At 35.9% G+C, this 72,089-nt stretch overlaps 2 protein-coding genes across 3 annotated transcripts; one reads left to right on the forward strand and one right to left on the reverse strand.

The window, feature by feature from the left end:
• The first annotated feature begins 4,637 nt into the window (after window positions 1-4,637).
• On the forward strand, window positions 4,638-35,388 carry CNIH1 (cornichon family AMPA receptor auxiliary protein 1). Its single transcript, XM_044661982.1, has 5 exons — window positions 4,638-4,835; window positions 22,659-22,727; window positions 27,349-27,461; window positions 28,041-28,184; window positions 34,377-35,388. Exons 1-5 carry the CDS (start codon window positions 4,755-4,757, stop codon window positions 34,402-34,404), a joined length of 435 nt encoding a protein of 144 aa, XP_044517917.1. The 5' UTR covers window positions 4,638-4,754; the 3' UTR covers window positions 34,405-35,388.
• Window positions 35,389-38,930: 3,542 nt separating this feature from the next.
• CDKN3 (cyclin dependent kinase inhibitor 3) lies at window positions 38,931-56,074 on the reverse strand. 2 transcript variants are annotated; one of them, XM_044661983.1, is made up of 8 exons: window positions 56,010-56,074; window positions 55,056-55,138; window positions 50,933-50,988; window positions 46,731-46,775; window positions 44,146-44,368; window positions 41,864-41,895; window positions 40,941-41,044; window positions 38,931-40,242 (listed from the first exon to the last, which is right to left on the reverse strand). In XM_044661983.1, the coding sequence occupies exons 1-8, from the start codon at window positions 56,016-56,018 to the stop codon at window positions 40,156-40,158; spliced, it is 639 nt and encodes a 212-aa protein (XP_044517918.1). In that variant the 5' UTR covers window positions 56,019-56,074; the 3' UTR covers window positions 38,931-40,155. The 2 variants fall into 2 exon arrangements, with proteins under 2 accessions (XP_044517918.1, XP_044517919.1); XM_044661984.1 differs by lacking the exon at window positions 56,010-56,074 and adding an exon at window positions 55,883-55,978.
• Between the last annotated feature and the right edge of the window lie 16,015 nt (window positions 56,075-72,089).

The raw sequence follows: 72,089 nt of genomic DNA on the forward strand, positions 1-72,089 counted from the left end.
AAATGAGATAATATGTATGAAAGAATTTGCAGACCATAAGGCCATATATAAATCTTAGCTATTATCATCATTATTAAATTTCCTTTGTGATAGTGTCTTCATTCCTCTCTTTTTTTATCCTCAAAGAGTTACCAGACTTCATTACTCCATTTATTCCATTCCATTTTTAAATGTTTCCCACCTTCCTAAAACAAAATTCTCTCATGTGATCCATAATCTAATTTTTATATTAATAGTTCTTAATTCTTCCCTCATCTGGTACCACTTTCAGACTTTGAGACTATTGGGAAGCTTACTGTAGATCATACTTTCTCACAGGCATTACATTGGTGACTTGCCATCCAAATTAGTATTCATTTTGAAATAGTTGATCTTACTTAATTTTTGCATTATTACAATAAGTACATTTTGTCAATATAGGACATATTAATTATCCCCTTCTATATTTAACCTATGTCGGAAATTCATGTACATTTGAAGATTATACAGTTATTACATAGGTACTTAATAAATGATTGGTGATTTATACTGTGTAGTAATGTCAAAATGTTCTCCCAGGATTGAGTAACATTCTTTTTCTAGTATTGAAGAAAATCTGGGAAAGAGGCTATTAGCAATTTATTATATTAAATTTTAGATTTTATTTTAAAGCATCAGTTTTATTTTTTTCTGGAAATGGCTACTACATGCCTAATACAATTAAGTACTCTCTTATATTTAAGCAAATATTAATGCAATTACAAATATTTTTATAGTAACATTAATAGCCTTTGTAGCAAACGGTCTCAAACACTTTTCCCCTGATATAAACTCCTATTTTTAGGAATCAGACAGCCATAAAAAGTTGGTGCACTCAGGTTTGAACCTTGAATAAAATTTCTGGTATTGGGAGTTCATCACAAAGTTTCATTTTGGTACTTAAAAATTCATTAAATAAAGTTTGCAGGATTTTAAAAGTTCTTCTTATTAAAAATGGCTAGATTAATTTTCACTCATAAGCCTAATCATAAATCACTAACCCATAAAGTTGGACTAGTGATTTTGGATATTTTCATAAAAGTTTAATTGCTAATACTTGGTAGAAATATAATAATCCATATTTTGTAATTACTCTTTGAGTATTGTACTTTTTCTCTGTTGATTCAATAGGTAAAGTTGACCATACTGAAATCTTTACATTTTATCATGTGAAGGTCAGCCTCAAAGTCCTCTGGTCAATTTTGATTTTATTTTTGAGGGGGGGAAAATTAACCTTTTATCTACTAACAAAAGATCCTAAATAGAATGTACTTAAGCAAGAAATATTGTTTGTTTCTTCTTATACCTTCCTACACATCAAAGTAATTAGATTTAATGGAATGAATTAAATTTCATTAAATCTGCAAATTTACCCACAAAATCCACAAAAATACCCACAAAGATTACTTGAACAAATATTTTGATAACTCTGACATGCCAGGGCACGCTTCCAGTGATAGAAATTCTCTAATACAACCTTATTTCATTAAGGAAGCTTGAAACATTAAGCTCAGTTTCATGTATCTTAACAGTTTCATGTAGTTATGTAACAGTTACAATTGGCTCCTTACCTTGTGTCAGTCTTTGCTATTTCATACTGCATGTTTATTTTAAATGGTCTCTAGCTAAGCATGGTGCGTGTATTGGTTTAAATAAAATGTTAACATGAAAGAACTTGATGTTTCATCTTTTCCCCCCACTATTTAAAGTCTTCTTTGGACGCCTAGCTAACTGGAGAATTATGATTGGATATAGCAGGCTTCTTTTGTATCTAGAACAACTTGAGATGAGAAGGAGAATTCAATGTAGAGTAAGGTGAAGGGGGGATAATTTATTTTTATTTTTTTTAATTGTAAAGTTTATAAATCTTCCCCTGATGTCAAAAGAATTCATTTACAGAACACACTCTTTAGAAATTACTAGTTTAGGCATTAAAATTTAACTACAAATAAAAATGGAATAGAATATTGGTCAAGAGATTTAAGCTTTTATTTAAAGAGATAAGGAATCAAAAAGCACTGAATACTGTAGGAAAAAAAATCCAAGATTAATGAATTTAGATAGTTGCCTTTTTTTTGAGGTCCAATATTATACTTTATATTGAACCAACAATTAAAACAAGTAGGACTTTTCCTAATTTAAAAGACAATACTTTTTAAGTGGGTTAACCAGAGTATAGATAAGTTTTCTACTTCATTTCTATTCTTCTACCATTTCATTACTACTTATCATCTATAACAGAAAATGTGGGGGGAAAAAATCTCATTTTTCCAAATGTAAATCTTTAAGTTTCCTATATTATGCCACCACCACAGAATTATTTTACTTTAGTACTTAAATATATTTAGAATCAAGAAGGATTCTATTTGAAATCTTACTTATAGCCTGCATATTCAGGGGGGAAGGCTAAAAATACTTCAAAACTAAAGTTTACAGCTTGATTAAAGTCATGATATCCAAATAAAAATAAAATTTTATACCCTATACTATTGCACTTTATAGGATTTGGGTTGGTTGTTTTGTTTTTTCCCCCACAGTGTAGTATTTGAAGCACGTTATAACTATGTGTTGGTTTCAATAATATAAATATTGTAGTTTAATTTTTTCTAACATATATATGTATATGTGTACACATAGATGTGTGTATATCTATACATATGCAGATAGACATAGACACATACAGTGTTGCATGAGCTTTCTTTAAAATTCCTTGGCAAAAAAGCCAGCCCATTAAACAGACTGAAAAACTGCAGTTTGTTTTCTCAAGAGTGACACACTCCACTGGCAGTTGTGTATCTTATAATTTGACTAGTAATATACCATTCTACCATTCACATAACCATTTGTTATGTGAGGCAAAGTAAGTGCTAGTTACCCAGCAACTTGGTCAGATAGATTGGTTACCACAAAAGGATGCTTATCACTTGTTACCAAAGAAGGAATGTGTCCTTGTATAACCAATAATACTAAATCAAAGGGGACCAAACATCTCTTGTGAGAACAAGAAAAGAGACCTTTGACTGTAAAAAATCTTTTGTTGAAACTAGAAAGGAAGCCTGCCTTCCATCTCATGCTTTATTTTTCACTAGTCCAATCTCCAGCCTCCTTTGGGAAAAGAATGTTGCATTCTATTAAATGATAAATATTCTCACACTTGATCATACTCTACGTATCCCAGTGATTCTGAACCCTTTGCCATTCAGATCCCATTTCTCCCATCCCCCTGCCCAATTTCTCACTCCCATTCCAAAGTTCCAACCAAACACCACCTACCCCTTCCATTGTGCTTTCAGAAATGCCTACTCCACAAATCTTTTCCTCTCCTTCCATCTAGCTTATTACAGAAAGCTGACATCTTCCTGATGACAGCCTTTCTGGATACACTTTTCAATACTGGCTGCACTTTCATTCCCCTTGGTTCACTAGTCAAGGCGAGCAGGGTGGGGTGGGGTTGGTTCGGGTGAAGGAGTTGGAATACTGGCTCCCCATTGCCATTCAATTTGGACATTCAATTTGAAATCTGAAAGGCAGAGATTTTAGAATGGAAGTCAGCAGAGAGATTAGTACAGGAGAGGTAGATTTGAGAATCAACAGCAAAGAGATGGTAATTAAATCCATAGGAGCCAAGATCATCAAATGTATGAAGGTAGAAGAGAAGAAGGCCCAGGACAGAACCCTGTGGGACAACAATGGTAGAGAATATGATCTGGAGTATGATCCAGCAAAGGAGAAGACACTTTATTTTTTTAGGTTTGGGGAACTGTGTTCTTAAGAGATTCTTTGAGAGAAGAGTAATGAAGCTTAGGTGGATTTGAGAGGGATGATACATTTAATTTGGAGGGGGAAAAATTCTATGGCCTAGAATGAAATAGCAGTACTTGGTGACCAAAAAGGTAATGTGAAATATGTGCCTTCAACACATACAGTGTGACTAGACAAATCTCTTAAGAATCCCCAGGCAATTCTAGAACTCTATATTTTAGAAAAGTTATGTATATGGGTGCCAGCTAGGTGGCAAAGTAGAAAGAGGGCCAGGCCTGAAGTTGGGAAGGCCTGGGTTCAAATCTGGATTCAGACACTTCCTACCTGTGTAACCCCCAGCAAGTCACTCAAACCTCATTTGCCCAGCCTTTACCCTTTCTGTCGTGGAGCTCTTACTAAAACAGAAATAAAGGATTAAAAAAAAAAGTTGTGTATCTGCATGGGTAGAAAAAGTTCCCTCACCATCAGTTAGCTATACCCATAAAATCAGAAGTCCATACCAAAATTAACAAAAAGGGCATAAAAACTATAGATCCAGATTATCTTGGTTTGGTACTTGAACGGTAGATGTTCTGATTTCCAAGGTAGGTTCTCTTCTAGGGTCAAAGACAATTATTGTAAATCCCCTCCTCCCACTAAACACTTCAGGTGAACACTATTTTCTTTATTTGGCCTCTATACGGCTTAGTACGGTAAAAGCTTGGCACATAACCCTACAATACAACACGTGTTAAGAGATGCCAACTTGCAGGCCCTGAGAGCCATGCAAACTCTCGCCGCCAGGGTGCGGCGGGCAACGCACTAGGCCACACCGCCGGCTGTGTTCGCCTTGCGCAGGCGCAGTGTAGCGGAGCTGCGAGGGCCGCGGCGCAGGTGGCGGCCCGGGGGAAGTGAATGGTTTTACCCAGCGGGCCCCGCGTTGGCCCTCTCCTCGGTCGTTTCAGCGGTGCCTGTTATCCTATCTTTGTGGGGTCATGGCGTTCACGTTCGCTGCCTTCTGCTACATGCTGGCGTTGCTGCTCACCGCCGCGCTCATCTTTTTCGCCATCTGGCACGTGAGTAGCGAAGCGGGGTCCGGGGGAGGGAGAAGAGCGGCGGCAGCGGTGGCTTTCCCTGGTTCTGGCCCGCCATTCGGGCTAAGGCGTCGGCTTCTCTTGGGAGATCGGCCCAAGGAAATACCGGGCGCGGCGAAGGAGGAGCTACCGCCTGCGTTAAGGAACTTCGTGACTCCGGTACCCCCACCGGCTTGCCTCCGACATACTGACCCACCTCTCCCCATGCCTAACCACCCAGCCTCTCACCCCCTCAGTGGCATCCCCTGGAGCAGCGCAGGCCGCCTTCCCCCGCCCCTCCTTCGGTGCCTTAGAGGGCTTTGGTTCGAGCGCCCGCGGCATGAGTTTGCCTTTTTATTTATAACCCTTTCCCTTTTAACTCATTCTCTGGGGCTTTTTTACCACCGATCCCTTGGAAGTCTGTCCACTTAGGATGAAAAAGCGACGGGGAGGTTTCCCAAACTCATAATTTGCCCGTTTGCAGCCCTTTTGGAAGGCCAGAGTGAGGTGAAGCAACTTAAACTTTGAACCTTTTATCAGTTTTACTAGTTTTGTGAGTTTCCAAGCCTACTCTGGTGGCTTTCCAAAGTATCTTGAGTTATTGCTTCCTCCACCTTGTATTTATTTACCTGTGTGCTTTTAGTAGATCTCCATCTTTCTCACTCCTAAAAATGTAAACCTCTTTGTCGAACATTGCTAATTTTGTGTTGTTTATTTTGGGGTTTTTGTCTTTACTTTCTAGTGCTGTGCTGTGGTAGCTTAATAAATGTTTGAATATTTAAAATTTAAGTTCTGTGTATTTAAAATAAGATTAATGGATTTAATTTGCCACGTGCTATCTCAACTTTGGTGCGTATTATTTGCTATGACTAATTTATTTACGAACACTTTTAAAATAGTATTTTGAGAAGGTAAATAGTTAAGTATTTCATATGCTATTCAGAGGATCCATTAAAACTGACTTACCATTTGTCTTCTTGTCCTTTGTCATTCCTATCCTTGTTATTGATGCTTCAAGGAAGATACACCCACAGGACTGCAGGCTTTCCTTTAATTTTAGGTCATTTTATAGTTCTTAGTGATGAACCAGTTCATCATTCAGGTTGTCCAGCTCTTTTCCTCTGATCTACTTGACCCATCTTCTTTACTGATGTAACAATAAACTGGTTGTCCGGTTGCATCCATTTAGTTTTTCCACTGTTTGTTTGGGTTGGTTGTTATACTGTGAGTAAATATTCTAAGGTTTGATGCAGTCTCTAATATCCTCAAGCAACTGATTCCTCTCAAATATCTTTGGAAGCATACATTTCCCTTCTTTTTTATAAATCTCTCAGGTTGCAATTTATCCAAGAATCATGTATACATGATAAATTCTTTGTTAGAGAACTGTTAATGCTAGGATTTATTCTACTAGTCATTTTTTTAAAATGAACAACCAGTATATAGTATATTTTTATAGCGCCTTTATATTGGTTGTATGACTGTAAAGGTTGAGAATCATTTGTGAAAGCCTGCTCCTGTCTCACGTTGGTTAAAGATATTCTTGAAAAACACAAAAGTAATACTCATTTCATAAAAGTGAGAAGTGGACATATAGATCAGTAGTTACTGTTGTTTTTATTATGGTCTTTTAAAGATAATATTAATCTGTGATTTCCATCTCCCTTCTTTTGGTATACTTTCTCTTAAATATTGTTGGGATTGTCACTTTCAGCACAGTTGTTTTCCTTATATAGTTGGTCTGGTCCAGGCCCTCTTCCTAATTGTCATCTCAAACACTATTTCAGCTTCCTCATATAAATACTATTGTAGTTCTTTTGTCATTGATTATGAAAATTGTTATAGAAATGTTGAAATTTTGTCCTATTTTCTGATAATCCCTCTCAGTTTGATTTATGTTCTTGTCATAATAGGGTTATTCTCCAAAGATTTTTTTATCTTTTTAAAAAATTTTTAAAAATTTTTTAAAAATGTTTATCTTTTTAAAAAATAGTCTTTGTATCACTTGTCTTTATATCACTGTAATTTCTGGGGGAAACTAACAATCCTTTGTCTCCCTTGTAGATTGAAAACCTTTTATATGACAAAAAACCAAAACAGCTAAAATCATCTGATAGCATTATATATAATAGTCTGCTTTATATGGTCTCCTGCCTCTTGTGACAAGGAAGTATGCTTTATTATGTACTCCTTGGAACCTACATTTAAAAAAAAATGACTCAGAATTCAGTTTACTTTTCATTTATATTGTTTCATTTTATATAGCATTCTTTTGGTTCTTTAAATTTTACCTTATTCAGTTCATATATAATTCTGCTTTCTTTCTTTGAGTTTCTTGTATACATTATTAATTCTGTCAGTCAGCCAACAAATATTTAAATGCCTGTTGTTTGCCCAGCACCTCTTGTGTTGAGCTTTATGCAAATAGCTTTATTTTTTTAATCTTTAGGGATACTCCTATCTCCAAATTTTTTATTGGTCATCCTGGAATGCACACCCTTCTTATCTCCCCTTCTGAGAGTCTTTCCTCCTTTAAGATGAATTTTAAACATCTCCCCTTCTGAGAGTCTCTTTCCTCCTTTAAGACGTATTTTAAACATCATCTGCCTGAATCTCCCCCCAGTCTTGTCAAATCAACAAGCATTTATTAAACAGCTATGTACTGTAAAAGGGGGGAAAAGGGGGTTTATGGGTTCAATATATTAAAAGATGGTCACCAGAGGATTGAACTATTATCAATCCTCAATTAAGAATAATCTCAAGTCAAAATTGACTTTTATGGAAGTTTATTTACAATTAAGGAAAGAGAGAGGAAATAAGAATCTAACCCAGTAGGTAATTTATTACAATCTTCTAATTAATCCAGGTAGTTCTTAACCCTCAGCTGAGAGTTAGAGGGCCAGAGGCCCAGAGGTGAATGGAGTAAAACTTCATTCACAGAATCTGCTAAAAGAAATTTCTTAAGAGAAGTTCAGACCAGCAACAATGCAATGACCCAGGACAGCTCTGAGGGATTTATGGTAAAGATGCTACCCACATTCAGAGGAAGGACTGCAGGAGAGGAAACATATAAGAAAAGCAACTGCTTGAACGTATGGGTCGGGGTGGACATGATTGGGGATGTGGACTCGAAATTACCACACCAATGCAACCACCAACAATTTGGAAATAGGTCTTGTGTGTCGGCCATGGGTGGGGGGAGTGTGGGGGGCGAAGGGGAAAGTAGGAGCATGAATCATGTAACCATGTTAAAAATGATTATTAATAAATGTTTAAAAAAAAAAAAGAGACGTTCAGGAAGATTCAGTCAGTCTTTAAACTCACCAGGTGGAATTCAAAGAAGATATTTAAAGCAAAGCAGTCTCACCAGGGTCTCAGTGGTCCAACACTCCTCCACAAACCAGAAGAGGTCCATCACCAGAAGCCCTCTTCAACTGAAGACCTCTCTTTCACTCAACTTCCTCTTTTTAAAGGGTCACTTATGCGTCACTTCCTGTGCTTTCCCCTAGCCTACTGTCCAATCACAATAGACACTTTCTCATAGAAAGCCTAGGGGTCGGTCAGTCGATTCTGATTCTTCACTCCCTCTAGCACAAGTGGGTTATGGGCCTCCCAGGATTAGAGGTGTTCTCACCTTTGGTGATTAAATCTAAAGATGGGCAGTGTAGACTTAATCTAATTATCACAGTACTTAGTACTAGGCACTGTGCTAAGTGCAAGTGATATAAAGAAAGACAAAAACCAGTTCCTGTTCTCAAAGAGGGCTCAAGTATAAGGCGAGAGATGTCACAAACAACTAGAGATGTGACAAACAACTGTGTACAAAAAAGATCTAGATATGATCAATTATAGAGGATCAACTGAGAGACACCACTAATAACTTTGGGAAAGAGTTCTTATAGAAAGTAGAATTTTAGCTGGAATTTAAAAGAGATCAGAAGACAAAGATCAGGAGAATTCAAGGCAGTCAAAGGACAGCCAGAAGAAATTAACAAGAGTTGGGAGATGAATTATCTTTTTCAGGGACCAGCAAGGAGACCATTGTCACCAGATTTCAAAGGGGGTGACATGGTCAGATCTGTGTTTGAGGAAGAACCAGTTGATAGTTGAGTGAAGGATGAACTGAAGCTGGAGAGACTTGAGGAAAGGTGACCAAACAGCAGGCCTTGGCAGTTGTTGGATTAAGGCAGTGATTCCCAAAGTGGGTGCTACTGCCCCCTGGTGGGTGCTGCAGCGATCCAGGGGAGCTGTGATGGCTACAGGTGCATTTATCTTTCCTATTAATTGCTATTAAAATTTTTAAAAAATTAATTTTCAGGGGGCTAAGTAATATTTTTTCTGGAAAGGGGGCAGTAGGCCAAAAAAGTTTGGGAACCACTACATTAAGGTGATATAAACAGTGGATATAACATCTGTCCTGGAGTTAGGAGGTCTTAAATTCTAATCCAGCCACAATGTGACCCAGGCAAGTCACTTAATGCTGTTTGCCACAGTTTCTCATCTGTAAAATGAACTGGAGAAGGACATGGTAAATTTCTCTAGTGTCTTGGCCAAGAAAACCCCCAAAAGAGTCACAAAGAATCTGACATGACTGAAAATGAGTAAACAGTGAGTATGCAGTTGTCTAGGCATGAGGTGATGAGGGTGTGCCTTAGGGGGTTGCAATGACAAAAGAGAGAAGGAAGCATATACAAAAGATAATATGAAAGTAGAATCAATAGAATTTGGAACAGATGGATATGGTGGAGAGAGGTAAGAGTGAAAACTCAAGGATGACACCTTTGTAACCAACATGGATACCCTTGACAGTCATATGGAAATTTAGTAGAGAAGTGTGAAAGATAAGTCCAGTTTTGAACATGAGTTTAAAATATCTGTGGAACAAATTGTAGTATGTGAACATAACGGAATATTATTGTACAGTATGAAATGATTAAATGAGCAATTTTAGAAGAAACTGGTAAGACTTCAATGAACATATGCCAAGTGACCAGAAATAGATCAATTTAAACAATGAAAACATTTTAGAGAAAAATAACTTTGAAAGACTAGAACTCTCTGATCAATGGAATGATGAACAACAAATCCAAAAAAATGAAGATGAAGCAACTCTTTCATCTGACAAAATAATAATGAGTTTATGATTAAAAAAGAAACTTTTTTTTAAGATATGGCTAATGTAGGAATTTGTTTTTCCGGTATCCACAACTGTATATTGAGAACCTTATTTTGGGTGTTTGCTTTTAAATTTTTTGCTTAATGGGAGGAAGGGGTAGTAAGAGAAACAGGTTAATTTTTTTAAAATGCTTATTAAATGAAAAAACAATTAGAAATAAACTAGTCTATGATTTACCAGTAGATCAGATCATTGTTCTTTTACTGTTGTTTCATGTCTACTTACATGCTTTGCACATTGTAGATACTTTAGTTTTTTTATTAGATTTATTAATATTATCATTAATGGAGTTATAGGCATAAAAAAATGAAAACAAAAAATAAGATAAAATATCTATGGAATATCCACTTTGAGATGTACACCAGAAAGTTGGAGATGCAAGACTGGAGGTCAAAAAAGGGTTAAAACTGGATAAGTTTGAGAATCATCAGCATAGAGATAATTGAATCTTTGGGAAATGATGAGATCTCAGCAGATGAGAGGAAAATAGTGTAGGGGAGATGAGAAAATGCTCAGGACTTAGCTGCCAAAGCCGATGCTGTGTTGGAACAAAAACTTAGTTGTAAAATATTATAAAGAAGAAAGATAGGTGATTTATAATCAGTATGATTCATGAAGTAGAAAGAAAAAGAGTAAATTATAAATCACCTATCTTTCTTTCAAGTTAAAGAAAACTTGGCTTAGTGCCAGGTATTCCTACCTTATTTTTATGTCATGGACCCTGTTGACAGTTTGGTGAAGTCTTTGAACTCCTTTTCATAATAATGCTTTTAAATGGGTAAAATAAAATACATAGTGCATTACAAAGAAAACCAATTATATTAAAATATCACAATATTAAAAAGCAAAACAAAACCAAAAAAAACTCACAAACCCGAAGAAAAGAGCACCTGATTTGAGCAAAGTCATTCCATAAGCATCTAGAGATGATAGGAAAACTACAGAGGAAAATGGAAATTATTTGCAAAAACTTTTAAAATTTTATCAAGACTGATAGAATTAGCACACTTAGTTACTAACATCCACTGGGATGTTGTTATCAAATGACACTAAACAAGTAACACTAAACAACAAAGTAGGGGAAAGACTTAAAAGTGTTTATTTTTCCCATTCATTTATTTAGTATTGATGGTGGTTCATTATGACTTCTTTAAGCACAATATAGTTTCCTTTTTTTGACACTGCAAATGTTTATCTTTGCTTTCTGTGTTAGCAAAACTGCAGCTCTTGTTTTTTTAAAATTCACCTGATAGCATAGGATATTTTGTTTCAGGAGATTCTGCAGACATTTTTAGATGTGTTTCTCTTATGCAACTGACTATTGGTTTGTTTTTTATTAATGTCTTTGTCATTCTTTCAATACATTAATTTGTTCGATTCATTCCTGTTTAAAGTAATAATTCTGAGTTTTGTATTTTCTTCCTTTCATTTCTTTAGTATTGCTTTTTCAAAAATCGCCTTTTATTTTAAGTCCATAATTGTGCCTGGTATTAGTTTTGCTTAAACTACTTTTGTGCTAATCTATTCTCACAGGCTCTCCTCTTCTCTTGAGTCACTCCTCCCCACCCCCATTGATCTACATTTTCCCAGCTTCTTGTACTTTAATTATTTACTTTTCCAGTAATGTTCTATTTCTTCCTTTCTTTTGTCCCTTCTCTTTTATTCAATTAAGCAACTAGTTGAAAATCATATATTTGATGAGAAAAAGATATTACAGGTCACAAAGATTCAAGCAATGAGCTTAATAACAAATTTAATCTTATCTAGTATTTTCTGATATTATATGCTATCATTTGCATGGAAGTAATTTTATTTTGATCAGCCATTTAATAAGCCATTCAAAAAGCCATTAAGCTTTTAAAATGTAAAAGCCCAGTAAATTTTAGCCAAGTCTTCATCTATATTATCTATACATTTGAGACTTTAATGTTGTGTTCCCATAGAACACATTCCTTCCTGTGGAATTGAATCCTGATGTTCTCATTACATTCAGAAAAAGTAGCCTCAGAAAACAAAAATGGTTCCTAGGTTAAACCCATCATGAAGTTCTCATCACTTCTCCAAGAGACATTCACTAATCTTCCATCTACAATGGGATGAGACCAAGTTGGTCATAGTGGTTTTATACCACAGCTGCAAGGATGACTAAGTAGAAAAAATAATTGAAATAATCATTAAAAGTAGAAAGATTTTTTAAAAGCACATAATTATCTCAATAGATGCAGAAAAAGCCTTCAACAAAAGTACATTTATTTTTGCCAAAAACCTTACAAAGACATAGAGGAAACTTTTATAGTGTCACAAGAAAAGGATCTCTCTAAAACCAAGAGCAAGGATCATATGCAATGTGAAGATATATTAGAACATTTCCCATTAAAAACAGCAATAAAAAAAGTCTTCATATTCTTTCTACCATAATTTAATATGGCTCTGGAAATGCTGGAAATAGCAATAAGAAATCAGAAAAAAAATTAAAGGTATAAAGAGAAAGAGAAATAAAAATGTCCATATTTGTCAATGATAGGGTATTTTAAGAATGATTCTTAAAGGATAAATCAGTAGCTGGGGGAGTATTCAGCACTCATGGCTAGACTGTGCCAATATAGTAAAAGTGACAATACTATTAAAGTTAATTTACATACACTTTTAATGTTCTATCTATCAAATTATCAATTAAAATAATAATAGATTCTTTTACGAAAAATAAAGGATCTAGCAGCAGCTGTAATAGCAGCTCGAGGAACTCTTAGCCCAGAGATGGTGAGTTGACCAAACAAAATTAACTGATCAGAAAGAGATCCCAAGGGACCCTAGAGTGCAGCCGGTGCTGATTGGCAACTATGTTGCCCATAAACAACTCTGGGTCACAGTTCCAGCGTGGAGAGCAGCAGTTGAGGTCTGTTGGAAAGGAGCATGGGCTCTGGTCACGGTTCCAAGGCTGGGAGGAGCACTAGCCCTTGTGGCTTCAGGAAAACAGGGGACTTGGTCACAGTTTCAGGGCCCGGAGGAATGCTAGCAGCTGCAGGGGAACAAGGGCCTTTCCTGGCTAAAGGCCAGAACAATGACCATACTTCCCCTTGGATTACCCCACATTGGAAACATTGAAAACTTTCAGATCCTCAAAACTACCTCTGAAAACAGCAGTACAAAAAAGCCTGAAACTTGAAACTGCCTCCTCCAATCCTTTGAGTAGAGCCCAACTTTCACATAAAGTTTAAAGTCAAGAAATAGACTGGAAAAATGAACAAACAACAACAAAAAAAGAACTTAACTATACAAAACTACTACAATGGCAGGGAAGACCAAGACACAAACACAGCAGAAGGCTCTTAACACCAAAAATAGCTACAAGCAAAGCCTTGAAGAGAAGTGCTAATTGGACATAAGCCCAAGAAGAATTCCTAGAAAAATTAAAAGAGATAAGCTTATTAAAGGGAAAATTTGGAAAAAGAATTGAGAGTAATGTATGAAAAGAATAGTTTGGTAGAAGAGCCATAAATACTGTACAATGATCAACTGTGAAAGACTTAGCTACTCTTAGTAGGACAATTCTAAAGGACTTACAACAAAGCATGATATCCACCTCCAGAGAAAAAGAACTATTGAAGTGATATGCAGATCAAAGCTTACTATATTTCACATTAGTTTATTATTTATGGTTTTATTTTGGAGTTTTGATTTTATATGCAGAGTTACTCCCAGGCTTAGGGGAAGACTAGACCAGAAGGAAGAATGGAAGGGAAGAGGTAGCTCCTTGGTCCTTCTTACCACCTTTCCAAAGAGGTCTGGAATTTACTGCTCAGGCAGAGGCTTGGGGGCAGCCTCACTGTAATGATGGAGTCTGCAGCATCCATTGCACAGGCCCAGGCCAGGGGAGCAGTATAGAATCATGGGCCAGCTTTCCTAACCAACACCTGCACTCAGCATTGAGGTTTTGGGAAGAAGTTCATTAAGCTTTTTGGTTTATTTAATTATATAGATTATTGTTGTCTTTTTTTAAAAAAAATAAAACGTTTGAGAACATCTTTAAAAAAAGTATTCTCATAACAGTGACCAATCTGATAATATGTTTTGCATGATAATACATGTATAATCTAGATCAAATTGCTTACCATCTCTGAAAAGGGGTAGGGAAGGGAAGGAGACAATTTGGATCTTTTAATTTCAGAAAACATATTGAAAATTGAAATCACCTGTAATTGTGAAAACAAAATAGCGTTGAATTTTTTAAAAGTATATGCAATGGGATTGAGGGAAAAGTCAATTATGGAAGATAAACACAAGATCATAGAATGTTTTTTTTAAATTGTCACAACTATCCCAACCTCTGGTAATTGCCACCCTGATCAATTAGCAAGAATGAACATTGAGGCAAGATCCTCCACTAGCAAAAAGCTGACAATTCTGAAGGCTCAATTGATGTTTAACATTTTTTAGCAATAAAGTATTTTTAAGTTAAGATATGTACATTTTATTTAGATTTATTATACTTAATAGAGTACAGTATAATGTAATAAGCATAACTTTTATAGGGTACAGTGGATAAAGTGCTGGGCCTGGCATCATCATAACTTTTCTTTCTGAGTTCAAATCTAGCCTCAGACATTTAATAGCTGTGTGACCCAAGGAAAATCACTTAATCTTATTTTCCTCAGTTCCTCATCTGTAAAATAATCTGGAGAAAGAAAGACAAATCATTCCAGTATCTTTGCCAAGAGAACCTCAAATGGGGTCACAGAGTTGGACATAACTGAAAAATGATTGAACAATAAACTTTTATATGCACTGGGAAACTAAAAAATTTGTGATTCATGTTATTGCCATGGTCTAAAACCAAACTTGTAGTATTTCTGAGTAATTTGCAACTTTGATAACATGAAACTGGGAAATTGCACAGACAAAATGCATCTAGGATAAGAAAGGAAGTTGTCAAATGGGAATAAATCTTTACATAAAATTTCTCTGGTAATGTTTTAGTAAGATGTATCAACAATTAACTGATTTTTATAAGACCAAAAGTCATTCCTCAGTCGATAAATGGGCAAAGGATATGAAGAAACAGTTCTCAAAAGAATTGTATGCTATTAACAACCTTATGAAAGAATGTTGCAAGACAAAAACAACCCTGTGGTTTAACCTCATACCTTTTAAATTAGCAAAAATGAAAAAAGATGGGAATAATCAGTGTTTAAGGGTTTCTGGGAAGATCAGCACACTACTGCATTGTTGGCTGAGATTGAATCAATATAGTTACTTTAAGAAAGCAATTTGGAATTAGTAATAAAGTGAATAAAATGATCCTATCCTTAAAGTCCCAAAGTCCCAGGGGCAGGTAAGTAGCACAATGGATAGAGTGCCAGGCCTGGAGTTGGGAGGACCTGGATTCAAATCTGGCCTCAGATAGATCCTGACTGTGTAACCCTGGGCAAGTCACTTAACCCCATTTCCCTTCTCTCATCTTTCTGTTTTAGAATTGTTATTAACATAGAAAAAAGTAAGGGCTTTAAAAAAAAAGTGCCCCATATGTACCAGATATTAACAACTTTTTTTTGATAGTAAAGAATTGAAAACAAAGTATATGTCTATTGATCGGGGAATAGATAAATAATTTGTAGTGTACATTTTAATATTACTGTGCTATAAGAATTTATCAATTTGATGAACACATAGAAGCACAGAAGGATTTGCATTAATTGATACAGTTAAGTAAACAGAACTGAGAAAACAATACCATATTGGTAGTGATTACAACAGTGTAAATAGAAACCCCCCTGAAAATATCCAGAGTAAATTTTGCAAAATTATAAAGAACAATCAAGGCTGGAAAGATGTGAGAAAACATTCTCAACTCATCCTTTTGAAAATATAGGAGATCCACATGTGTCACAAGTTTATATTGCACATTTTTTCATACTTTTTCATTATTTCTTTTTCTTTTTTTTCTTTTTTTTTTTAAACCCTTAACTTCTGTGTATTGACTTATAGGTGGAAAGATTGGTAAGGGTAGGCAATGGGGGTCAAGTGACTTGCCCAGGGTCACACAGCTGGGAAGTGTCTGAGGCCGGATTTGAACCTAGGACCTCCCGTCTCTAGGTCTGGCTCTCAATCCACTGAGCTACCCAGCTGCCCTCTTTTTCATTATATTGATCAGTTATGTTGGGGGTCTTTTTTTTTTCCCCTATAAACTACAATTTATTATATAGAATGGGTTTCTGGGACAGGAAAGGGAAAAGGTACTGGCCAAAATTGTTAGGTTAAAAAAAACAAAAGATATCAATATACATTTAATGTTTTAAAAAAGGAAAACAGATTTCATGCTTCTGTTTTATGGGCAAGATCTCCTCTTTGGAATAATGACCAGTGATGGAATTTTGTTGGTCTTTTCCACCATAAAAAGTTGTTTCTGGACCATGTCAGCACCCATTAGGAGACATAGGCTCTCTTCTGAATTAAACAGCCAGGTTGATGCCATTAGTAGCGTGGCAAGGTTGGAAAAGTACCATGGTCAGTCTGGACATGGGGGCCATGATGCTCTATGTTGTTTTGGGGCAAGGGAACTTATGAAATGAGGACAATGCTGCTGTTTTTGCCTATAAGGGTTCCTAATCCCTAGTGGAGTGCATATCTTTCTTAAGTAGTAAATTGTCCCTCTTCCACTATGTCAGTGAAGTTTGGCCCTGCTAGATAATAGCTTGCCCCTGTCTTGGGATCAGGTGTTCCACTTTCTAGAGGTCATGCCTGTGACAAATCAGGGCCACGTTAGAAAAAAAGGAGGCCTCTTTAGTCTAAGATTTCCCAGATCCAGCCTCAAGAAGACTTATAAACTATAAGAATTAGAAGCTTCAGGACATAGTTCTGTTTGGCTCTTACTCCACCTGGCACAGAATCATTACCTCAGAAGGGTCAGGAAATGGATTAGGTCCTACTTAACTGGCAGATCTTCCTTCTTGGAGAGTTTCTTCCTGGAAAGAGCTTAGATGATCACAGGTGATTCTGTAGGGTACATTCTTTTTAACAGTTTGGGGGAAGTGAACCTTTTTGAGTATTTTGGAGAAAGGGGATTCCTTAGCCCAGGGGTCAGCAACGAATGGCTCTCAAGCCATATCTGACTCTTTTGAGGGCTAGATATGGCTCTTTCTGCAGGAGCCTTAAAGTCAATTTTTTTTCAGGCACTGTTACAGGAGTGCGCACTGTTACAGGAGCGCGCACTGTGAGCACTGTATGGTTCTCACAAAATTACATTTTAAAAAATGTGGCGTTTGTGGCTCCCACAGCCGAAAAGGTTGCCGACCCCTGCCTTAGCCCATTTGATGGCAATCCTGAATTGTGAATGTATGTGCAGGAGAGTTGTTACCTAGCCCCTGAGTAAGAAGGGGGATAGCCCCTTGGCAGAGACTTTTAAAGGAGCACAGATTTGTTATTTCCCTGGCAGGTTTTCAGGGATGAAAATGTCTCTTGACTCATAGAATGGGAAACTTTTTTCCTGTTGTTTTTTTTTCTTTAAATTTTAAATTTTTTCCATAATTTCTTTTCTCCTTCCCCTCATCTCTCCCTCCCAGAGTTGACAAGCAATTCCACTGGGTTATACACATATATTATCACTTGAACCTATTTCCATATTATTCATTTTTATAATAATCCTTTAAAACCAAAACCCCAAATCACATACCCATATAAACAGGTGATAAATCATGTTTTCTTCTGGATTTCTACTCCCAGTTCTTTCTCTAGATGTGGAAAGTATTCTTTCTCATAAGCCCGATTTTTAATCATCCCACAATGTAACAGTTTCTCTGTATAATGATCTCCTGGTTCTGCTTATTTCACTCTGCATCAGATCATGTAGGTCTTTCCAGTTCTTATAGAAATCCATCAATTCATCATTCCTTATAGCACAGTAGTATTCCAATCATGTACCACAATTTGTTCTGCTATTCCCCATTTGAAGGACATTCCCCCATTTTCCAATTTTTTGCTACCACAAAAAGTACAACTGTAAATATTTTTGTACAAACAGATCCTTTCCCAGTTTTATCTAGTAGGGATATAAACCCAGTAATGATATTGCTGGATCAAAGGACGTGCATAGAATGTGTGTAAATGGAATTAGCTCACCCTCATTCATTCTTTAGACTTTAGCCACCAGGAGTTAAGTGAGGAAGGGGAGGTCTGTGACCCACATGTGATAGTGACAAATCAAAAACAAGTGACTGTCCCCGGGCAAAACAGGGTTGGGGCTACCATTGTTCACGTGAAACTGGAGGTGGATGCAAGAAGTGGAAAAAACTGCTATCTTTTAAATATGATGGTAACTTCCTGTGAGGGGCTTTTGACGCTTTGAACTTGGCTGCGAAGGAATTCGGGTGAGACCTCAGACTGCTTCCCTTTGAATTGTCACGTGGGTAAGTTAGGCTGACTCTCTCTCTTCCCTTGGCATTTCTAGAGGCTCTAGCCTCAAGGAGGCCTCTCTTCTTAGAGGAAACCTTGTGGCTAGAAGCCTTGTTTAATTAACCTCTGTGCCCCCTCTGCTGGGGCCTCTGAAGCCTCCCTGGTCCAGGTCAGAGTTTTCTCTCTCTCATTTTCCCTACCTTACTAATTGTAAATAAACCACCATAAAAGTCATCCTGACTTGGGTCTCTTATTTTGGAATCGAATAATCGATCCCTGGCTAACAAACTTTAAATATCCAGTCCAACCATAATCTTCCTATTTTCCCTTTTTACAAATGGGAAACTTTGACAGGTTACATCTCAGCTCTAAATATCAATCTTCCCACTGGGACAGGCTCCATGTGAGAGCATAATGTCCTCTGAGCTACTGTATTACAGATGATCCTTCCTCCATACCTATAAAAAATAAGATCATTGACTTTTATATTACCTACACTGCCTCCTTTACTTTACTTGTCATGGCTTTATATTGAGAGATTAATTGAGAATTGTCCCGACTTCACTTATCACATGACAGATTTGCTTCTTTGTTACTCTTTTGGTCACCTTGCTACTTTACATCTTTTGGGGACCATTATGACAATCGCTTTTCCCCCTCTTCTCTTTCTATTTTTGTTTTATCTACACTGAACTTATTTGCATTGCTGCTTCTCAACTAGGCTTAGGTAAAGACCTTTAGTGTGTTCTTACTTGGGAGAGAGTATGATAGGAGCAGTATCTTAAGGCCCTGCCTTATAGTTTTAGCTAGTTTCTCTAAAGGCTTGTTGCCACAGTCTGATCTATTTTTTCTGTAATAGATAGGAAAGCTGCCTTTGAGTCCTGATTGGTCCAGTGGGCTAAGGCTTATGTAGTTCACATGCCTTCACTATCTGCTAAGTCAGTGATAGGCAAACTTTTTAAGGAGGGGGCCAAAGGAAAGGAAATGCTCATCTGTCAGTCTGTTTCTAAGGCAACTCTTTCGAAGTTTCATTGTATTGTATCCTACTCATTGTATTTGTTAGATTAGGAATAATGTCATGAGGCTGGGTAGAACATTTCAGGGGACCGCATCTGGCCCTCAGGCCATAGTTTGCCCATCACTGACCTAAGTTATAAAAAAGCCAACCCTTGAGAAGTCAGTGTTTTTCAGACTTGTGGAATATTCCATTGCTATGTGAATTAATTCACCTTTTCTGACAAAACAGTGGCAATCATAAATCAATGCTCTTATTTTACAGATGAGATTGCCCAGAGAAAAGCATGTAACAGAGGGAGTAGCATGGTCAGGAAGATGAATCTCTATCCTCAATCTTATATGTGGTGGTCTTGAGAGGCACTTTGAATATGGTAGCCAGAGAGCTTACCTTGACATCAAGAAGACCTGGGTTCAGGCCCTTTTTCTAACAAATATTTGCTGTGTTACCCTGGGCAGATCACTTAACCTCTCTCAATGCCCCAGACAGCTCATAAAATTTTACATTGTAAAGAAGGTACCAGTCTTCTTTTGGACTTTCTTTTACCAGTGAATCATAGGTCAGATTCCATTCCCTTAAAGATGGCTACTGACACATACTGTTTACGGATAAGTGATGTTTTATGTTGTAGAGGGGAAGGTAAAAGGGAATAATTAGAAACACAGGAAATCCCCCATAGGTTAGATGGAACCCCCCCTGTGAAGGAAGTACTGGGAGGATATAAATAAATGAGAATTGTATGGAATGAAAAGGTCCAGAGATGGTGTTGTGTAGGTTGGAAGGAATATTACTACATTGAAATTACAAATCTATCGAAGAAGCATTTAAACTGTAGAAAGGTTACATCTGAGCTAACTTATTTAATTGACCTTTTTTGTTCAATTGGCGTATAATTGTTAACACTTAGTAATCACATTATTCATGAAGCTAGATACTGCTGTGCCATGCAAATCAGTTTACTTCCATGACCAGAATTTGAACACTAAAATTGCATTTGTCTGTCTATAAATTTATGCTTTTGGTTACAAGCTGGACTCGATGAAGATACAAATTCTCATTGTTTGGGGGTGGGATGGACACATATACCTTGTTTGATGTTGGACTAGTTAATGTCAGTCAGTAAACATTTGTGAAGTTCCCACTATAATTTTATCTTCATTTCTGGCCAAGTTTGTCACAAATATGCAATGAAATATAATTGGAATACGTAACTTAAAATATAAATAGTCCTTATAAGCCTCCTCTTGATCTTGCTATTCCTATTCTCCCTAGTGATTATGCTATATCTCTCCTTCCCTTGTTTGTCATGCCATTTCTCCTTGATAAAGATGTCAGTAGTTGATGCCTCCTTTTACCTCTCTTCTCATTCTTTTTTACACCTCTACATTTTGGCTTCTGGCATCATTCAACTGAAACTATTCTCTCCAAAATTACCAGCCATCTCTTATTTGACAAATCTGATATTCTCTTACTTAGTCCTTTTCTTGGCCTTTTTTATTAAACCTTACCTTCTCTGTCTTAGAACCAATACTATGTATTGGTTCCGAGGCAGAAGAGTGGTAAAGGCTAGGCAGCGGGGGTTAAGTGACTTGCCCAGGATCACACAGCTAGGAAGTATGTAAGGCCAGATTTGAACTTAGGACCTCCTATCTCTAGACCTGGCTTAATCCACTGAGCCACCCAGCTGCCCCACTCTTCAACTTTTCTGAAACATTCGACCCTGCAGATTACTTTCTCTTGGATATTGTTTCCTCTTTGCATTTTCATGTAGCTGCTCTATCTTGGTTTTCCTTATACCTTGTCTAGCCAATCCTTCTTTGCTGGATCTTCATCAATGTCATATCCCCTAACTATGGCTATCTAAGAGAGATCTATCCTGAGCCCTCTTCCTTCTATACTCATACTTAATGATTATATCAGCTCCCATGAGTTTACTATTATTTCTTAATAGGTTATTCTCAGATCCCAGCTCTTGCCTGTTTTATGCAGTCCCACATCTTCAACTGTCTGTTGGACATTTTGAACGGCGTGGCCCACAGGCATCTTAAAATTCAACATATATAAAACAATTCATTACTCTTCTAATACCTACCCCCCTTCCTCCCTGCACCCATATTTTCCCATTACCCCAGAGAACATTATCATTCTCCCAGTTATAAAGTAACAAACCATTAAATTCATTGCCAAATCTTATTGTTCCTCTTAACATCTGTTGTTTCTGTCTCTTCTTTACATTTCCAAGTCACTACCCTCTGGTAGGCCCAGACCACTACAAGAATTTTCTTATTGGTCTCCTTGCCTCAAGTCTTTCCATACAGCTACCAAAATGATTTCCTTGAAGTGTAGGTTCACTTCCCCGCTAAGTAAACACATTGGTACTGTTTTTGTGGAGCAACATAAGAAGTGATCCTGACATTTTAAGCCTTTTAACAGCCTGTTCACACCTTCCTACTTTTCTAATCTTTTCACGTTTTATCATTTTCTGTGATTTAATGATATCAGTACTTGATGTTCCACAATTATGATGCATCATGATCCTCCCTGCCTGGAATGTTCTTCGTTTTCTCCACCTTTTGATATCCATAGCATATGTCATCTTTCACAGGAGACCTTTCCATGTCTCCTTATCCACTTGAACCTCCCTATATAAAGTTACCTTCTATGTGCGTATTTGTTTACATGTTGTCTTCCCCATTAGTTAAGTAAGCTACTTGAGAGTGGGGATGGCTTTTGTATTTTTCTCCTTTGTATTTCCAGTTCTTAGTACAGTATTTGGCACATAATAAGTGCATAACAAATACTTATTATTAAGAAATAAATTGATATCATAAAGGAAAATGATGAATTATAATGGCAGATATACTGATATAATTCATTCCCTTGTAAACCTTGTGCGAGTTAATTTTAGAAAAAAATATGGTAAAGAGACTGGAGTTGGGTTCAGGAAGACCTGTGTTTGTTTAAATCCTGTTTCTGTCATTTACTAGTTATATAAACCTGAACAAGTCACTTAATCTCCCTGGACCTCAGTTACCTCATATCTAAAATGAAGAGGTTGGATTAGATGGTTTCTGAGGTTCCTCTTCATCTCTAAATCTATGATCCTAATATAATTTTAAAATTGTAAAATTTTGTCGGTTACAAGCTATTGGCATAAGTTGGTGCACTTTAAAGGATGCTTTATTTGGGGCTATAAGCAAATGAGTTCATTAAAGAAAAAATCCTAATTGCTTTAATTTTATTTTAGATTATAGCATTTGATGAGCTGAAGACTGATTACAAGAATCCTATAGACCAATGTAATACACTCAATCCTGTAAGTTACAATATAACATAGTATTTCTCTTTAGTTTTTTAAGGTCTTTGATTTTTACCTTGATATAATTATAAATAACCATTATCCTAAGAAGTACATGTGTATTTTTTGAAATAGGCAGAATTTTAAAAATTATTTATTTTCCTTTCATGCTTGAATATTCTGACTTATTAATCTGCTGGTGATCTTGTCAGCTGTCATACTAACATTCTCCCAATCTGCTTTTTACATTGTCGGCACAAAGACAGTTGAAAAGGTCAAAAAGATTAAAAGAGTCAAAATTGCATTAAAGGTGTGTACTGCTTTTTAGTTTAATGTTTTAATGCCACCTTCATTTTTGGGGGAGGGTTAAGAACATTGTATTTATGTTAATGTTTTGTTTGGTGTCTTCTCTCATGCCTGTTCAGGCTTGTAATTTCAAAATTTTCATATTTTGTGCAAATGTTTGCTTGCTTTCCAAGTAGGGAAAACTGTTACATGCTTTGACTGCAACCACATTTAAGTTATATGACAAATTTATTTAGTTTTTATTTGGAAAATTCTAGAGACTTGAGTTAAAATAAAGTAACCTCATTAGTAGTAGCCTATCCTAACAGTCTGAGATTATGAACTCTGATAAGTGTGTTATCATACAAAAGGAATCTACAGTGTAAATTAACCTATTTTACCTTTTGATTTCCCCTTCCCCACCTTAGGAATACCCTAGAACCTTAATTTATGCTCTCAGGGTCTGTACTGTAATATCTCATACATCTTTGATGTGATGAGAACTTCTTCTGGTATTCCTGGCATATAATTGCTTTATTATGGTTCCCAAATAGGCCAAAATGGACATTTGAACTATATAAGGTGCTTAGGAATGCTGGATATATTACTGTTTTAGATGGATTAGTCTCTAGCAGGCTTAATTACAGCTAATTAGAAATTAAGATATTTATTAGAAATGATAAATCTTCAGAGCCATGCAAAAATATACTTCATCATAGGCTTTCCAGGGAGGAATACTTTAAAAAGTGAGAGCTAAACACATTGACTTATCATTGATTATTTTTAAAATATGTACTTTATTATGGATTTCTATTTAATTTTTATCAACACTTATCTTACAGTGGGTATTGTTTAAGGTATCAATCTTCTAGCTGAGTCTACAAAATAGAATAAGAAGAATTGGCCTGCTCACTAGAAAACGGGCTGTTAAAGAACCTATTAGAAAGTGAGAAATTTCAATGTTTTGACAATAGTCATTGAATATTATCGTCTATCTTTTCTTACATGTATTTTTAAAAAGTATTTACATGGCAGCTTCCTGCCTGTTAGTAAAATAGTGACGTTTCATTTAGATGTCTTATTTTTTTCTGTTTTTCTTAATAGGAAAATTCTCAGATTTTAAAAAAAAGTATGTATTTTTATTGCAATGGTAGTGGGAAGAAGAGTTATTTTGATGCACACATTTTATTTTAGATGGGAGAATATAGTGATTGTTGTCCTAATAACTGTGCATCTGACAGTTTTCCCTATTTAAAATTTGTTTTGAAAGTTACTTCTGCCAAAGTATGGGGGAAGGAAATAATACAATTTTTTCCTTTGTATAATTTTTTAACAAAGGACAATTTTAATTTGCATGTTTAAATTAAATAGAGTATCATTTTAAATCATATTGCATGAAATAATTTTGAAGAGTTCTTTCTGTAACTAAATTTCCTAAATATGGTAAACAAATTATTTGAAACTATAGTTTTCTAAGAGAGATATATAAAAACACATTTTCGACTTTTATGAAAAGCATTGGTTTCATACTTGGAACCCCAGTTTCCAGTCTGTATTTCTTACCCTTCTACCAAAATAGTATTTTTTTAAACATTGGGGAACAATGCTTCTATAGCATTTTAACCCTTAGCCCAAACTTAAATCTCCAAATACTTGAGCTCTCAACTCTAAAATAAGAATTCTTAATATTTTTTTAAAAAATATTTAAATTGGGGGCAGCTGGATAGCTCAGTGGATTGAGAGCCACACCTAGAGATGGGAGGTCCTAGTTCAAATCTGACCTCAGACACTTCCCAGCTGTGTGACCCTGGGCAAGTCACTTGACCCCCATTGCCTACCTTTACCACTCTTCAGCCTTAGAGCCAATACAGTATTGACTCCAAGATGCTGAAGGTAAGGGTTTTAAAAAATATATATATTTAAATTGACTTGTTATAATCCAGTTTTAACAAGTATCACTAATATAGCTTTATGGGATATATAGGGCATATATTTTGAGTTTAAAATTAAATTGTTGTATAAAAGCCCTTGTTTTCTAAAGGTGCATTTCTGTGGAAATGCTTGACTATTCATATTGTAGATAGCAGGCTTAAAAATATGTAATATATGTATATTAGCTATATAAAAAGTCCTAACTTGAAGATATATATTTAAATAGTTTAAAAGTTTAATGAATATAAGTTTATTTGCTGATTAGTCTTAATTGAGTTATGGAAAGAAATTATGAGGATAATAAGCTAGTAGCCGGCTTTGGTGTTGCCTATTTAAAATACTGCTATTAAAACCCTTTTCAACTGTTTTGTGTTAATATAAGTAATTCTTTTGGGATATTATTTTTATGCCTAAGGTCAATTGTGAGCAGAGTTCTAGTATAATAAATCATTAAGTATATTAAGTATCTACTATGTGCTAGTTGACGGTATATAAAGACAAATAGTTTCTCTGTGCTCAAGAGGCTTATTACTTATGGAAGACAATGTATTCATATATAAATATATTTTGAATAAATGCAATATAGTAAGGGAGAACACTGACCCTTGGAATTAAGAAATGTTTCATATAAAAGGTAGTACTTTAACTGAGTCTTGAAGAAAGTGAGAGATTTTTTAAGGCAGAAATTAGAAAGGAATACCTTCTAGGCATAGGGGCCATGGAGTGCTTTAGGTGAAGAACAGAGTGAAGGCTATTTTGGCTGATTCATCCAGGTCAATCATATATATGGAGTTCTGGAGAGCTAGGCTAATGTCAGGCTGTGAAAGGCTTTAAGCACCAGCATATTTTATGCTTATTTATATTACATATTTATATATTATATATACAGTAAAATATATTATTTATATCCAACACCAGTATATTTTATACTAAGGGCATTATGGAACACTCAGGTTTAGAGTAGGGGAATAGCCTACTTAAAATCCTAAAAATTAACCTGACATTTTATATATATATATATTTTTTTTTTTCATTTAAAATAGCATGGCAAAAAATTTAACATAAAAAAGAAAGCAAGTATAAATTTTTTGAGCTCGTTCTGGTATTCATATTTAATTCACATTAAATATATACATATTTCCTGTGGCACTTTAAGGTTTACATATTCACATTAAATAAAATTTTGCACCTTTCTATTATCCTAATGAATTTTTATTAAATAACTTTCCTTGTGTGCTATGCTTTCATAATCTGAAATTCATAATGCTGTTATCTGCAACCTCTCCATTGATATCCCCTCCAAAAAATGAGCTTAGCAGTACCAAGAAGAGTAATTAATTTCATTGCTTTGATGTAATTTCCCTCCTACATTGCAGAAAACATATTTGTATTTGTGCATATTGGCATCCATACCATTGTACAGAAATTATTGGCTGATCACTGCATAGAGAATAAAATTTTGTGGTGGTTATGTGGTTCATACATGTTACATTTTAAATTTTAGTTAAGAGCTTAAAAATTTTAACATGCAAACTTTTCAGAAAAGCTTTGGTTTTGTGAACTATTTTCTATTATGTTGCATGTGATCAGATACCTCATTTTTATATTTTATGTCATGTACAAATGTGGAAAATAAAATATATGCTCATTGATTTTTAAATAGCAATGTAAAAATAATCCAAAAATTATGATCACTTTTACTACCATCTGATTAGAATTACGAGTCCCCATAGGGTTATGGACAGAGGGCAAGGCTTAAAGCCAAGAAGCTCTGGGGTTGGATCCAGCCTTTGACATGTACTGGCCCTGTGACCCTGGACATGTCTCTTAACTGCTCATTGCTCTAGGCAAAACTTTGAATCAGCATTGATAAAGAGGGTTTCCTCAATTGGAGTTCCCTTGCCAATGACTTCATCTTATGCATGCTGTCCTAATTTATATACTTTGTGTGTAAGGAGAGGCAGCATGATATAATGGATAGAGAGCTATCCTCCTATTCAGGAAGACTTGGGTCCATCCAGGCCTTGAGACTTTTCTAGGTCTGTACATGACAGAGAAGGGGCTGATCAGCCTTCAGAGAAGTTCCTTGTCAAGTGCTCCCTACACTGATGAAGTCACACTGCCCAGCAACTTGTAATAGCTGGGTGACTGGGTGACTTAGAGTCAGGTGAATTTACTAGGTTCCTTGGGACAGTGCAGGCTGTGTCTTCAGTCTGTGTTCATAAAAACCCTGCTGTTAGTGGAGAGGTCAATATGGAGATGAAATCCTCAATAGCTCCTTTGATTCTTGGTTCTGAAAAATAGCTTTTAATTAAGTGAAATTTGTTTCCCAACTTATGCCTAATTTTATGTTTACTTAGTAATTTCATTAACCTTCCAGTCAAGCTGTTTTGATAATTCTGATTATATATTTTTCCTCCAGCTTGTACTTCCAGAATATCTCATCCACGCTTTCTTCTGTGTCATGTTTCTCTGTGCAGCAGAGTGGCTTACATTGGGTCTCAATATGCCACTCTTGGCATATCATATTTGGAGGTAATATTTAGATAAACTTCTAATATCCCTTTTAAAATTATAATTACATTAGAGCACATTAAAAACATCTAGACTAATGCTCATTTTAATGTGATCAGGTGGGTTGGCATATAACTTTATACATAACTCGTAGCATTTTTAAAACTAAAAAAACCATTTTTTTAAAGAAACTAATGACAAAAAGGATAGATACCTGTTCACTCAGTACTTTATTGCAATAATCAGAACTGAGATATGCAAGAGCAATTCTAATTAGTATATTTTTCAAGGGTTTATTTGGACATGTTAAAATAATGTTGCTGTCTTCAATTTAATTATTCATCTTTTCATTTCTGAAAGTATTTGGCCCTAGAGGTTATTTGTTCAGTTCTTTATATTGTTTACATTGATGGTGTTTTAAGGTTTTTTTGTTTCTGAAAATATTGTAGATCTTTCATTATGTAACTGTTATATTGAATTAAAAGCATATGATTTTCCTCTATGGGTCCTGCCTCACTTTTCTTGATTTTGAGAGGAAGAAAATCCCTACATAAAAGTCTACCTCTTTTCCGAGTGACTAATAACCTATATTTCTAACAGGTATATGAGTAGACCTGTGATGAGTGGACCAGGACTTTATGATCCTACAACCATCATGAACGCAGATATTCTAGCATACTGTCAGAAAGAAGGATGGTGCAAATTAGCTTTTTACTTACTATCATTTTTTTACTACCTATATGGGTAAGTTGGAAAAGTATAATAAAAGATGTATAATGTGGCTGCTTAGAATTATATAGTCTTTAAGGTTGCTACTTTATATTTTCACACAAATAATTTAGTATCTAAACCCTTAGGTAATGTGTGCATGTGTGTATGTATATACACATATGTAATACATCAGAGATAACTACTTTGAAATTGGAAAAGATTTTGGGTAACCTTGAATAATACCTTGATTTTTTCATATTCAGCCTGTAGAGGATGGTTCTTGCTTTCCATGGCTAAATAATGGTAATGAAAGAATGGGTTGTTAAAGAAAAAAAAATTGTTTCCTATATAATCTTGACTAGGCTGAGATTAGTCACATATGCATAATGATCTTTATCTGTAAGGTTTATGCACTGTCTTGTAGGCATCTGAAAGTGAACATGACCAAAACTGAACTCATTATTTTCTCCCCAAACCCTCTTCTTTTTTTAAATTTGTTTTTAACATTCTTGTAAATTTTGAGTTCCAGATTCTCTCCCTCCAACTAAGAAGGCAAGAAATATATCAGTTATACATGTGAAATCATGAAAAACATTTCTATATTAGTCATATGGGGGGAACAAGATTATATTTCAATTTGCACTCAGAATTCATCACTTTTCCTCCACTTTCAGTGGAGGTATATTTTTCGTCTTGAGTCAATTGGAATTATCTTGGATCATTGTATTGATCAGATAAGCCAAGTATTTAACAGTTGATCATCATTATACACTGCTGTATGTTTAAGTGATCTCCCAGTTCTTTTCACTTCATACAGGTCATTCCATGTTTTTCTCAATGACTTCCCACTCATTTCTTATAGCATAACAATTCTCCATCACAATTCATATGCCACAACTTGTTCACCCTTTTCCCAACCAATGAGCATCCTCTCATTTTCTAATTCTTTGTCTCCACAAGAAAGTGTTGATACAAATATTTTTGTATATATGAGTCTTTTTCTTATCCTTCGATTTCTTTGGGGTTCAGACCCAGTAATGCTATTGTTGGGTTAAAGAGCATGAACTGTTTTATAGCCCTTTGGGCATAGTTCCAAATTGTTCTCCAGAATGTGATTGGACCAGTTCACAACTCCACCAACAGTTCATTGAACATTTCTGATATTAGGTGGTCCCCTAAAATTCTTTTAATTTGCCTTTAATCAATGGTGAATTCGAGCATTATTTTTATGACTATAGTTTTGATTTTTTTCTCCAAACTACCTATTCATATCTTATAACCATTTATCAATTGGGGAATGACCCATATTTTTCCAAATTTGACACAGCTCTCTATATATTTAAGAAATGAGGCCTTTATCAGAGGAACTTGTAAAAATTTTTTTTATATTTAATTTTCTATAGTTCCTTTTTGCTTAATGTAGTTTCCCTGATTAAACATTTAGCATTTTGTTGGATTTTGACCTCTAATCCATTCTATTATCTGCTTATAATGGGTGAGCTCATCCCATTCACACTTAAAATTATGATTATATATTTCCCTCCATCCTATTTTCTTTTGTTTATTCTTCTTTTCTATCCTCAAGAATTTATTTTGCTTCTAAACACTGTTCCTCTTAATTACTGCTATCTCTTGAAAGTTTTCATTTTGGGATCTCTTTCAAGAGCTGATTAATAGAGTTCATTTTCTTTCCATTTCTATTTTACCCTCTGGCTCTAGAATATCAGGGCATTTTTCCTTGATAATTTTATTGAAAACTTAGTTTTAGGCTCTTTTTTTTTCATCATGGCTTTCTGGTCAGTCTAAGAATTCTTAAATTAATACCTTTTTGAACTATTTTCTAGGTCAGTTTTTCCAATGAGATAGTTTACCTTTTCTTCAATTTTTTCATTCTTTTGACTTTGTTGCATTGTTTCTTGATGTCTTATGGATTCATTAGCTTCTTATTCCCAATTCTATGTTTTAAGGAATTATTTTCTTAACTGAGCTTTTGTGTCCCTTTCCATTTGGCCAATTCTGCTTTTAAAAATTTTTTTTCTTACAGTGAGTTTTTTTGCTTCTTTTACCATTTGGTCATTTTTGTTTTTTAAGGTGTTTGGGTCTCTTTTACTAAGCTGTTAATTTTCTTTTTTCTGGCTTTTGTTGCCTCTGTCTCTCCAAAATGTGATGTGAGGAGTTAACTTTAAAGTTATTTGGAGGGGAATTTTGAGAGTGTTAAGCTGGGTTTCTGCGTCTAATCTGCCACCCAATACATACATTTAATTTTAAAGGAAGCATTATATTGAAATACATTTATCAAAATAGTTTTTAAAACTAGTTCATAGATCCCAGGTTAAGAATGGTTAAGAACCTTTGTACTAAAGGACAGATCAAGAATAAGATGTATGGAAAAGGCAACAGATTGACTGCTATTTAGGTATGTGAATTGACAAGTTGTAATTATAATTATTAACATACTTGGTTACTTTTCCCATGGGCTTTTTTATGAAAGTACATCTAAACCTAATGTAAATTCTTTTCTCTTGCTTTTCATTATATTGTAATTGGGCTATTCTAAAACATGCTATGATAGAACCCTTTTACACTTTATACTACTCTCTTCCTCATGCCAATTTTGGTTACTATGTTGTAGAATCATTAAATTTCAGAATAAGTAGGGGCCTCCAAAGTCATCAAGTCTGACCCTTATTAGAAGCATGAATCCTTTCTGTAAAATTTCTAATTCAATGATCATCCAGACTTAGTTTGAATACTTTCAGTGAAGAGGAACTTAACTGTCTTCTAAGACAAACCATTTCAAATATTTTATTAAGAAGTTTTGCTTTTCCACTTATAGCCAAAATCTGCTTTCTCCTAATTTCTACCCATTAATCCTACTATAATTTCTGGAACCCCCCCCCAAAAAAAAATCAAGACAAATCTTCCTTCAGCACAGAAACTTGTCAGATTATGTGGTTTAGAGGAAAGAGCATTGACTCTAGAATCAGAGGACTTTGGTTCAAATTCTGCTCACAAAAACCAAATTTGATGCTTACTGTCTATATGACCTTGAGCAAGTCACTTTACTTTCTCCCTAGATTTTGGTTTCTATATCTATAAAATGTTGAGGTTGCATTAGATGACTTCTAATGTTCATTCTAGCTCTAGAGTTATGATTATTGAATATAGCTTTCTTGTTCCCTAGTCTCTAAGCTAAAACATTCTTAGTTCCTTCAACCATTTCTCTTGGGCCAAGATTTCAAATTATCTCACTATTCTGGCTGCCAGTAATATATGAACTTTTTCACTTTCTAAAATGTGGCCCCTAGAACTAAAGGGTACTCCAGATATAGTCTGAGTAAGGGTAAAATTGGACTGTTCCTTTTCTGTCTAGATTTAACACAGCGTTTGTATCTTTTGCTGTAACATCATAATTCAATTAATGAGCACTTATATGGTATGTGTCAGATACAGGGATAGAAATATTGAGAGTACATATATGTATAGAATAAATGTAAGAGTGCTAACACAAATGTAATATTAGCTATTAATAATTCTTAATATTTATGAGCACTCTCTATGTGCCAGGCACTCTGCCAAGTGCTTTACAGTTATATCATTTGATTCTCACAACAGTCCTGGGAATCAGATGCTATTATTTTTCCCATTTAATAAATGAAGAAATTGAGGCAGAGGTTATGTGACTTGCTCAGGATCACATAGCTAGTATGTGAAAGCATATTTGAATTCAGGACTTACTGGCTCCAGCTCTAGGGTAATGTACCAACTAACTGCCATATGTCATCTCTATGTAAATAATTTCCAGTTATTGTGCATATATACTACATATATGTACATGTATACATACCTTCTTGAAATCTAGGTCTATATCTGTTTATGGTAGATCTTTGACCACAGCATTATAGATTTAGAGTTGAAAGGGAGAAGGCAGCCTTGTTCATTGTTTCACAGATAAGAAAACTGAGAACCAGGAAGTTATGATTTTTCCAAGGTCCCACGGTAGGAAAGCTTCAGAGGTGGAATTTGAACACAACTACTCTGACTCCAGAGTCAATGCAGACATATTATGAACAAAATCAGACTTGTAGTAATCACTGTTTCTATTTTTAAATGCTCTAAATCTATCCTAATAATATCTTCTATTTTTTTCCCCTAGAAATTGAAATCAAGATTGGCCTTAGTTTTCAGACTATCATTCTGTCAATACCTGGGATGTAGTTGTTGTGAGCTAACTGACAAAGTATTGGAGGACTTAACATCTCACTTTTTTAGATTAGTTTTCCTGGTAGAAATGCATACAGAATAAGAGAATTGTTTGCTTCTTTTCCACTATATAAGAACTATCTATAAAACTTTGTGGAGGTTGTACCCCTCTGGATTGTTGATGATCCCTGTCTACTGCTCCCCGAGTCAAACATGAAAAATTCCTGGGCTGAGAAGGAAAAAACTGTTGTCCTCTCAAGACTAAGATTCCCAGTTGGTCCGAGTTCCTTTGAGTCCAAGATAAGATCTCCCTTCATTCATAGAATAGGATTACCATATATCTCAAAGTTAGCAATGGAACTATCAAACACTTAAGTGAGGGCAGCTAGGTGGCTCAGTGGATTGAGAGACAGGCCTAGAGATGGGAGGTACTGGGTTCAAATGTGACATCAGACACCTCTTACCTGTGTGACCCTGGGCAAGTCACTTAACTCCATTCTGCCTTGGAACCAATATATAGTATTGATTTAAGATGGAAGGTAAGTTTTTTTTTTTTTTAAATCAAACACTTAGATCCATGGATCTGTCAAACTTTTTTTATATATATTTTCCCCAATTACATATAAAAATAATTTTTAACATTTTTTAAATTTTGAATTCCAAATTCTCTTTCTCCTACCATTTTTTCCTTTTTCACTTTCCTCAGATGATAAACAATCTGATAAATAAATTTTATGTGTGCCGTCATATCAAACCCTTCTTATAGAGCCCAAAGCAGGAAATCCTGACCTTGACACTTTTCTCACTGTTATTTTGGCTCTGATCTAGGCTCCTGATGAGGCACAATAGGGTAGAAAGACCTAATATTACTATGACTTACCAGATCAAAACACCCTTCCCTGGCTACCAATCCCCTATATGTTATCCATTAGAATGTAAGTCTTTTTTTCTTTTTAACCCATAACTTTTATCTTAGAATCAATACTGTGTGCATTCATTCTAAGGCAAAAGAGCAGTAAGGACTAGGCAATTGGGATTAAGTGACTTGCGGAGGGTAACACAGCTAGGAAGTTGTCTGAGGCCAGATTTGAATTAGATCTGGTTCTCAATCCACTGAGCCACCAACTGGTCCATCTTTTAGAAAAATTTGTCTCCATGGTACTTGGCTATAGAGAGAGAGAGTGTGTGTGTGTGTGTGTGTGTATCTTCTACCATTTTTACCAGCAAGGTCAATTAATCATGTTTTTATCAGAATAAGATCTTGAGTAAATAAATTAAGTATAAACCTAGGCTAGATTCACGCTTCTCTTTGCAAAACACAGTTCCAAAATCGTATGCATAAAGAAAATATCAGACTAACATCCAAAAGAAAAGTGCCATGCTTTTAGCACTACAAAAGTGAGTATATTTTCAGTAAATAACAAGGTGTCTTCACCATATAATGAATAGAAGCATTCCTGCAAAGACTTTGGGAATTGTCACTGAATTTCATTATAAAATTGGAGCTTTGCGTCCCTCTTTCACATCATGCCAAAGGTAAATTTTTACATGAAACTTCGAGAATCCCCAAAATAGAATGGGCATTTCTTTCATAACTTCCTGACCCGTGCTCATCTGTCCTCTGCTTGAATACCTCCAGGAACTTTATCCTTAAGTACCTGGGTGAGAAATTCCCTTTCCCTGAGCTCTTTGGTTTTTTTAGCCTACCTGCTGCCTAGTAGTACCTGTTTAGGAGTACCTATGTTCTCTCATGAAGAATTCTCTTTTTAGATGAAATACCAGAGCTCTTGAGTTTTCTTCCAGGCTGGTCTGTAAGCCCATGTCTTTTCTTTAGTGCTATTCTCACAGTTGAAATTTGAGGAAGAGGATTGCTACAATAGAGGTACCACTGTTAAGCTTGAGGAAATGAGCAATTTTACCCTACTTAGTTTGCTATACTATCAGAGATACTGTTTGTTAATTATATTCATGATTGGGAGTAAATTGCCTTTATTAACAGTGTTTTTCTTCTTTTCTTTTCAGCATGATTTATGTTTTGGTGAGCTCTTAAGATGTTATTCAACAGACTCAATTAAAAGTGCATGCAAAAGCCACAAAGTTGAAAGGATTCTGTCCAAGAAGAACCTGTTTCCAAGATTAGCTTATGGAATATGATCAGTTACTTAAAAAAAAAAAAAAGACTCCTTATTTTTAAAATGTTTCCACGTTTTTGTTTTTTTTTTTTTTGTGGAAAGACTTTTCATATGTTATGCTCGGACAAAGAAATTAAATGGAATTACGTATAAATGAATATAAAAGGATTACCTCTGGTATTGACAGGTTTGAACTTGTACTCCCTAGGAACAGCCATAATTTTCTGAATAATTGTATTAATTATTGACTTTCCTTAGCCTATTGGAAGTTTTTGTTTACAGTAGCTTATAGTAGCTTATTTTGGTTCTATTGAAATACTAATTATAAATTAGTTGTAGAGATCAAGTGCTTTTGAAGGACTGAAAACTGTATATCTGACTTTGTGGAAACCTCACAGGTTTCTTCATATATCATGTAGAAGATTACATGGATATATTTGCAAAAATAAGGTTGATGGGGTTTTTTTCTTAACATTTGAATATTAGCCCTATATATTGCATGACCTAGGAATTCCCCATAATAGTTCCATACAATTCATATACTTTAATCCTTAAGCATAAGTGAACTTACTAAGAATATATACTAAATGATCTTGAAATGCATTTAAAGTTATTTTAAATGTTTTCATTTGTAGAAGTCACTTAGTAAGAAATTCGGTATTCTAATTATTGTTACAATCCAGTGATAAGATATTCTTAAAGACTTGCAAGTTATACCTTAGATGTTCAGAACAGAAAATGAGAGAGAATATTGTGTAACTACCCTGCTGTTCCTTAGTGCAATACAATAAAAGTCTAAAATTAAGACTTCTTTTCAGTGCATTGTTTTAAAGACGGCAGAGAGCTACTTAAAATTGCTTTATCTACAACTACAATAAATACGTATTAGTTATATTTTTAAACCAGTATTGTTATGGATTTTTTAAAAAATTCTATTCCCAAGTGAAAAAGGGGCATTTAAAATTTCTAGGCACACTAATCCTTGATTTTGACAGACTCATATAATTGAGATTTTTTTTCCCCATCTGTTTAGGGTTTAAATGGCACTTTTAAAAAATTTCTAATGGGTTTTAATTTTTTTTAAATAAATTTATTTCTGGCAAAATTCTTTTATTCTCTAGACTGTTGCCTTCTCTTCTGCTGTGGTGTATATTAATCATAGTGGCTTCAAGTTTTGTTTAGTAAGTGTCCTTGTGATTAAACCTCAAGTTGAGGCAGGTGTATATAGAATTTCTTAGTCATAATTAGCCTAAGTTATTTGAATATATTAAAATAAATACATTTTCATAAAGTAACAAAGTGGACTTTTTTGTCAATTGTAAAAACTGTTAAAAAATTTTCTTAAAGCAGATGTTATTTTCTGTATAGTTAAAAGTGAAATGTTTTAAAATTCTACCATTCTCAGAGTAACCACAGAAATAGTATTTTGAGATAAAAAATCTATGACCTTTTTCTTTCTTATCTTGTGTTGGTATCTGTCTTTTCCCCAATATCCTCTCCAAATAAAAAGCAAATAATTTTCCAAGCTACAGGAAAATATTGAATACTACAATGTAATGAAGAATTTTAAATTGCCGTTTCATTGAGTTTAAGATACTTCAGGGTTTTTTCTGTTACTATTTGGTTCATCTCCAGGAATCAATATTGGATATTCTCTTTTTAATAGAATCACATTTTACAAGATACTTAAATAAAAAGCATTTTTATAATTTGAATCTTTTTTTGAATTTGAAAAGTATTTGAATACTTTTTTTAACCCATACCTTCTGTCTTAGAATCAGTTCTGTGTATTGCTTCCAAGGCAGAAGAGCAATAAGGGCTAGGCAATGGGGATTAAGTAACTTGCCCAGGGTCACACAGCTAGGAAGTGTCTGAGGCCAGATTTGAACCTAGGACCTCCCATCTCTAGGCCTGGCTCTCAAACCACTGAGTCACCCAGCTGACCCTAACACTAGTTTTAAAAATATGAAAGTCTTCTTTCTACCTAACATAGGTAGACTCTAATTTTAAATGGGCATCATAATACTTTGATTGATATACAAAGATGATATATAAGATGCCCCAAAAGTCTTAGTGCATTTTAAACTTTAATAGCTTAGCTTCAAATTGCATTATATTGTGTTCAATAGACTACATTAATAATTCCTTGATGCAAATATAACAGATTGTGTCAAAATAGATCATTTCACATAACGTTTGGTTATAAGACCTTCACTGTTTAGCCATTTGATGAAAATATCCATTTGGTTAGTAAGAACAAATGCTAAGAAATTTTATACACAAAATAGGATCATACATACACACACACATTTTAGGTTCATGGCCTGGGAAAGTATTCTATTTTTGACTTGGGAGCAAGAGGTCAGACAGATAAAAGGTGCATATACAGTTAAAGGTACCAAAAGTCCCTGCCAAGTAACATGAATACTTTGAAGAAAAACAGAAGGTAAAGATGGCCCGAAAACAATTTTTGATAATGTGTTGTTATAACAGGTGTCCAGGAAGTCCTGACTTAGATCTAGCCTAAAGGGCTACTGGGTACCCATTTTCTGAGCTGTGATCCAGAGAATGGGGCCTTGGCTTTGAATCACAGATAGATGAAGAAGCCGTTAGCCATAAACCAACAATGGCATAGTTTAGCTGAAGCTTATCTGTAGGGTCCTTTCAGTGCATTAATCATTTGTCTACAGTTTTGCAGCTCCTATAGAAAATATTCTCTATCATTGGCTTTCCCCACCCCAAATCATCCACACATTTTGTAAAATGTCAAATTTTTAATGTTTCAATTACAATTAAGCTAAAATACAGATATAGAAATATAATACCTTCTTAGGTGCTCTTGGTTTGGAACAAACAAAACATAGCCCCTTTTATACAGTATCCCTTTCCCTTGGGTTTGCAAATGTAGTGTTTGTTGCAGCATTTGTTTTTATGTAAGTTAACATCAGAATGTACCTTAAAAACCCTAATAGCATATTTTTCAGTTGGTTTAGACATTTTGTAACAAGAAACCTATTGATATCACAAATGCACTTATGTGGTATCTCTGATCTTTCATAAGCCTTTACATAAACATTGTGAGGCTGGCAAGAAACAGTACAGTATTAACTGAAAGTTATTCAGAAGCACCAATGAACTTTAAAAACTATGTTTTGACATAGCAAAAATCATTTCAGTGGAGAAGAAAATCTTGATAACTATGTACTACTAGTAGTGGAAGATACTCTTTCTTAAATTTTTTGCAACTTTTTACACCAGTTATTAAAATGTGACATAATATATAATATGAAATTATTTTACCAGAAACTCTTTAGTATTGTACTTATCACTGGGCAAAGAATATTTTGGTATTAATAAATCTCAGTGAATCAGTACAAAATAGCTTATGTTGAGGAAAAAGCAAGTTTCTTCTGATTTTACATCTACTACTGGATGAGGTGACTATCTAGATTTATAAAAGATACTGTTTTAAGTTAGAAAGATATATCCTTGATTGCCAAATTTTAACTCTGGCATTTGGTTTGTTGGGAGTTGGAAAACAGTATTTACTATGTGCTGCTACAATGTAGTAATGGTTTCACTTTCCAAGCACTAGTTGTTTTAATAAAGCTCACTGTATAAACTGAACATCTATTTAGAGAGCATCTTTATGTATTTCAGAATTGACATTTCAGATTTTAAGTAAACTGTCAGTTTTTTTTCCTATATGTGCTTTTCCTTGGTTACAATTTTCTTGTCTTCACTTAGAAGTAATGGTGCAATTAAGAAGACTAGTAGGAGAACAAGAGATAAAGTATTGACATTAAAGCTGACAAGAAACAAAATGTCATTTATTTCAGCATTTTGCTTGTTTTCTTTAAATTATCAAGTCTTAACCTTATAGGGTTTTATAAGTGACCAAAGAAAATGCACTTAAAATTGGTCCTCATAGCTCAATTGAATTTTTTCTGCATTTGTATATTTAATAAAAACTGTCACAAAGTATTTGTGTTTTGTGTGGTTTATGTTAATGGAATCATAGTTTGGTAGATTTAAATTACTAATTTAAGATGCAGTTACTTTTGATTTGGTTTGTGGATTATCAAAACTTCCAGATTACTTTTTATTCTCTCCCCACCCTACCTCCAGGCTCTCATTTTAGCTCTGTCATTCATAATGAACTTCACCGAAGAGCATGCCAGAGAAAATACTTTCTCCGAGTATCATGCTATATACTACATTTCCTTGCAGTATTTGGAGCAGTAAGTTTCTTTTATGTTTCTATTATACAGAAAATGAAGTTTGCTTACTGTTTAAAATAACTGAGTTAAGCAAAATCTACATATTAAAAAGTATAAAAATAGCATCTAAATGTAAACTTGGATAAAACAATTTGATTATTTAGTTGAGCTTAGTTTAACCCATGGCATTACCTTCCTCTTTTATCCCGAATAAAAGAGTTGGCAGTATAATTTCTAACCTGTGAAAGCAAAAATCAAGATTTTAAAATATTTGATGTTAGACAGTTTGTTTAAATTGTACTTTTATTTAAATTGCAAAATGTGATTTTTTTTTTCCCTGTATGAAATCCATGTTATTGCCTTACTACTGAATTTCCATTGTTCAAAACACATTTGCTTTTGGTAATGTGTATTGGCATTTGTGTTTTGGGGTAGTATTAAGATTTTCACTTGGATATTAATGAGATATGTAATTTTAATATATTCCATAGTACTATTATGAGTTACTTACTAATTAACAAAAATGGGGATTAATATAATGAATTTTTGTGTTATGGAACAGGTTCTGTAATTTATAGTTCTTGAAATCACTGCTACTCATTTTGAAGCCTTTCTTTTAAAATATTATAGTTATTCCCATAGCAAGATGTGCATTAATTGGACTATTTCTTAGTGTTAAAAATATAGTGGAAACTAAATATACTTTGGAGCCACATGAGCATTGAATACCCTATAGAATCACTACTATAGCCAATTAAAAGTAAGTGATCTTGAATATTGTTGTTTTCCTTGTCTAAAGTTCATGTGAGAGTTTTGGGTATTCTCAGGAAAATAATTTAAAACAAGATGCCTATATAAATTGGTGATTGGAGAAAGGATTTTGAATTAAGTTAAAATTTCTAAATTTAATTAAGTCTTAATGCATGAGATTCAGTTTAGGTTGGTTAAAATCAACAATAAGCAATTAAGATCTTTAGAGAAACTTATGTCTGTATAATTGTAAAGGTTAAAAATAGGAAAGTAGGTAAAAGTTATTCAGAGGGGGCAGAGAGAGAAACATTGTATAACCGGCAAGATGCAGATCATTAAAAGATAATATAAGCCAAGATCAATAAAAATCAAGAACCAAGATACCCAGAGGAATTTCCAGTATTCTTACAATCAAACACCACTGTGTAGTATGGATGTATATCTAAATGAGGTAAATGTTAAGACCTGTAAATGTTTTGGTTCAATATGGAATATATACATCATACAATACAGTATCATATAAACAAAGAGTTCATTTCCAGGAAGGATATTTTTGTGCATCTAATGCCCCCAAATGAGAACACAAAATGAAAATTGTCAAAAAAAAAAAAACTTTTAAGGTTATATCTGCATAGGCATGTTTTTTTCAATTGAATTGGACAGGATCTTATTTATGTGAAATAAATTGATAACAATTCTTTATCTAGAAACAGATCTTGATACTGAGTCTCTTGTTGATAGATGGGCAGCCAGCTTGTCTCGAAAATCATGGAGATAATTGTATTGCTGGAAAAATTAAATGATTACTTTGAAACACATTGCACAAAGCCAGTTAAATAAAAATATTTATACTACTAGAAGGAATCAAGAATTGATAGCTGCTTGTTCTCAGCAGTCCCAAGGTAACAGAACACCTAGTAGCTCTTTTGGCATCAGATAATACCCCCTTCCCTGTATCCCAGGAAATCTGGTTGAAGGATTAGCTCCCTTCATCAGTAAATAAAGTAAAATTTGACATGCTCCCCTCTAAGATGAATAATACCTGGTATAGACTTATTTACTATATAGTAGGCCAAAAGAATTGTAGAGAGATTAGAAGGCCCAGAGGAATTGATTATTATTATTATTATTACTACTTTTAAATATGGACAGTCACCTATTATATCAAACTTTGATGACATAAACAGGATCAGGTGCTGGAAAAGATACATTTTAAACTCAAAATAAAACTCTTCACCAAGTTTTTAAAGGCCTGCTAGTTTACAACAGTCTAAAAGGTAAGATGATTCCCAGAATGAGAGGAGTTGAGAAAGAACATAAGAACTGCAAAGTTCATACTTCTGATTCTTTTACTGGAAATGTTATGATTCATTGGAACATTTTATCTGCTGTTTTGAAAGCACTATTCTTATTAAGCTTGTATTATCTTTAATACTCTCACCTACTCCCATCCCACATATTCAAAAACAGCAAAATATCATTACCTTTATGGTCTGTATGGCCCCAGATCCTCTTAAATCTCGAAGGCTGTCTATTGCCTGCTGTGGTGATACTGTATCAGATAAGTATAGGAGGAGGCAAGCTGCTACTATTTTAAAACAGTATAAAATTTTGAAAAATAGTATTATTGGATATACAAGGACAGAATATTTAGATTATTTCATATAACAAAATCTCACTGAAGCAAGTTTATTTGCTGTGTTCCTATTATTTTAGCAATACTGAAGCCATTTAGAAAATGTGAAATTATTTTAAAAACATCTAGATGGCCTAATACTTAACACACATATTTTTTAAAAGGATTCTTACATAATTAAGTGTATTAAAGGTGTCATTTTTAAACTTTTTCCAGCCTTGCCTATGAGTAGAAATTAGAGATGCATTTTTCTGCCCAGAGGAACCAAGAATGTTTAGATTTGTATTAAATATATCTTTTATACAATAAGCTGGCATACCTGATATATAAAGGAGAGGGGAGTGTATATTATATATGTGAGAATACCTGAAGGATATGTGAATTCATTTCTTCCCAATGTTTCACCACCCACCTATGACTTAGTAGTTAAATGCTATGTCTTGCACAGGGTCATACAAATATAAAATTCATACCAGAACTGACTTCAGGGTTATCACTATTCAGCAGCCAAACTCCTCTGTGTGAACATTTATGTGTATGTAAGGATATAGTAGCATGTAGTGCAAATGTGGATGTGTGTATGGGTTTTTATGGAATATTTCATGTTTTTTTTTGAGTATTACAAGTTGATGACTTGAATATGTCCTTTCAGACTTAAACTTTTTTGGTTTTATTTTACTGTACTACCAAACATAGCTTAGAAACAGTCATTTGGCTACTTTATTTAGTATAAACAACTATTTAATGTGGACAAAGAAAATTTTTCCTTACCAAGACAAGATCGCCCAAGTCCTCCATAACAACTGAAAAGGAAATAAAATTTAGGGGTTTGTACAGGTTGTGGGTGATCTTTAGTTGTATCAAAATAAAGACAGATCTGGAAGGGTGGGAAGGGGAGGTTGTGTGTGTGGTTTTTGAAAAAATATTTGTTGATAATGGCCAACACTAATTATCAGCATATACAATTTCAGAGCTGAAAATAAACTTAGTTATAATCTAAACCAGTGATGGGCAAACTACGGCCCACGGGCCAGATGCAGCCCCCGCAGGGTGACATTATTCCTAATCTGACGAATACAATGAGTAACATACAATACAATGAAACTTCGAAAGAGTTGCCTTAGAAACAGACTGACAGATGAGCATTTCCTCTTCTTTGGCCCCCTCTTTAAAAAGTTTGCCCATCACTGATCTAAACCATTCTTTTCGTAAATCCCAGAGATGTTAAGTGTCTTGCCCAAAGTTTTTCCACTACTGACAGTCCCAGATCTTTTCATTTCTAATCTAGGCCTTTGGTCAAAGGACAGTTTGATTTTTATTAGCTTTCTAAAGTTCTACCTCCTAAGAATGAAACACATTTCTAAATTTTGTATAACAGGCAGGCAGTACATTTCAGTAATTTTTTTGATACATAAAAATTTACCTAGGCTTTGCTTTAGTAGATGTAGAATAAATACCAACCTATTAATACACAGTAATAATGAACTTGGCTAATGTCAGAGAATATGAAATATTCTAAGGATGAACATTCTAGAAAAACACATTTTAATACTTTAAAAGCACACCAGAATGTTACTTCAACTTCTTTGGGTAGAAATATTTCTTCATGATGTGGGTCAAAAGAAGCAGTGTGTAATAAAAATAACACTGGTCCTGGTGTCAAGAAAGAATTTAGAAGCAAATGGTTACTAGCTCTCTAACTATAGGCAAATCTGTGGACAGTTCTGAGCCTCAGTTTCTCTGCAAAATGGGATGATACTCTTAGTATCACAGGATTGTGAGAATCAAATAAGATATGTATGATTCCCCTCTCTCTCCCCTCCTTTGCCCTTTTTTCTTCTTATTATTTCTTTCCCTGTCCCAGCTCAGATCTTCCTTATCTTTTACAATAGCAACTTGACCTGAATAGCCATGGCAAGTCAATGAGAGCAATTCCTTTCCTTATGGGTTGGTGAAACAATCACGTCATGTCATGTATAGCTTTTTTCCTACTATTGTCATCACTGATTCCTTAGGTGTTACTCTGTTGATGTAGTGATGCTTATATTATTTTTACTTAAAATTTTAACATTTTAGAATGTAAAATGTGACACTAGAAGGAGTTCAGCTAGAGAAGTGAAATGTTACTGTATAAAAGATATTCTTTGTCACATTCTTTTTCTTTAAAGGTCAAAAGCAGTGGGAAGCACTGAAGAAAAGGCAAGAAAATTCTAGTTTTCCTAAATCTACCCATTTCCCTTAGTCTTAGAAAACAAGATAACTAGGACTATTTGAGCTGTAACCTTGCACAGGTTATGTCACTCCTCCTTATCTCCAATATCAAATACAAAATTCTGTTTGGCATTCAGAACCTCCTTTCTCACCCTAACCCTCAACCCTTTCCAGTTTCTTCTTTTCTTTTTTTTTTTTTAAACCCTTAACTTCTGTGTATTGGCTCCTACGTGGAGGAGTGGTAAGGTGGGCAATGGGGGTCAAGTGATTTGCCCAGGGTCACACAGCTGGGAAGTGTCTGAGGTAGGATTTGAACCTAGGACCTCCCATCTCTAGGCCTGACTCAATCCACTGAGCTACCCAGCTGCCCCTCCCTTTACAGTTTCTTACACCATATGCTCTGCCCCTTCCCCCTCCCCACCTCAATCTAATGACATGGGACTCATCTATCTGTCAGCTCTGGGCATGGACATGCTTCTGTCCCCCATGCTTAAAATGCTTTTCCCTCCTTAATTCCACCTAACTAAGCTGGTTTCCTTCATGTCTCAGTCTTAGCTAAAAATTCACCTACAGGGACTGTTCCTAAATTCTCAATTGCAGTGACTTCCCTCTGTTGTTTATTTCCAATTAATCCTGTATATTGCCTATTTGTATGTAGTGGTTTGAATGCTCTCTCCTTCATTAGATTGCAAACTCCTTGCGAACACTTTCTTTGTATACCTACCACGTAACAGTGGCTGTCACATAGTAGAAACTCAAGAAATGCTTATTGGCTAACCTATGAGAAATCTATTTTGACTAGAGCTATTTACAGAAATAATATGAAGAAAAATAGAACATACTGTATTAAGGTTTTCCGGTTATTTTCAAGACAGATTGCAAGCTCCTGTAGGATTCCACAGCATCTGTCTATGTCAGGTGTATCTCCATCTGGGATGGGATGGTGGTGAATGATGATTCCATGTTGCTGATAGAAGTCTAAGAGGTTTGGTACTCGGTATTTTGACAGTTCTCCTCTGGTACAGAACACAAATATATCTTGTATACCATAGTTCTTTAGTTCCTCTGCCAGTAAACCAAAAGCATAAATATTAAAAGTTAAACATAGGGAAGAGGGGTAAAACAATTTCCAAATGATTAAAAATAGGAAAGAAACAAAGTTGTGGTATCACATGACAGTTCTAAATTCTAGTGCAAGAACCTAAGTCAATCTAAAGCTGACTTCTGACCAAAGCACTGAATATATAGCATGTTCTAAAACACAAATTGGAAACATGAGGCCAAATTTTTTTGTGTTCATAAACATCTATTATGTGTATATGGATATATTACATCCAAGAGTTATCCATGTTCAGAGCGTTGGTGTCTTGATTGTTCATTTACCGCACAAATCCAGTCAGTCACCAATTTTTATCTCCACATCTTTTGAATACATTCTATTCACACAGCCACCATCCTAACTGAAGACTGCAACACTTCTGGCCTGTACTATTGTAATAGCTTTTTTAAAAAAAAAAACACCCTTCTGTCTTAAAATCAATACTTTATATTTGTTCCAAGGCAGAAGAGTGGCAAGAGCTAGGCAATGAGGGATAAGTGACTTGCCCAGGGTCACACAGCTAGGAAGAATCCAAGTCCGGATTTGAACCCAGGACCTCCCATCTCTAGGCCTAGAGCTCTATCCACTGACCCACCTAGTTGCGTCCATGAAATAGCTTTCTAACTGATCTCCCTGCTTCAAGTCTTGCTCCTCTTCAAGCCATTTTCCAAGCTGCCAAAGGGATTTTGCAAAAGAGCAGCAAGAAGTTTTAAACTTCCCTATTAAATAAAAACTAATGGCTCCTGATCTAGGTGTGAAAGCTGGTGGCCTTTTCTATATCCTTATTCTCTTTGATCTTTCTGCAATATTTGACCCTACTCTACTGGCTCTTCTCATATCTGACTAATCCCTCTCAAGTCTCCTTTGACAACACCCTATCTATTGGTATCCCTAGGCCCTTTTCTCTTTTCTTTCTGTACTGGTTCATTATATAATGTTTTAAGGTTTGCAAAATGCTTTATAAATATTGTCTTACTTTATCTTCACAAAAACCCTGGGAAATAGGTGCTTATTATTATCCCCATTTAATAGATGAGGAAACTGAGAGAAACATGTTAAGTGACTTGCTCAAGGTAACAGCTAGTAAGTATATAAAGTCATATTTTAACTTAGGACTTCCTAACTCCGGGTTCAGTGCTATTCACTTTACTACCTAACTTGCCATATGCCATTTCTATGCAAATAATTGCAAGATACATATTTTTAAGCCCTAGACTCTCCTTACCTATAGTTCTGTATCACCAAAGTATCTTTTGAACATCTTGAATAATGTGCCTCACAGGCACCTCAAACTCAACATATATAAAATAGAACTCATTTGATCTTTCCCTGATATCACATGATGATCACATTCCCTTTTTCCAATTTAACTTGTATTGTCAAGACCACCACCAATTTCCAAATCTGCAACTTCAATGTCATCTTCCTTCATTCTTACTCATCCCAAGATATTTATTGACAAATCTTGTCATTTTTATTTTACAAGAGATCTGGCCCATATGTCTCTCTACTCAACAAACTTCACTAGCTCAGATATCAAGTCCTTTGTTTAGTAGTAGAAGCTACCAAAGTGACCTCTTTCAATCTTACTTTGTCCTTTTTCCCTCCACACAATCCAGCTAAATCGGTCTACTTGCTGTTCTTTGAATCTATATAGCACTCCATCTCCTGTCTCCATACTTTCTCACTGACTGGCTAGCTTTCTTCAAGACTGAATTCAAATCATACCTTTTGCAGTCCTTTCCTGGACACCCTTAGATGCTAGAGTTTTCCCTTCCAAGATAACCTTCCATCTACTCCTTATATATCTTGTATATGCCTAGTTACTTATACATTGTTTCCATCATTAGAATGTGGATTTACTAAGAAAAGGAGTTGTTTACCTTTCTGTGTACTCTCAGTAACTAGTACAACATCTGGCATAGTTAAGTGCTTAATAAATGCTGGCCTCCCAGCTGGCCACCTCTCTGACTCAGAGATTTCTTTTGTTTTACTTATAGTGCTTTAATTCTGCTACCAGGTCTATGGAAAATAGTATTCATGTTCAAATACCTAGAGTACAGTTTTTTTATTATTCTATTTTAGTATATTTTACCATGAAGAATGGTAAAATTTATTAAAAAAACTGCTACACCCTAGATGATAACTGTTTGAGTCCTCATAAAAATATTAACAGCTGTTTGATTAAAAAAATTGCTGCAAGTTATTCTTATTTCTATAAAGAAAAGAGACAACACTATAACAATAAATTTTTCCTCTTCATAAATATTTATATATGAAGATATATTCTGCATGTGGAATGGAATAGTTTTTTCAGATAACACTTACCCACGTCCTTTTGGAGATTTCTCCTAACATCTTTAAATTTACAACCTATGTTATTAAGAAGGCAAATGGAGAAAAGTGAGTTGCAGTGATCATGGATAGTCTTGGTTTAAAAATACACTTAAGTTAAATATTAATTATTTCCCATTGCTCATTTTAAAAGATCTTTGTATATATAAAAAGTTAAAAGGAAACAATGCCTAAAGGATCACTTTTATGTTGCATAACTTTGGGCTTAAAATAGCTCTTCAGAGGGTAGTTTAAAATAGATAAAATAGGATCAGATTATTATGGGCTAACGGAAAGACATGGGAGAATTTGGGAAAAGGACAAGGTAATTCCACCATAATTTATATAATGCTTCCAAGCTTATGAAGCAGTATTAAATCCTCATAATAATTCTGTGAAGTGTAGGGAATGCAAAGCTCTGAGAAAATGAGCTTAAGTAATTTTCCAGACTGAAGCAGAAAAGCAGGGGGAAAGTAGATGCTATCAAGGATTAGGGAATTTGCTCAGGGAAGCTTTAACAGAGTCTTTAGGGGACAAAGTCTACCGTGGTGATGAGGGCAATCGGTATCTTCTGTGAGTACAGGCTGAGTAATGAATCTGAGTCAGAGCACTCAGTAGTTGGATCACTTGCCTCCAAACTGAGAGCTCCACAACTTTGATGGGCTGTGGCAGTGATGGTGAACCTATGGCACAAGTGCCAAATATGACAGACAAAGCACTCTGTAGGCACCACCCCACCCCCAGTTTGTTACTAGAGGCACTCAGGCAAGCTGCTCCCTTCCCTCTCTCCACTATGCCTAATGATATTTTTCACACACACACACACACAGTCCCTCTGCCCAGAACACACAGTGGATAAGGTGGGTGGTTCACAGGCGGCAGAGCTGGAGGGGATCAGAGGGCTCAGGTCACTCCTGTTCCCCTCTCTACACTTGCTGGGGACATTCCTCACTTTACCCACCTCTCTGCCCAGCAGCCCAATGGGAGCACTTTTTCCCTCCACTGTGTGGGGTAAAGGGGGTGTGTGTGCAGGGCAAGCTCAGCACTCAGTCAAGGGGTGGAGCCCGGTACTCCAGCTCTAAAAGGTGCGCCATCATGGGGCTATGGTTTAATCCCAAAAGCTAACCAAATGAGGTTGGGAAAATTGGGTTGCATCACATCCTCCTTGTGATATCCAATCTCAGAATTTGCCTACAACACACTGATGCCACCTCCCTCTTCACCTGTTAAGCAAATTACCTCACTTCACTCCTAATTTCCCCTTCTACTTTGACCTGGACACCTGAAACACTAGAAAATTCTCCCTTCACCCTGGCATCTTCACATTCTAATCCATTTTCCATTCAGTTCACATAATTACTTTCTAAGGCATAAGTCTGACCATGTCATCCACCCATACTCCGTCCAATAAACACTAGTGGCTCTTACTTCCATAAAATCTTGTTTGATTATCTGGCCCCTTCTTACCTTTCCAGGCCCTTTACACCTTACTCCTCTTCTTGTTCTCTATAATCCAGCAATGTTGACCTCCTTGCTGCTGTTCCTCAAATATGACATTCTATATCCTAACCTTTTCACTAGCTGTTCCCCTTAACTAGAATTTCTTCTCACCTCTAATTCTTGGTTTTCCTGACTCCCTTCAAAACCCCAAGGGGAACCATGAAAAGCCTTTTTAAGAAAGCGTGATCTTCTGAGTCTTTTCATAGTTCTCCTCAATGCTAATGCCATTCCCCTAAGATTACCTCCAATTTTCCCAGTGTAGATCAATTATTGCTATTTGCATATTGTCTTTCCCAATCGAATGGGAAATCTCAGAGCTCATGGGGATTGTTTTTATTTAATTTTTCTATCTCCAGGGCTTAGCATAAGGTCTGTCACAAAATAAGCACTAAATAAATGCTTATTGTTGTTCTTAAACCAGAATTATCAAAAATAATAAAACCTATTCAATCACAACTGCTTTCACCAAAAATACCATTATTATTATTTTAGAGAAAGCAAAAAAATTTTGGACCAATAAATATTTTCAAAACATTGTTATTTAATCTTTGTCATCCTTCTAAAATATCTATTTTTATGTTTTGTAAGCTACACAATTATTAGTATATTACTGTTGTATAAGAACATTATAATTTATAAATAAGTAAAATCACATATTTGTCATTCATGCTCAAAAAAGATTTTTTGATAGAATTATGTGACCAGAAGTTTGAAGAACATGGTCTAGATAAAGGGAAAGAGGAATAAATTATTTAAGACCAAAGGGAGGGGGCAGCTGGGTAGCTCAGTGGATTGTGGGCCAGGCCTAGAAATGGGAGGTCCTAGGTTCAATTCTGGCCTCAGACACTTCCTAGCTGTGTGACCCTGGGAAAGTCACAACCCCCATTGCCTAACCCTTATCGCTCTTCTACCTTGGAACTAATACACAGTATTGATTTTAAGACAGAGGGTAAGGGTTATAAAAAAAAAATTTTTTTTAAAGACCAAGGGGAATTAAAAAAAACAAGTAGGGGAGAGACAAGATTGAGGTTGTAAGAAACACGGAAAATAATGAGCATAGATTTCTGAGCTCAAATGAACCTTTAAAAATCATCTAGTCCAACCTCTTCATTTAACATAAAAAAACTAAAAGCCCTAAGAGGTTGTGACTTACCTAAAGTTACATAAGTATAAAGAAACAAATTTAGGATTCAAATCCCAATCTCCTCTCACTCCAAATCCAGGGTTCTATGTGTTATACCAAAGGAGGCTATGAGAGAAGAGGTGTAGATAGCTCAAAGGGAACCAGTAGAAGCAAACAGACATGTTTTGGTTTATAGTTGAATTATCATTTAATATGACATAGTTCTATCTGAAATGATTTGCCCTTTACAATGCTTATAAATTTTCTAAAAATTAAAATCCTTTATATCCCAAAGAGATAAAAAAAAAACTGGGCAAGGACCTTTTGTACAAGGACCTTTTGTATAAAATATTTATAGCTGTGCTTTTTGTGGCAGCAAAAAAAATTGGAAAATGAGGGGATGTTCCTCAATTGGGGAATGGCTGAACAAATTGTGGCATATGATGGTGATGGAATACTATTGTGCTAGAAGGAATGATGAATTGATGGATTTCAATAAGAACTACATGAATTAATGCAGTGAGATAAGTAGAACCAGGAAAACACTGTACACAGAAACATTGTGGAATGATCAAAGGTAATTGCCTTTGCTATTAATTGCAATGCAATGATCCAGGACAATGCTAAAGGACTTATGAAAAAGAATGCTATGCACATCTAGAGAAAGAACTGTGGGAATAGAAATCCAGAAGAAAACATGTGATTTATCACTTGTTTACATGGGTTTGTGATTTGGGGTTTTGGTTTTAAAGGATTACTCTTTTACAAAAATGAATAATATGGAAATGGGTTCAAGTAATAATATCTGTATAACCCAGTGGAATTGCTTGTCAACTCTGAAAGAGGGGAAGGATGAGGGGAGGGGGAAAATATGAAATCATGTACCCATGAAAAAAATTTTAAATAAAAAAATGAAGTTTTCCAAAATAAAAAATAAAATAAAAATTACAATTCTGTTAATTCCATGTGGTTTCAACTATTTTTAAAATCCATAAATGAAGATTTTTTTTTAAACATTTTTTCAGGGCTGAAATGGTCTAATGTGACCCATAAAATTTTGAGAGCTCTCTAATAAGCCTTATAAAAGACAATTTCTACAAACTTTGTCTAAGTTTCTCCACTCTACCATAAACTCATTCCATATTCTTAAAAAATAAGCACTACAAATGGCTGCTGAAGGCCCTTTATCCCAGATTGCTAAAAAGAATATCAGCTTCATATTCTTATGTCTTTTTTGTCACATGTGTGGCTCTGACTCAGTCAAAGTCACATCTGGCCTTTTAGATTTTTTGTTATCATTTGCAACATTCCTAGGACTTTACAGAGGACAATGAAACCAGATTTAATTCTGGAGTGGAAGGGTCTGAGGGGTACATGTATTCAGTTTCTCATTATTCTCCATCACTGGAGTACCTCAAACTAAACATACTTCTAGCTCTCTGCATCATAGCAAAGCTTCCAATATATAAAATTCCTCCAGCATCTGGGACAGTGAATAATCAATAAGGATAAGCTAACAATGGGAGAATTGCTTTAATGGTATCAATAGAAATCTAACTGCAGTGTTACCCACCTGGAAGAGAACATAAACCTAGAAACTGAGAACAATTCACAAGGGATAAGGGCAGCCTAAAAAGAAATAAAAATTGTTGGCTGTTATTGTTAGACAAATTTAAATTTAAGTTAATATTTTAGAGCATTTAGAAAATAATCAATATAAATATGTGTTAAGGGCAGCTGGGTAGCTCAGTGGATTGAGAGTCAGGCCTAGAGACGGGAGATCATCCTAAGTTCAAATCCGGCCTCAAACACTTCCCAGCTGTGTGACCCTGGGCAAGTCACTTGACCCCCATTGCCCACCCTTACCACTCTTCCACCTAGGAGCCAATACACAGAAGTTAAGGGCCTAAATAAACAAACAAGTAAATAAATAAATGTGTGTTAGTTTTATCCAAAGTCTAGAGTGATTAAGCACCTTATACTTTTTAAGGCACTTTAAAAAAAATTTTTTTTTAAACCCTTAACTTCTGTGTATTGGCTCCTTGGTGGAAGAGTGGTAAGGGTGGGCAATGGGGGTCAAGTGACTTGCCCAGGGTCACACAGCTGGGAAGTGTCTGAGGCCGGATTTGAATCTAGGACCTCTCTTCTCTAGGCCTGGCTTTCAATGCACTGAACTACCCAGCTGCCCCCTTTTTAAGGCACTTTTTAAAGAAGCAAATTAGTCTTAATGATTTTAATAATTCATACAATTTATAAGTAGCATAAAAAAATTTAAAGGTACAGCAAGCACATATCAATTTACTTATTTTTAACACCTGAAAATTCTTCTCTCCTTGATGTGTGGCATGTAGGAAAATAGTTCTCATTAGCAACTAATGCAGACTGCAGAAATCTCTTCTTAAGCTCTTCCTGGGTTTTGGGGGATATTTTATTTTTATAGCTATCTTAGGAACTGAAGTGGAGTTTGTCAGGATCTTTGAAGCTGCTATTTGAGCTGAAAGTTAATTGCTTCATGATAGTAAGTCAAAAGATCATCAATTCTTTATACTTCTTTGTTTATAATGTAAAAAGCATACCACACATCCATGGTGCTTTCACAAATAAAGTGGGAACTGTGGAAAAGGGATTAAAGAAAACATTTGTTTGACAGGATTGATGTTTGTAGAAAACAGTTGAAAAGATATCAAAGCACTATTCGTATAATTTGCATTTGTATAGGTTTTAATATAGGATTCCATCTTAACTATATTTGCTATAATTTGGTTTTTACTTTTAACAATGTTTTCAAAGGCTTTACATATATGGTAGAGATCTATTGTCATTTCATTGCAAATAACTCATAAGCAGAGTCAAGACAAGGTATTTATGCTCCCTAAGCCTGGTTTGAAAACTGTGATCAAAAAACACTTTTTAAGCACCTGCTCTGCATCAGGCATTTTGTTAGGCTCTGGGAAGTTTAGGTAGTGGATTCTAAGCCTGGCATAGCCAGTGTAAAGACACAGAGACGTTATGTCTGAGAAACTAGAGAGAAAGCTAGTTTGTTTAGACTGCAGACTGAAAGAAATGTCCAGTGAGTCTGAAAAGACAGATTAGGGATGGATTTTGAAGGTCTTCAAAAGCTAAACAGATTGGGGCAACTAGGTGGCTCAGTGGATTGAGAGCCAGGCCTAGAGATGGGAGGTCCTAGGTTCAAATCTGACCTCAGACACTTCCTAGCTGTGTGACCCTGGGCAAGTCACTTAACCCTTTGTCTAGCTCTTACTGCTCTTTTGCCAATACAAGACAGAAGGTGAGGGTTTGAAAAAAAAAAAAAGCTAAACAGAGTAATTTTATATTTTAAGCCTTACAGACAACAGGGAACCCCCGAAGTTGACAGAGTAGGAAAGTAACAGAGTCAGATCGGGGCTTAGGAAAAATTATTTTGGCAGTAATGTAAAGGATGGACTGGAGAGGGGAAAATATCTTAGATATGGCATCCAATTAGAGGACCTGAAAGAAAGTGAATGCTTCATGAGCAGAGAGAAAGATCTGATTATAAGAGATGTTGTGGGAACAACTAGATAGTCTAGTGGATAAAGCACCAGAAGTTGGGAGGACCTGGGTTTAAACTTGATTTCAGATACTTCCTAGCTGTGCAACCCGTGGGCAAGTCACTTAACCCCAATTGTCTAGCCCTTACTGCTCTTCTGCTGTGAAATAGATATAGATTACTTTGTATCCATTTTAAGACAGAAAGTAAGGATTAAGACAGAAAGTAAGGATTTTTTAAAAAAACGAGATGTTATGTAGGTAAAAATAACAAGATTTGGCAACTGATTGGATATGTGGTGTGAGGGAGAGTGAGAAGTCTAGGATAATGCCAAGGATATGAACGTGGAAGATTTGGAAGAATGCTTGTATCCTCTACAGAAATATAAAGTTTATAAGAGGTAGATTTTGGAAGAAAATAATAACTCATCTACAGAGATAATTAAATCTAGGGGAGCTAATGAGAGGATATGGAGAGCAAAGAGGGCCTAGGATCAAACACTGGTGATATACACATATACATATATACATACATACACACACACTACCAGAGAAGGTGCAAAAGGAGACTAAGAAGGAACTTTCAGACAAATAGAACCAGGAGAGAATGATATGAAAAAAAGAAAGTATTCAAGATAAAACAAAGGATGATCAATGAGTGTTAGGTATAGCAAAAAAGTCAAGAATTAGGACTGGAAACTTTGGAAAGAGCAATTACAGTGGAATGATAAGGTAAGAAATAAGGTTGCAAAATACTGAGGAGTGAGTGAGACATGAGGAAATGGAAGTAGTAAGTACAGATAGCCTTTTCAAAGAGTTTAGCTAATAAAGGGAGAAGATGAAGGTTTTTTAAGGATGGGGGAGTCTTGGGTATGCTTGAACCTATTAGGGAAAGAGTCAATAGATAAAGATTGAAGTTTGGAGAAAGAAAGGCTGAAAGAGGCTGCAATTACACTGGAGAAAGGAATGGACTCAAATATATGTGTAGGCCTTGGCAAGAAGGGTACCTACTTTGTGAGATACTAGGAAAAAAGAGAGTATTGGGGTTGGTGTCATGTGGTTTTGAAATAAACAGAATCTCAATTATTTCAATTATGTAACTGAGTTCTTCAGCTCAAAGAGTGGAAAGAAAAGAAGATTGAAGAGAAGGTAGTGTGGGAAAAATGATGGGGAATCAGAATGAAATAAAAGGTCAGTCTTGCTACATTGAGGGCTGTTAAAATTAGATAATATAAATACAAATTCCATAACTTTTAATAATACACAGTTAGCATGACTATGAGATATCCTCAAGTTCCATTCAGCAGCCTCCTATGTGATGTTATCAACTAGAGACTTTACTTAAAGGCCTTGTCATGGAATAAACATACCAGAGAGCAGAATTTTCTGCTTATCCTTGCCAACCACCAGTCTTGATTATGATTATGAGTAATACATAGGATATAGATGAATTTGAAGATCTGTAATTTAATGTCCCTCTGTCTTTGTAGTTGGTCTTTGAGATGCTGCGGTGCCTCTTCCTCAAACAATAATAAAAGACTAATCTTTTGCCAGGTTTATGCTTGAATCATTTCTTTCAGGATCTGCCAGAGTCTATTTCAACAGGCATAACTTTGGAAGACCCTGGGTTCTATGCCAGCATAAAGCAATAGAATAAAGCAGATTGTAATAATAAATTAGTAAATGTCAAGTTCCTATATTTTAGCCAATGTCCTTTGTGGCTGAAGAATCAAAATATTTGAATACCAAGATGAGGATGATTATAGTTCTCTATTCCTTTTCTACTTTTTTTAAATTAAAAAATAAAAGGGAAATGAAAGGTTTCCTTTCCCTCATATTCAGTGCAGATAACCAATTAATGGCTGAATGTTACCTTATACTTGCAAAGTGCTGTTAATAATAGTAATAATATAATTTAGCTAGCATTTTTAAGGATTGCAAAGCTGATAAGTGAGTACCACAAATATTGGGTAATTTTTGGATAAAGAAATGAAGCTTAGAGAGGTTAAATGATTCCTGCTCCACTGTCTGAGGCAGTATTTAAACCAGGTCTTTCCTAACTCCAAATCTCCCACTCTTTCTACTATATGTTGTCACATGTCAAAATCTTAACAAGATCTTAACTTAGCGAAATATAGGCTTTTCTTTAATCAAGTAAAACAACTTACCATGATACCTGAAATGGAGTCTGTTCATTTTCAACTGGCTCTTCATCTGATGAGTCAAACTCGCTTGTCTGCATTGTACCGGACTTCAAAGGAAACCAATCATATCAAAGAGACTTACAAAAAGGACTTCACTTTAGCAAATTTGCTTCTAACATGAAAAGTACTGCTTGGATGTTATACTTTAAAAGTAACATAAACTGTCAAAAAGGCAACTGTGCTCGAGGTAGGTATCGTGGGCACGGGTTCAAGAAATTAGTTGGACATCTCCAGGGATGCTGACAGGGCATCATCACAAATATACTATGTTAACCCAGCCTTCAAGATGCACAAGGAAACTCCAGATGCTTAGACCTCTGGCTCTTTTTACTAGCTGCTGAAAAAGTTCAACTATGTAAATAGTCTCCAGGGTAGGATTTCTCAAATATAACAAACCTCAAGTGAATCAGATACTCAATACCCAATGCAAGAAGTCAAAGCCCTGACTACGAGGGGGGAGGGGGGTAACGGGACAGGGATGGGGGATAGAAGGGGAGTGTCAGAGAATGGGGGGAACGGGCGATGGAAGACAGGGAGTGGTGGGTAGAGGAGAGGCTGTTCCCTCCGGCCCTGCCCTTCTTGCTGCTGCCACCTCCCAAACCCACCCACCTAGGGAGCCCCGCCCCCTACTGGTCCTGGGCCTCTACCCCAGCAACATGTCTCCCAGTGGAGCCCAGAGGATGCTCCACGCAGCCAGGACCAGTCTTGGGCCCAGCTCCCTGCGGGGCAAGCAGACAGTTAGCTGGATGTAAAGCTAGAAGGGGCGCAGTGGGCCAAAGGCCTTCCCCTACCTGCTGACCCGGGGGTGAGGGAAAGCGGAGGCTCTATAACCACAGGGCCTTGGACCCGAGGAGCCAACCAACCATGCCTTGCGGGCTTCGACTCTCCAAATCCCCGCCCCGAGGATGCCAGACTCACCACCTTCATGACCTTCACGCCACCTCCACAGCGAAGCAGCCCGGAGCCCGACGTAGGGCACGTACTTTGACTTCTTTCCCACGGAGTGTCCGCCTCCTCCCGTTCTCCCTGAGCTCATTGGTACCTTCCTTCTGTGAGGCGGGGAAAGGGCATCTCCAGACAGCCAATCAGATGCTCCTGATTTATTTTTCCTGTGAGCTCTCCCACATCAGGTTTCGCATCCAACTGGTCATTGGTTCGTACTCGTCCTTTGAAAGACGCGCGGGAGGAGTTGCTCCCTGAACACCAATTGGCTAAGTGTGCGATCCCTGTACTCTTCAAGAAAATGCTGGTAGATTGGATCGTTTCATATGGGAGGGTAGTTTCTACACACACACACACACACACACACACACACACACACACACACACACACACACACGCAATTTCGTTTGCTTTTTATCCAAGATAAACCTCCTTCAATAAATGTGTTTTCCAAATAGCTGAGAGTCGAGACTACTACCAACTCACTCCCTACCCCTTCTTCAAACCTATTCACATCAAATCTAATCCTGCCAAGACCCACTCCAATCCAGGCTGCCCCTTCCACTGTGCCTTGTGTGGGACTTCCAAAACATAATTAACAAACTTCCCTTCCATCTACCCTCAATTCACAGAAAGTGTTCTCTATGACACTGCATGTAATTTTCTCTCATGACTATATTTCAGCCCCCTATTCCAACCAGCCATAACATATACTGAACTGATCCTGGAGGAGACTCACAATGCTTGTTCCTCATTGCCACTTGCTCTGCTTCCAATTTTTAGCAACTTTTATTCCTTTGAGATTCCCTCCATTTAAATTTATTGCCCAAATTCCTATTAGCATTGTCTATCAACCACATCCCCCCAAGTCTCCTTTCTCCAGGAATTCAATACCTGCTTCTCAGTCTCCAGTCCAATAATATTTGAGGACTTTATTAAAAATGTTGAAGTCCCTTAAGTCACCCTAACTAACCTCTAAATTCCTCAATCTCCCCAACTTTCATGCTTTCCACTCCACCTCAGCTGCACATAGGGACGGTCACAACCTGATTTTGACATTGTCCATCAGTTTCCATGATTGAAAACACTGTTTCTTTATCCATTTTTATCTTTATCACATTCCCCTATGTAGTATACAGAATTGGGGTGATATAGTTTTTTCTAGCTTTGGCTGAGTTCCAAAAGCTGTTAGGGGTTTGGAATCTTGAGGAAAAGGGCAGTTGGCTGGATCTTCCATGGAGGGAGGTTGTCAGTCAGCCAAGCTGCCTTGATTACCTAGCTTTAATATTGAAATTTAGCCTAGCTTTGACATATTTACTTAAGAAATTATTATTTTAGATAAACCCTTTATATCTTCCTTTCCTAATACCATCCCTGCCTTCCCTCCCTTACCTTATATGTCTGTGGAGTTAATAAGGAGAGTAATTAGAGAGGAGTTAAATCTGTGAAGGGATACCTAATTGACAGCATTAGTTATAGTTAGTCAGTCATCATTTATTCCTTTAGATAGCAATAGCACTTTGTAAAGCTGAGTTTAAAGGCAGGTCCTTACTCAGACTCCATCTTTGCTTCCTTTCTCCCACCTGAGGTTCCTGAGACAATTGATAGGGCTTTCCTTTGATCCACCTTCCTAACAAACATCCTTCAAAGGAAATAAACTCTTTTGTGTTTCAACAGCCCTATTAGTATAATCTGTCTGTTAGTTATCAAGAGGGAAGAAGAGGGAAAGAAACAACATACTCTGGGCTTAGAGGGAAGCTGGGGCATCCATCTTGAAGGAAGGTGTTACTTCAAAACAAGTCCCTTCCTGTGAAATTAACTAAAGCCTGTTTGTTAATTTCAGTCTAGTCTATTTCCCTCAGCTTGTGTTTGAGTCTAAGTCCCAGTCTGTAAGCTTGCTGTGTTTGTTTAGTTTAATTTCTCTTCTCCCGGCAGACCTCTGTTTCCCTTCTGTGTTATACTCCTGACTTCAGTCCTATTATACCCTGAATCTCCTTTAATCCCAACCTACCTGTAACCGAGATTACCCACTTAGCAAGTCTCCAACGTCCTCCTTTCAAATTCCCTTATACCACAGACCTTCCTCAAATTACCTACTCTACATCTGGTGAGCCAAGTCATACGAAACCTATCTTCTGAAGAAAAGAAAAGAAAATGAATTGCACAAGATTGATTTTTATATTAAGCAGTCTATCGCTGCTTATTTGGTCTTTTATGCAGGGAATGTGTGCATTTTGGCTGGTAAAAGTACCAAACATGATACAACAATTAATTGAAATCTACGACTATTATAAATTCACTTTAGCTGAATGCATATGCTTCATTCCAACAGCAGTGGCAATTGTTCTGGCTCTATGGCATTTTTTGGCAATTTTAAAAGCGGTCCTGACTCATTATAAGGCATCTGATTCAAAACAAGAAAATTATAACAAGGAACTAGTTGAGAACATAAAACTACTGTTCCAAGTGTTGAGACTATTACGTGAAGGGAATGAACTCGATAAGCATACCATCTTACAATTTGAAATCGTAGAATCAAAATTTTTGGGGAAAAAGGAAACAGAGAAAGATCAACCAATACAGAATGCAGTAGTCTCTGTCCTACCAATAGTAGACAGGACTATTGTGCAACCTGGAGAGGGGGTGGTGCATGTCAAAACATACAAGGCATTCACTCCTAGTGATATGGAGATTTTAAAACGCTGTTTTCCCAGATTCTACGAAAAACCTTACAAAAGTCTAAAAGAATTAAAGCGGGTGTTCACACTTTTTAACCCTAGTTTCGATGATGTCGAATTTCTTTTGGGGGAATTTTACACTCCCTCGGAAAAGGAAAAATTCCTGACCGAAACTAGGACGAACCCCAATTTAGAAGCATGGCCATTAGTACATCAAGATCTAGATTTCACTCAACACGCTAACATGAGATACTTGTTAAGATGCAGGGCTGATCTTATCGAAGCAATGAGAAATTTTGCAAAAAGGCCAAATGCATGGCAAAAATTTGAGAAACTGAGGCAAGGGGAAGAAGAGCACCTGAGCAGTTTTCTAGACAGTTATTGAAGCTGCTGAAATGATATTAGGACTTAGAGATACTCATTCCCAGGATATGATCGATCATATAAGGAGACAATTTGTAAAGGGAACCTCAATCCCGATACAAAATTACTTCAGGCAAAGTTGTCCACAGTGGGAATCATTACCACTGGAGGATATTAGGAATCATGCAGCATATATACATGATTCCAAACAGAAAGAAGTGAGAATGGCTAGGCAATCTGACAATGAGAAAGATGAGATCATAGCAGACTTGAAGAGGCAATTGGAACAGTCGAAACGGGAGAAAGAAATTGAAGAGGTGAAGAATTTTGCTCTTCAAACGAGTAGAAACCAGTTTAGATAACCTGCCAACAACACCCCAAAATCAAAATCAGCACCCCGATGCTACTTGTGTGGGAAGATCGGGCACGTGATACGTTTTTGTAGATATAAGCAACAAATTGATTTTTCAAAACCCAATAATCAAAGAGATAATAGAAAAACATTTTATAATTCAAAGTGGGCTAGAAATAATGAATCAAATAGATATAATCAAGAAAAACATACGGATACTTGCTGCAATCACACATGCAAAAAGTACAGTCAAACACCGTCGTTAGATGATATGGAGAGATATATACAAATGGGCACGAAACCGAAAAAATCATTATGAATCGAGATTGCTAATTTAAAACCTATCAATCAGTGTAATTTGGGTGTGGCAGAGTCTAAGAGAATTGAGGGAAGCAAAATGAGAAATCGAGGCAAAATAGAAAAGGTGTCTAAAGTAATCTACACAGAGGATACACATAGGTCTGTGGTAGATAATGAGCAATGGGAAGACATAATGCAAATGCGCAAAGAAATCTTTGGCATTAAGGAGGATGATTATATAAGGGATCAGCTTTCTCATTCCATATCACACACATTGGGTGGGAAGCATGAATCAAACCATTGCAAAGAATCACATCAAGAAAATTTGCAAACGGGTTTAGAATTAGATGCAACAGTTCTTTCCCATGCAATTGCTTTAGACACAAGGTCACAGTTAGAGGTTAAAGAGCAAAAAAGTCTAGAGGTTGGCAAGAACTTGATTTTAAAGAAACGACCCACTGATTTAAAAGATGATAGCAGCTGTGTAGGAAAGTCAAAATCCACCTTTCTCAACCCCTTAGCTACAGAATTTCATCCTAAACTTTGGGGAAGAGATAGGGAACAGTTGCCTTCTTCTACAATCAGTGTGGCTGAACATAACATCGAGACTGTTACTGTGACTGACAAAAATAAAAATCATCTAATGTCAGTCACAAAAACAGTAGGGCAAAATAGGGAACAATCAGCTTTTGAATCAGTAATTGAACCTGAAGTGTTGAAGGGAACACAATCTAACTATCATACAATCCCGGAGACTACTGAAGGAGAGATTGCTGATTTGAGGCTTGACAATTGTTTAAAGAGAAGAGTGGAAGATAGAACAAATCAAACTTCCATTTCTGAAGCCCTTAATGAAAGCCAACATGGAATTTGCAATAGTGACAATGACTTACAAGCTCTCAATGAGAGTATGCTCTTTAAGCCTGCTTTCTGTAATCCTGATTCTAAATTGAACTTGCCTAATGGTGCTATAGGAAGTTTGGGTTTAGAGACAAAAGACCATACGCAACAAAGAATCAATGACAAGTGTACACAAAATACTGAGGATTCTTTATTACCCTTAGTGCCAGTGAAGTCCAATGACAGTGGAGAACCCTTAGTTACTTTAGAAATCGGGGGAGTACACTATGAGGGATTACTGGACGCGGGGGCAACTTGAAGGATGTCAATTTCAAGGCAGTTTAAGAGTAAGAGGAGCTTCTGGGGTAGCACAACAAGTCCCAAAGCTAAAAGTTAAAATGTTAAAATTTGGATCTCTGACTCTTGAACACACCTTCCTATTGATGCCATCATGTCCTTCAAACCTCGTGGGAAGAGATCTTCTATGCAAATTGGCTGCAACCATCCAATGTCAACCAGATGGACAAATTTATTTAAGAGATCTCTGAAACACCATCCCATTTTATTTTTAGACACATGTAGTGAGGAACCATCATACCAAAGCTAGAAAAAACTATATCACCCCAATTCTGTATACTACACCTATTATTCCATCTCTCCCTATGTCTTGCTCCTCCTAAACATATTTCTTCCTTCTCAGGGCTACCTCAGTACTTTTCCAAGCTCTATTCCTAGACTAGTGGAACTCTGTTGTCAAGCTCAACCCTCTAGTAAAACAATTCAGCTTTAAACCTTCTTCTGTTTTCTAAATCTCTTCTCCCTTGTCTTTTCACCACTCATATTTTTTGCCAAATCCCAACCTTGAATGACATTGAGGCAATACATGCTGCTTCAGTGCCTACTCATATGCTGCTTCAGAGGAATTGGAGGAATTCATGCACCCAAGCCAAACACGTTCACTACAAATTGATGCAATCTAAGAGGTAATTGGGTCTACTGTTTCACTCCTTCCTAATACCTAATTCCCATTTTCTTTTTTTATTTTTTAAACCCTTACCTTCCCTCTTGGAGTCAGTACTGTGTATTGGCTCCAAGGCAGAAGAGTGGTAAGGGTAGGCAATGGGAGTCAAGTGACTTGCCCAGGGTCACACAGCTGGAAAGTGTCTGAAGTCAGATTTTGAACGTAGGACCTCCCATCTCTAGGCCTGGCTCCCAATCCACTGAACTACCCAGCTGCCCCACTAATTCCTATTTTCTACCTTATTCTCCTACCCTCTCTCTTCAGAGCTAAGGACTTTAATTCAGTTTTAAATGAGAAAATAAAATTTCTTATTTTCTTCTCTACAATTCAAAAAACCCTTGATAACAGTCCCTTACTCTTTCCTCTCTGATAAAGTGCCTGTTCTCACCAAAGTCAATCTTTCTACCTGTAACCTTATCTCATCCTCTCCTGTCTTCAAAATATTGCCCCACAATTATTCTCCTCTCTTATTTTTTAATCTATCCCTGCCTACCAACTTCTTCTCTGTTGTCTATAAACATATCCAAGTTTTTCCCACCCTATATCTCTCTTCCCTATTATATTACCCAAACTCCTTCAAAAAAAAGGAAAGAAAAAGGGTTTCTATACATACTGCCTCAACTTAATTTCTTCTTGGCAGTATACCCACACTTAAGGAACATTAAATGGAAGTTAAATCAGCAAATATTGAAAGTGATATACCTAGAGGGTAGGAGGACAACCAAGAGAAACCAAAATCTGTGTTCCAGTCAGTTCCAGCTGCCATAGAAGAGGTGTTTCTTATAATTACACTATTTCTAGGAGAAAATTTCTACTGACAAGATCATCCTGAAAGTAAAGGGAATAAAAGGAAATACCTCATTGACCAGAAGAACTGGACTTTGTGAGGTTCTGAGACAGTATAAATCCAACTCTATGAATAATCTAACATGGATGTGGTATTGTGTGATCTCATGCTAATTGCCCTCCAATCAATCTTGATTTGAGAGTCCAAGCAACTAGGTTTTAGCCCTATGGTTAAAGGAGTGCCTATTGGCTCTTCGAGGCAGAACAATTATTTAAACATCAGTACTAAAAGCAGTAGTTCCTTAACAAATCAGACCAGAGCAATCATTGCCTCTATAACTATGGCCTAAAACAATTTTTTTAAATGAAAGAGGACTACTTTACCTGATTTGCTGATAAATATTTCATTAAGAGCTGTATTGAACTTCTTTCTTTTAAATAGCACAAGAAAATCTGGCTTGATTGGCAAGAGCTGCCAGCAGTGTAGGCTAATGAATTAAATGCCTCCTTGCATTTTAGGCTACCATAACCATCACCTGAGCATTGCCATCAATGACATTTTAATTAGACTGGTAAGAGTTTTTAGAGGGCCAAAGACCACTTGAAGTTCAGGTGACGCTAACAGTTCCAATATTGAAGAAGACATTGTAGCCATTTTGTGTGATTTTACATGGCAAGAACAGGATAGTCACAGTTACTGACATGACTATACCTTTCAAGAAACAATATCCTATGGGACAGCTAGGTGGCTCTGTGGATTGTAAGCCAGACCTAGAGATGGGAGGCCCTGGGTTTAAATCAGGACTCAGTCACTTCCTAGCTATATGACCCTGGACAAGTCACTTAAACTCTCATTGCTTAGCCCTTACTGCTCTTCTATAGTGGAACCAATACATAGTATTAATTCTAAGATGGAAGGTAAGGTTTTAAAAGAAAAAAAGAATGAAAGAAAGAAACGATATTCTACATTTGACTGTCAGAGTTGGCAGAAGCTCAAAATATCAAATAATTGTCAGGCATCTAGTATAAAAGGGGTACAAACTAGACATTGATTGTGAGAGCTTATGGAGTGCAGACCCCTGGCAATAAATCTATATTATCAAAGTTAAAATTCAAACTTTTAGGTCAAGATATTACCAGCTTGTGAGAAAACTCATAAACACACAGTGCAGGACATTATTAGACAGAGCAAAGACATCTATATTAAACATCAAAATATATATTAAGTTAAAATATAATAGGTATGATGGGTTAGTGTTTTTTTATTTTCAGTATTTATTAAGATATGCTTCTGAGCTTTTTAAGTTTAAATCATTTATTTTATGGTGGAGAAAACAAATAGTTGTTTTATGCTAGATATTGATTTTGTACATTGAGTATATTTCTGGAAATGGACCCCGTTAGTCCCTTTTGGGGACATCCTAGACAAAAGCCATTTCCTTTTCCTATGGATCCCTTAGGCAATAAGAGGATACATAAGTGACTCATTAAGTTACACAGCTAGGAAGTGTCTGAGGCTGGATTTAAATTCAGACCTTCTTAACTCCAAGCCCAGCACTCCATGTACTAACCATTTAGCTGCCTCCTAGACATTTAGAGGTTAAATGATTTGCCCAACGCCACACAAATAGGGAGTGTCTGAGACTGGATTTGGACGAGGTCTGACTCCATACCCATTGCTCTTAACCACTGAGCCACAGTACCCTTGAAATATTAAAAGAATGTAAAAGAAGCCTTAAGAATTTTTTTTTAACCCTTAACTTCGGTGTATTGTCTCATAGGTGGAAGAGTGGTAAGGGTGGGCAATGGGGATCAAGTGACTTGCCCAGGGGTCACACAGCTGGGAAGCCTTAAGAATTTTAAGGTGGACAAAAATCATAAAGGATGATGATGATTTTTACCATGATATTTTTTGAAAATTTTCAATATGAAATCGCTTTTAAAATGAGAGGAAGATAATATTTTACATTATTACTTCTGAAGCTTTATATAAGAATTTATCTCCCTTTTGCTATTCATGCTTTACCTTTATATTAATCTGATTTCTACATTATTGAATTCTTATAGTTTAACATCAAACACTTTAATAAGTTGTCAGACTAAGGGAAACATAATATTGTGACTATTTGCTTGGCATATTTTTAGATTTTTTTTCTCCCAACATGTTTCTTCATGTACAGAAGATTAATGTCTTCTTTGGTAAAGGGAATACCCTCCCAGACTAAATCATAGATCATAAAGGTAGAACCATAAGGGATCCTACAGTACAAGTCCAAACTCCATTTTACTGGGAGCAAAGAAATGACTTTCACAGAGCAACACAATTAGTAAGGTTCTAAGGCAGGATTTGATCCCAGCTCCCATGACTCCAAACCCAGTGCTTTATTCAAGGGTGTTGAACTCAAAATAGAATTCTAATTTTATTCATACACTAATTCATACATAAAGGTCCCTACAGGCCACATATAGACTTAAAGTGTAATATCTATGTTTTATTATATTTTTATTTACATATTCCAATTACATTTTAATCTGGTTGGGGTCAGATTTGGGAGTATGAGGGCACATGCAGCCCTTTTGACACTCCTGACTACATCATGCTGCCTCATATAGCAGTAATCAAATTGTTGGAGAAAATTACTGAGGAATTTGTGATTCGAAGAGATATGAACTAAACATAGAGAGGTCATAGATGATTGATCAATCTAACTTCTGGACAAGAAGGTGACATCAAAAGAAAAATAGCCCAGTTCCCACATATGTTCTCCAGAAAAAAAATTTTAAATCAGCAGTCCAAATATTGAACTAGAAATTCAAAAAGCAACTATACTAAATACCTTCATCCAGCCCAGACCTGCTCAACAGGAAACCTAGAAGATGCAGGTACTAAGGAGATAGTTTTGCCAGAAGAGCCAGGGTGACCATGACCCTTGGAGACCTGAACCAGAAACTCTCCAAAGATGTGAGAAATCTACAGGGACACTGTGTATTGTAGAACAGGAAGCCCAGAGTGCTCCAATAAGGAGGCTCAAGGTAAATTAGATACCCACAGCACTCTAACTATAGACACAGAGATAGCAGGGCTCAAAGTTGTGCTGGATAATGTTTAAGGATTTGCTCTCTAAAAACAAGTGGCACATTTTTATGTTTAATCTGCATTATCTATATTTTTCCATCACTTTATTAAATCTAGATGATAAAATAATAAACCAGGTTCTGATTTATAATCTTTGCCAGTCTCTAAGATATATACTTGTGTGGAAATTTTAATATTTGACTCTAATGAACTGATACAAACTGGCTCCAACATTTTTTGGGATTGCCCTATATTAATATGAAAAATGATAAAGGCTGGTATAAATATATAAATTAGTAATTTAATTAAAGCCATGCTGATAGATAAAGTTATTAGACCATGCGCTTGTAAGCATTCAAAACTTGCCGCCTAACCATAATTGTCTCCTGTCTCCTTCCAAGTCTGCTGGCCAAGAGCGCACTCCCTCCTAACCCAGGAGATTATAAACTCTTCCCTGCGTCGGGACGTAGGTGTCCCCATGCCCAAAGAACCGGAACCGGAAACCCGTTGGACCACGGGAAATGTAGTTTGATACATTTCCCAAATTTCACTTTTACAATTCCCCGTGAGGTCCGGCAAAAAAAAAGGTTAGTCCTTTTTTCTTCGCTGGACCTGTAAAAATAGACAACTTCTAAAATTTTCAGGAATTTGGGGATAAAAGAAATAGACGAACAAATGGTTGAAATTAGCCACATTGACAAAAACCAATTTGGGGGCAGTCCCCTATTGGTATAACAGTGTACAATTAAAACAATATACACAATTCAATTTCAACTCCCCATAGTTCAATCAACTGCACCCCAAAGTTCAAAATTTTGTCTTCATGGTACAGTGAAGGCTTTTCAGACATCTTCATAGTGTCTTCACCAAACAAGTTCGTCATCTGGATTCTGGGGAGATGGTAGGATCCTTATCCAGAAATTATTCTCAAAAGAATTTAAACTTTACACCTATCAGTTAAAACTATAAGGTTTTCAATCACCCTCATCACTCTAGCATCAAATGTAGGAAGAGGAGCAGAAATATTAGCGTGGTCCAGTCAGTAAGCCACAGGGCAGTAAGACAACTGAAATGCTACAGCAAGAGAAATGAGAATGTCCTTAAAGTAACAATTAGGCACAATGGGTTACAAAAATTTGCAGCATTTTGATCTGAGCTTTTTTAAAGCCTTGAAGAATGTAGTGCTCTATACTCAGATGACACAGAGAACTTAGTAAATCTTTCAGTGCTCATATAGACCATAGTGGAAATGAAATCCAACAACAAAAGGACTCCAGATAATACATATCATATTCAAATGAGGGCTCACTATCCTATCAAAGAATGATAAGCCTGACCCTAATAGAAAAAACAATTTAAGAATTAAGACTGGAAATAAGAGTAAATAAAAGAAGGTACCAATTTTTTAAAATTATGAATATTGGGATATCCAAGACAAAAAGACAAAAGAGCAATTAGAAACTAAAAAGGACTAGAGCAATTAGAATCAGATCCTAAAATAAAAATATAATTTGGCCTCAAGGAATATTAGAATAATTGAAGTAAGAGATAAAAATGCATGTTATAAATTAAATGAAAACTTTAGAGGAAACAGAAATAAAATGAGAGTTCTAGAGGAAAGTATTTGTAGAGAATAAACAATTTAGTTGTGGGAAGGGAAAAGACCTGGCATAAGTAAAAGAAAAGTGGAATGGACCAAGAAATTCTACAATAAAATTAAAAGATTGAAAAAATCAGAAAATGTAAATCTCCTATCAAAAACAACTGACATGGAAAACAGTTCAAGAAGAGACTATATATGCATATATGTATATATATATTTATATAAGAATCATTGCAGTGCCAGAAAACTATCATACACACACACACACACACACACACACACACACACACACACACACCAAACCAGAAAGTCTAGATACTATATTTAAAGAAATAGTGAAATGAGGACTATCTAAATCAATTAGAATTAGAGTGTAAAATTAAATCTACCAGGTATATTCTGAAAGAGACCCCACAGAGTCAAGATGGCAGCTTAGACACAACAAAAGCCCAGACCTCTAAAACTCTTTCACACCAATCAAAAAAAAAGTGGTTCAAGGGGACAGAAAGCCAAATCTAACAATAGGATAGAGCTAAGGACCCTCCTTAGTTGGATTCAACTTAAAAGATAGGCCAAAAAAAAGCCTTAATTCTTGAACTCTCAGGTTCAAGAAAAAGGAAGAAGGAAGGTACCAGGACCCCTCCCCCACCTACAGTGCTGAGTCTCCAGTGGTGGCTAGAATCTCTGGGCAGGCAAGGGCTCTAGTCTGGAGGGAGTGCCTTGCTGGCACAGCTGTGCCAGACTCATAGCATTGAACACAGGTGGCAGGGAGACTACTGGAGGAGAAGCACAGAGAGGGTAGCCTAGACACAGCCAATATACTCCATCTTGCACCCCCCTTTTCTCGAGGTTTTGGCCTTAGGGCACATCTATCTCTGCAGATCAACTCAACCCTGATGTAATTTTATCAATAGGGCAGATAAGAAGCCTTCAGAGGTCAGGGAAGCTCAAGCTCCAACACCCCTTCCCTGTAGACTGAGCTGAGAATAGCTGTAAGAATCCAGCTGACTCTGATACCAAGGCAAAGGCCATAACAACTACAGAATACCTTGCTAACAGGGCCAGAAGCACAGAAGCTCCCTTCACCTACACCTGCAGCTTCTGTTGCCAGCTGGGGAAGATCTGACCTCAAGACTCATCAATACCATCAACCTAATCTAGTCAATCAGCAGAGCAGTGAAGAAGCCCCTTCAGGATAGAGTGGCCCAAACCCACAGATTCAGCAAATAATCAGAGGAGCAAGATTATGGTCAATGACAAGGAGAAAAGAAGGAAAAAATATGAGTAAACAACAGAAAAAAATTATAATCAACAACTTCTATCCAGGTAATGAACAAATAGCAAATGGAACAGAGGAGAACCAAGGAACACCAAGAAAAAACACAGAACTCCAGCGAATTGGACATAGGCTTTGGAAAAACTCAAAATACAATTCAAAAAACAATTAAGACAGGCTGAAGACAATTGGGAAAATAACTTAAAAAGCAAAATAAGTCATCTGGAAACAGAAAATAGTGTCTTGGAAGCCAAAATTAACCAGCTTGAAAATGAGGCAAAGATGAAAGATGACCTACAAAGAAAATCAGACTAGAAGGAGAAGGTTGACCAAAAGGCCAGGGATGAAATTCTTTAAAAGTTTTTAAAAATTAGAATCTAACAACTAGAAGCAAATGACTTCATAGGGCAGCAAGAATCTATAAAACAAAATCAAAAGAATGAAAAAATTGAGGAAAATATGAAACACCTCATTGAAAAATTGACAGAACTTGAAAACAGATCGAGGAGAGATCAGTAAGAATTACTGGACTACTGGAAGATCATGACAAAAGGAAACTCCTGGATGTCATCCTACAGGAAATTATCCAAGAAAACTACCTCAACATTCTAGAACAAGAGGGAAAAGTGGAGACTGAAAGAATCCACAGATCACCTCCTATGTTTAATTCCCAATCGACAATGCCCAGGAATGTTATAGCCAAATTCAAGAACTACCAGACCAAGGAAAAAATATTACAAGCTGCTAAGAAGAAGTCATTCAGATACCATGGAAACACAGTTAGGATAATACAAGATCTGGCTGCATCTACACTGAAGGATCAGAAAGCATGGAATATGATATACCAGACAGCAAGGGAACTGGGTCTACAACCAAGAATCAACTACCCAGCAAAACTGACTATATTTTTGCGGAGGAAAGTATGGCCATTTAATAAAATAGAAGACTTTCAAGCATTCATAAAGAAAAGACCAAACTTAAACAGAAAATTTGATGTCCAAACACAGAACTCAAGAGAATCACCAAAAGGTAATTAAGAGGGACAGCTGGGTAGCTCAGTGGATTGAGAGCCAGGCCTAGAGACAGGAGGTCCTAGGTTCAAATCCGGCCTCGGACACTTCCCAGCTGTGTGACCCTGGGCAAGTCACTTGACCCCCATTGCCTACCCTTACCAATCTTCCACCTATAAGTCAATACACAGAAGTTAAGGGTTTAAAATTAAAAAAAGAAAGAAAGAAAGAAAGAAAAGGTAATTAAGAAAGGGGGAAAAGAACAAAAAACAAAAAAAAATTTAAGGGATCCAATAAGTTCAAATGATTTGTATTCTAATAAGAAAAGATGATATTGGTAATTCTTAAAAATTGTTATTATCATCAGGGTAGCTAGAAGAAGTATACTTAGAGGGAACAGTGACAAACTATATAGGATGAAATGTTAAGATATATATATATGTGTGTGTGTGTATATATGTATGTATGCATAAATATATATAAAACTAGAGGTAAAAAGAGGTTAATACTAAGAAAAATAGGAAAAGAAACAAAATGAGGTAAATTTGTATTTTATAAAGAAGCACATGGCAGGAGCAGGAGAGAACACCAATACACTGGAAGGGTAAGGTGGCTGTAGACAGGAAATAATTAATTTCTTATGTGCATTGAAATTGACTCAAAGAGAGAAGATCAACCAGATCCATTAGGGCAAAAAATTGATTCATGCCCTTTAGAGAAGTAGAAGAGTAACAAACGGACTGGTGGGAAGGGAAGCAATACAAGGGAGGGAGAGTGTGAGGGATAGTTTAAAAAGACCCTAAAGAAAATAAGAGGGGAATAAGAAGAGAGGGGGAAGAAAGGGAAGTAAAATAAGGGTGGGAATTAGGGAGACTGATTAAAAACAAAACACTGGTATAGAAGGAAAGTATATAGTGAAAGAAAAGAGGCAGGACTAGGAGAGGAAATCAAAATGTTGGGGAATACACATGTGGTAATCATAACTCTGAATGTGAATGGGATGAACTCACCCATAAAATGGAAGCAAATATCAGAGTGGAGTAGAAACTAAAATCCTATCATATGTTGTTCAATAAGAAACACACATGAAGCAGAGAGACACCCACAGGGTTAAGGTAAAAGACTGGAGCAAAACCTATTGGCCATCAACTAAGAAATAGAAGGCAGGAGTTGCATTCATGATAGCTGACAAAACGAAAGTAAAAATAGATCCGATTAAAAGAGATAGGGCAGGTAATTACATCCTGATAAAAGGCAGTATAGACAATGAGGAAATATCAGTACTTGTCATGTATGCACCAAATGGTATAGCATCCAGATTTCTAAAGGAAAAACTAGTGGAGCTCAAGGATAAAATAGATAGTAAAACTATACTAGTGGGAGACCTGAACCATTCTCTATCAGATCTAGATAAATCAAACCAAAAAATAAATAAGAGGTAAGAGATGTGAATGAAATCTTAGAAAAATTAAAGTTAATAGATATGTGGAGAAAAATAATAAATAGGGACAAAAAAGAATACACCTTCTTTTCAGCAGCACATGGTACGTTCACAAAGACTGGCCATGTACTAAGACATAAAGACATAGCAAACAAGTGCAAAAGAGCAGTAATAATAAATGCAACCTTTTCAGATCATAATGCAATAAAAATAATAATTAGTAATGGTACATGGAGAGGCAAATAAAAAATTAATTGGAAATTAAATAATATGATTCTCCAAAATTGGTTGGTTAAAGAACAAATCATAGAAACAATGAATAATTTCATTGAAGAAAATGACAATGATGAGACATCCTATCAAAATCTATGAGATGCAGCCAAAGCAGTACTCAGGGAGAAATTTACATCCTTGAGTGTATATATTAACAAATTAGGGAGGGCATAGGTCACTGAATTGGGTATGCAAATTAAAAAACTAGAAAGTGAACAAATTAAAAATCCGCAGATGAAAACTAAATTAGAAATCCTAAAAATTAAAGGAGAAATTAATAAAATCAAGAGTAAAAGAACTATTGAATTAATAAATAAGAATAGAAGCTGGTACTTTGAAAGAAACAATGAGGCGTTTCATATTTTCTTCAATTGTTTCATTCTTTTGATTTTGTTTTATAGATTCTTGCTGCCTTGTGAAGTCATTTCCCAATCTAAGAAAAAAAAAAAAAGAAAACCAAATTAGCAGTATTGAAGATGAAAAGGGAGATCTCACCTCTAATAAAGAGGAAATTAAAGCAATCACTAAAAACTATTTTACCCGATTATGTGGCAATAAATATGGCAATCTAGGTGATATGGATGAATACTTATAAAAATGTAGATTGTCCAGATTAACAGAAGAAGAAATAGAATACTTAAATAACTCCATATCAGAAAAAGAAATTGAACAAGCTATCAAAGAACTCAATAAGAAAAAATCCCCAGGACCAGATAGATTCACAAGTGAAATCTATCAAACATTCAAAAAACAACTTATCCCAATACTATACAAACTATTTGACACAATAAGCAAAGAAGGAGTTCTATCAAATTTCTATTATGACACAAATATGGTACCGATTCCAAAGCCAGGTAGAGAGAGTAACAAAACTACAGACTAATCTCCCTAATGAACATAGATGCAAAAATATTAAATAGAATGATAGCAAAATGACTCAAGCAAGTGATCACAAGGGATATTAACTATGATCAGGTGGGATTTAGACCAGGATTGCAAGGATGGTTCAATATTAGGAAAACCATTCACATAATTTA

The sequence above is a fragment of the Gracilinanus agilis genome, chromosome 2 (genome assembly GCF_016433145.1).
Source record: "Gracilinanus agilis isolate LMUSP501 chromosome 2, AgileGrace, whole genome shotgun sequence".
Lineage (NCBI taxonomy): Eukaryota > Metazoa > Chordata > Mammalia > Didelphimorphia > Didelphidae > Gracilinanus > Gracilinanus agilis.

Coding starts and splice junctions, on each gene's coding strand:
- CNIH1 (XM_044661982.1), top strand. CDS start 4,755: ATGGCGTTCACGTTCGCTGCCTTCTGCTACATGCTGGCGTTGCTGCTC. Junction 27,462..28,040: donor TTGGCATATCATATTTGGAG/GTAATATTTAGA, acceptor TATTTCTAACAG/GTATATGAGTAGACCTGTGA. Junction 28,185..34,376: donor TTTTTTTACTACCTATATGG/GTAAGTTGGAAA, acceptor TTTTCTTTTCAG/CATGATTTATGTTTTGGTGA.
- CDKN3 (XM_044661983.1), bottom strand. Junction 46,776..50,932: donor AGGTTTATGTTCTCTTCCAG/GTGGGTAACACT, acceptor TTAATAACATAG/GTTGTAAATTTAAAGATGTT. Junction 44,369..46,730: donor AAATCTCCAAAAGGACGTGG/GTAAGTGTTATC, acceptor GTTTACTGGCAG/AGGAACTAAAGAACTATGGT.